At 45.3% G+C, this 72,089-nt stretch overlaps 2 protein-coding genes across 3 annotated transcripts; one reads left to right on the top strand and one right to left on the bottom strand.

Annotated features, from left to right (window-relative positions):
• The first annotated feature begins 32,595 nt into the window (after positions 1-32,595).
• LOC123453156 (epoxide hydrolase A-like) lies at positions 32,596-41,842 on the top strand. 2 transcript variants are annotated; one of them, XM_045129928.1, is made up of 7 exons: positions 32,596-33,178; positions 35,886-36,086; positions 36,174-36,649; positions 39,132-39,411; positions 39,505-39,687; positions 40,312-40,544; positions 41,504-41,842. In XM_045129928.1, exons 1-7 carry the CDS (start codon positions 32,840-32,842, stop codon positions 41,781-41,783), a joined length of 1,992 nt encoding a protein of 663 aa, XP_044985863.1. In that variant the 5' UTR covers positions 32,596-32,839; the 3' UTR covers positions 41,784-41,842. The 2 variants fall into 2 exon arrangements, with proteins under 2 accessions (XP_044985863.1, XP_044985862.1); XM_045129927.1 differs by lacking the exons at positions 32,596-33,178; positions 35,886-36,086; positions 36,174-36,649; positions 41,504-41,842 and having other exon boundaries at positions 38,919-39,411; positions 40,293-40,418.
• Positions 41,843-42,059: 217 nt separating this feature from the next.
• On the bottom strand, positions 42,060-45,570 carry LOC123453155 (probable acylpyruvase FAHD2, mitochondrial). The gene is made up of 8 exons (XM_045129926.1): positions 45,371-45,570; positions 45,082-45,256; positions 44,055-44,107; positions 43,448-43,510; positions 42,898-42,948; positions 42,685-42,802; positions 42,462-42,604; positions 42,060-42,351 (listed from the first exon to the last, which is right to left on the bottom strand). Exons 1-7 carry the CDS (start codon positions 45,473-45,475, stop codon positions 42,489-42,491), a joined length of 681 nt encoding a protein of 226 aa, XP_044985861.1. The 5' UTR covers positions 45,476-45,570; the 3' UTR covers positions 42,060-42,351; positions 42,462-42,488.
• Between the last annotated feature and the right edge of the window lie 26,519 nt (positions 45,571-72,089).

Here is a 72,089-nt window from a genome sequence, read left to right as displayed (position 1 = left end):
GCGTGAGCCATGATCTACAACACAAATATATTCAAAGTGGACTTAGACTATGTTCAAGACAATTAGAGTTTAACTTAATCAAAATTATACGCTAAACTCCCACTCAAAAAGTACATCTCTCTAGTCATTTGAGTGGTTCATGATCCACTTACACTAGCTCAAGTCCGATCATCACGTGAGTTGAGTATAGTTTCAGTGGTAAGCATCCCTATGCTAATCATATCATCTATATGATTCATGATCGACCTTTCGGTCTCATGTGTTCCGAGGCCATGTCTGCACATGCTAGGCTCGTCAAGCTTAACCCGAGTGTTCCGCGTGCGCAACTGTTTTGCACCCGTTGTATGTGAACGTTGAGTCTATCACACCCGATCATCACGTGGTGTCTCGAAACGAAGAACTGTAGCAACGGTGCACAGTCGGGGAGAACACAATTTCGTCTTGAAATTTTAGTGAGAGATCACCTCATAATGTTACCGTCGTTCTAAGCAAAATAAGGTGCATAAAAGGATTAACATCACATGCAATTCATAAGTGACATGATATGGCCATCATCACGTGCTTCTTCATCTCCATCACCAAAGCACCGGCACGATCTTCTTGTCACCGGCGCCAAACCATGATCTCCATCAACGTGTCGCCATCGGGGTTGTCGTGCTACTCATGCTATTACTACTAAAGCTACATCCTAGCAAAATAGTAAACGCATCTGCAAGCACAAACATTAGTATAAAGACAACCCTATGGCTCCTGCCGGTTGCCGTACCATCGACGTGCAAGTCGATATTATCTATTACAACATGATCATCTCATACATCCAATATATCACATCACATCGTTGGCCATATCACATCACAAGCATACCCTGCAAAAACAAGTTAGACGTCCTCTAATTTTGTTGTTGCATGTTTTACGTGGTGACCATGGGTATCTAGTAGGATCGCATCTTACTTACGCAAACACCACAACGGAGATATATGAGTTGCTATTTAACCTCATCCAAGGACCTCCTCGGTCAAATCCAATTCAACTAAAGTTGGAGAAACCGACACTTGCCAGTCATCTTTGAGCAACGGGGTTACTCGTAGCGATGAAACCAGTCTCTCGTAAGCGTATGAGTAATGTCGGTCCAAGCCGCTTCAATCCAACAATACCGCGGAATCAAGAAAAGACTAAGGAGGGCAGCAAAACGCACATCACCGCCCACAAAAACTTTTGTGTTCTACTCGAGAAGACATCTACGCATGAACCTAGCTCATGATGCCACTATTGGGTAACGTCGCATGGGAAACAAAAAATTTCCTACGCACGAAGACCTATCATGGTGATGTCCATCCACGAGAGGGGATGAGTGATCTACGTACCCTTGTAGACCGTACAGCAGAAGCGTCAGTGAACGCGGTTGATGTAGTGGAACGTCCTCACGTCCCTCGATCCGCCCCGCGAACAATCCCGCGATCAGTCCCACGATCTAGTACCGAACGGACGGCACCTCCGCGTTCAGCACACGTACAGCTCGACGATGATCTTGGCCTTCTTGATCCAGCAAGAGAGACAGAGAGGTAGAAGAGTTCTCCGGCAGCGTGACGGTGCTCCGGAGGTTGGTGATGACCTTATCTCAGCAGGGCTCCGCCCGAGCTCCGCCCGACCTTGTGGGAGAGAGGGGACCTTGCCTTGGGGCTCAAGGAGCCCTAAGGGGGTCGGCCGAGCCAAGGGGGGAAGGTCTCCCCCCCCAAACCGAGTTGGATTTGGTTTGGTGGGTGGGAGTCCTTCCTTCCCTTCCCACCTCCTATTTTTTTCGTTCTCTTTGATTTTTCTTCCAATGCGCATAGGGCCCTTTTGGGCTGTCCCACCAGCCCACTAAGGGCTGGTGCGCCACCCTCAAGGCCTATGGGCTTCCCCGGGGTGGGTTGCCCCCCCCGGTGAACTCCCGGAACCCATTCGTCATTCCCGGTACATTCCCGGTAACTCCGAAAACCTTCCGGTAATCAAATGAGGTCATCCTATATATCAATCTTCATTTACGGACCATTCCGGAAACCCTCATGACGTCCGTGATCTCATCCAGGACTCCAACAACATTCGGTAACCAACCATATAACTCAAATACGCATAAAACAACGTCGAACCTTAAGTGTGCAGACCCTACGGGTTCGAGAACTATGTAGACATGACCCGAGAGACTTCTCGGTCAATATCCAATAGCGGGACCTGGATGCCCATATTGGATCCTACATATTCTACGAAGATCTTATCGTTTGAACCTCAGTGCCAAGGATTCATATAATCCCGTATGTCATTCCCTTTGTCCTTCGGTATGTTACTTGCCTGAGATTCGATCGTCAGTATCCGCATACCTATTTCAATCTCGTTTACCGGCAAGTCTCTTTACTCGTTCCGTAATACAAGATCCCGCAACTTACACTAAGTCACATTGCTTGCAAGGCTTGTGTGTGATGTTGTATTACCGAGTGGGCCCCGAGATACCTCTCCGTCACACGGAGTGACAAATCCCAGTCTTGATCCATACTAACTCAACTAACACCTTCGGAGATACCTGTAGAGCATCTTTATAGTCACCCAGTTACGTTGCGACGTTTGATACACACAAAGTATTCCTCCGGTGTCAGTGAGTTATATGATCTCATGGTCATAGGAACAAATACTTGACACGCAGAAAACAGTAGCAACAAAATGACACGATCAACATGCTACGTCTATTAGTTTGGGTCTAGTCCATCACGTGATTCTCCTAATGACGTGATCCAGTTATCAAGCAACAACACCTTGTTCATAATCAGAATACACTGACTATCTTTTATCAACTGGCTAGCCAACTAGAGGCTTGCTAGGGACAGTGTTTTGTCTATGTATCCACATATGTAAATGAGTCTTCATTCAATACAATTATAGCATGGATAATAAACGATTATCTTGATACAGGAATTATAATAATAACTATATTTATTATTGCCTCTAGGGCATAATTCCAACAACCTCTCCATCACACGGAGTGACAAATCCCAGTCGTGATCCATACTAACTCAACGGACACCTTCGGAGATACCTCTAGAACACCTTTATAGTCACCCAGTTACGTTGTGACGTTTGATCCACACAAGGTATTCCGCCGGTGCGAGTGAGTTATATGATCTCATGGTCATAGGAACTAATACTTGACACGCAGAAAACAATAGCAATAAAATGACACGATCAACATGCTACGTATATAATTTGGGTCTTGTCCATCACATTATTCTCCTAATGATGTGATCCCGTTATCAAGTGACAACACTTGCCTATGGCCAAGAAACCTTGACCATCTTTGATCAACGAACTAGTCAACTAGAGGCTCTCTAGGGACAGTGTGTTGTCTATGTATCCACACATGTATTTGAGTTTCCAATCAATAAAATTCTAGCATGGATAATAAACGATTATTATGAAAAAGGAAATATAATAATAACTAATTTATTATTGCCTCTAGGGCATATTTCGAACACCTTTATAGTCACCCAGTTACGTTGCGATGTTTGATACACACAAGGTATTCTTCCAGTGTCAGTGAGTTACATGATCTCATGGTCATAGGAACATATACTTGACATGCAGAAAAACAGTAGCAATAAAATGACACGATTACATTCTACGTTTATAGTTTGGGTCCTATCCATCACATCATTCTCCTAATGATGTGATCCCGTTATCAAGTGACAACACTTGTCTATGGCTAGGAAATATTAACCATCTTTAATCAACGAGCTAGTCAACTAGAGGCTTACTAAGGACAGTGTGTTGTTATGTATCCACACATGTATGTGAGTTTGCATTCAATACAATTCTAGCATGGATAATAAAAAATTATCTTGAACAAGGAAATATAATAATAACTATTTTCTATTGCATCTTGGGCATATTTCCAACACGGAGGACTGGCTGTGCGGCAATGGTGGCGGTGGTCAATAGCGGGGAGCTTGCGGCGGGGTGGTTGGAAGAACTAGCAGGTTAGTATAGCACACGAGAAAGAAGAAAGGAAGAAGAAGGCTTTGACTACAACATGTGGACGAGAGCCTTCGCATGAAGATAACGCTACAATGACAAAGCATTGAGCGGCTTTGTAGGGGGCGCACGTTGCTCGCTCAACGGGGCTTACTATTGCAGTGGATCATCTAGTTGATTTTAAACCTTTTACTATTAACTATGGCCCTCATCCGTAGAAAGGATTATGGGCCTCACCCATAACAGCTTCCACTTTTGGTGCAACCGGTTGCATTTTTCTTGCATAGGACTTGCCGAGCGAGCTAAAAAACCAACCATCCAGTGCATGAACCAGATCGTATCACAATATTTCTCTCCCATAGAGGCCCCTACAATTTTGGGGCCTTTGCAAGCGCACCGCTCGCACACCCTGCTCGACGAGCCTGACCCCGGCGACCCCCCTGGAACTCAACAAGTCTGTCAGCTCTAGCGGTACACCCGTGCTCCACGCCGCTTCTCCTCCATAGTCGTCCCACCTCTTTCCTTCAACTGTCCCACATGTACCATCCGCTCCTACGATGCTCACCATGCCCTCAACTATTCTATGAATTATTGAGCTAAAAATTGTGTCCCTTGTTCTTTGAAGCAATGAATTCAGATATGAGGTACATATGCGAGCACTATGTTGACTCATCTGATACATTGTCCGACGAGGAGGGCTACACGGATGATACGGCGATGATACAGGTGGTGCTCGCAGACACGAAGGCTGAAACTTTTTCACATAAGCGTTGCAGCCCCAAACTTCCAAGAAATGAAAACTTAGGTTTCTCCAAACCATAGTTCATACGGTGTCATCTCAATGGAATTACGTGGTGCCCTATTGAAAGTGAATGTGGTTGTCTCGAATGCCTAACCCAAAAAGATAGTGGTAATTCGATAAGAGACATCATAGTATGCACCATATCCAATAGGGTGCGGCTATGACATTCGGACACACCATCACTCTATGGTGTTTCGGGTGGCATGAGTTGTGAAACAATTTTCAGATTGTCTTAAATGTTTACCAAACTCGCAACTCAGATATATATTTGCCCCCACGATCACGTCGTAGACATATTATCCTCTTGTCACGACGATCTTCAACTTCACTCTGAAATTGCTTGGACTTTTCAATATTTCAGACTTGTGATTCATCAAGCAAATACATCTGTATCTACTTAAATCATCAGTGAAGTAATAACATAACGATATCCACTGTGTGCCTCGACACTCATTGGACTGCATACATCAAAATGTATTATTTCCAACAAGTCACTTGATCGTTCCATCTCATTGAAAACGAGGCCTTCAGTCATCTTGCCCATGTGGCATGATTTGCATGTCTCAAGTGATTTAAAATCAAGTGAGTCTGAACGATCCATCTGCATGGGGTTTCTTCATGTGTTTACACCAATAGGCATGGTTCACATGTCTCAAATGATTCAGAAACGAGTGAGTTCAAAGATCCATCAGCATGGAGCTTCTTCATGCGTTTTATACCAATATGACTCAAGCGGCAGTGCCACAAGTAGGTGGTACTCTCATTACTACTTTGTATATTTTGGCATCAATATTATGAAAATGTGTATCCATATGATCGAGATTCAATAAACCATTCATATTAGGTGCATGACCATTGAAGATATTGTTCAAGTAAATAGAGTAACCATTATTCACTTTAAATGAATAAACGTATCTAATCATGTCACAAACACCAAATAACAATTATTTAGGTTCAACACTAATCCTGATGGTAGAGGGAGCGTGTGATGTTTGATCACATCAACCTTGGAATTACTTCCAACATACATCGTCACCTCACCCTTGCTAGTATCCATTTATTCTGTAGCTATAATTTCGACTTACTAACACTTAGCAACTGAACCGGTATCTAATACCCCAGTGCTACTAGGAGTACTAGTAAGGCACACATCAATATCACGTATATCCAATATACTTTTGTCGACTTTGCGAGCCTTCTTATCTACCAAGTATCTAGGGTAGTTCCGCTCATGATAGAAGCACTTAGTCTCGGGTTTGCGTTCAACCTTGGGTTTCTTCACTAGAGCGGCAACTGGTTTTCCATTCATGAAGTATCCCTTCTTGCCCTTGCCCTACTCAAAACTAGTGATTTTACTAACCATCAACAATTGATGCTCCTGTTTAATTTCTACTTTTGCGGTGTCAAACATCGCGAACAACTCAGGGGTCATCTTGATCATCCTAGATATGCTATATTTCATCACGAAGCTTGAGTAGCTTGGTGGCAGTGACTTTGGAGAACTATGTCAATTACTATCTTATCTGGAATATCAACTCCCACTTGATTCAAGCGATTTTAGTACCCAGACAATCTAAGCACATGCTCAACGATTGAGATTTTCTCCCTTACTTTGTAGACAAAGAATCTTGTCGGAGGTCTCATACCTCTCAACATGGGCACGAGCCTGAAATCCAAATCTCAGCTCTTGGAACATCTCATATGTTCCGTGACGTTCAAAACGTCTTGGGCGCCTCAATTATGCACTGAACTATCACGTAGTCATCAAAAACGTGTATGTCAGATGTTCGCAACATCCACAGATGACGCTCGGGGGGTAGCACACCGAGCGATGCATTAAGAACATAAGCCTTTTGTGCAGAAATGAGGACAATCCTCAGTTTACGGACCCGGTCCGTATAGTTGCTACTATCATCTTTTAACTAAGTCTTCTCTACGAACATATAAAAAAGAATGGAGCTATAGCGCAAGCTACAACATAATTTACAAAGACATTTTGACTATGTTCATGATAATAAGTTTAATAAATCATATTACTTAAGAACTTCCACTCAAATTGGCATCCCTCTAGTCATTCAAGTGACACATCATCCGAATTCACCAACTCAAGTCCGATCATCACGTGAGTTGAGTTGGCTTCAATGGTGAACATCTCTATGTTGATCATGTCTACTATACGACTCATGTTCGACCTTTCGGTCTCTTGTGTTCCGAGGCCATGTCCGTACTTGCCAGGCTCGTCAAGTTTAACCCGATTGTTCTGCGTGTGCAAAACTATCTTGCACCCATTGTATGTGAATGTAGAGTCAATCACACCCGATCATCATGTGGTGTCTCGAAACGATGAAATTTCGCAATGGTGCACACTCGGGGAGAACACAATTTTATCTTCAAATTTTAGTGAGGGATCACCTTATAATGTTACCATCGTACTAAGCAAACCAAGGTGCATCGAAGGATTAACATCACATGCAAATCATAAGTGACATGATATGACCATCATCTTGTGCTTTCGATCTCCATCACCAAAGCACCGGCATGATCTCCATCGTCACCGGCGCCACACCATGATCTCCATCATTATGCTGCCATTGAGGTTGTCGCGCCCATCTATGTTGTTACTACTAAATCTACTGAACTAGCGATAAAGCAAAGCATCACCAGACGCCAAATAATTAAAGACAACCCTATGGATCCTACCGGTTGCCGTAGCATCGACGTGCAAGTCGATATTTAACTTATTACAACATGATCATCTCATACATCAAATATATCATATCATGTCATTGGCCATATCATATCACAACATACCGTGCAAAAACAAGTTAGTCGTCCTCTAATTTGTTGTAGCTTGTTTTATGTGGCTGCTATGGGTATGTAGTATGATCACATCTTACTTACGCAAAACCACAACGGTGATATACAATTTGCTATTTAACCTTATCCAAGGACCGCATTTGTCAAATCTAATTCAATTAAAATTGGAGAAACAGACACCCGGCAATCATCTTAATGCAATAATTTCCATGTTAGTCAATTAAACCGGTCTCTCGTAAGCGTACGAGTAATGTTGGTCCGGGCAGCTTCAGCCAACAATACCACCGAATCAAGAAAAGACTAAGGAGGGCAGCAATCTGAATATTAACGCCCACAAACTCCTTTGTGTTCTACTCGAGATGTCATCTACGCATAGACCTAGCTCATGATGCCACTGTTGTGGAACGTCGCACGGGAAACAAAAAAAATTCTACGCTCACCAAGATCAATCTATGGAGACTAACATCTATGAGAGGAGAGAGTGCATCTACATACCCTTGTAGATCGCTAAGCGGAAGCGTATATAACGTTGTTGATGTAGTCGAACATCTTTCCGATCCAAATCGCAATCCGTCTCGCGATCCCATCATGATCCGTCCCGCGATCTCATCACGATCCATCCCGATCTAGTGACGAACGGACGGCACCTCCGTGTTCGGCACACGTATAGCTCGATGACGATCTCCGCCTTCTTGATCCAGCAAGAGGGGCGGAGAGGTAGTTGAGTTCTCGGACAGACTAACAACGTGGCGGCGATGGTGGTGGAGCTGATCCGGTAGGGCTTCGTCGTGCAGTGTCGAAACAATCTAAAGGAGGAACGAACTAGAGGGAGGGAGAGGTGGTTGCGCCTTGGATTGTGGTGTGGCTTCCCTCTCTTTCCTCCACTATATATCGGAGGGAGGGGGAGAGGTGGCACCCTAGGGTTTCCCCTAGGGTTGGTTGTTCGCTCCCAAAAGGAGGGGGAGTCCTCCTCCAAGTGGGTTTGGTGGAGGCGCTAGGAGGAATCCTCCTCCTAGTCAATCTCCTCCCCTCCTCCACTATTTCAGCTGCATAGGCCCATGAGGCCGGCCCACGAGGGGCTGGTGCACCATGATACGTCCATTTTGCATCATGCTTTCATGTTGATTTTTATTGCTTTTTGGGCTGTTATATTACTTGTGGTACCATATTTATGCCTTTTCTCTCTTATTTTGCAAGGTTTATTTGAAGAGGGAGAATTCAGGCAGCTAGAATTCTAGACTGGAAAAGGAGCAAATCCTAGTCCACTATTCTGCACATCTCCAAATGCCCTGAAAATTTACGTGGATTTTTTCTGGAATATATTAAAAATACTGGGCGAAAGAACTACCGGAGGGGGGCCACCAGGGGGTTACAAGCTTGCCCACCGCCATCACCCCCCGTGGTGGCGCAGGGCAAGCTTGTGGGCTGCCTGGCGGCCCACTAGCTCCCCCCTTTTGCTATATGAAGCGTTTTGGTCTGGCAAAAAAATCAATAGGGAGCTTTTTCGTGGTTTCGCCGCCGCCACGAGGCGGAACTTGAGCAGATCCAATCTAGAGCTCCGGCAGGACGATCCTGCCGGGGAAACTTCCCTCCCGAAGGGGGAAATCGTCGCCATCGTCATCACCAACACTCCTCTCGTCGGAGGGGAGGCGTCTTCATCAACATCTTCATCAGCACCATCTCCTCTCCAATCCCTAGTTCATCTCTTGTAACCAATCTTCGTCTCGCAACTCCGATTGGTACTTGTAAGGTTGCTAGTAGTGTTGATTACTCTTTGTAGTTGATGCTAGTTGGATTATTTGGTGGAAGAGTTTATGTTCAGATCCTTGATGCTATTCATTACACCTCTGGTCATTATTATGATTATGTCTTGTGAGTAGTTACTTTTGTTCCTGAGGACATGGGATAAGTCATGTTAATAATAGTCATGTGAATTTGATATTCGTTCGGTATTTTGATATGATGTATGTTGTTTTTCCTCTAGTGGTGTTATGTGAACGTCGACTACATAACACTTCACCATATTTGGGCCTAGAGGAAGGCATTGGGGAGTAGTAAGTAGATGATGGGTTGCTGGAGTGACAGAAGCTTAAACCTCAGTCTATGTGTTGCTTCGTGAGGGGCTGATTTGGATCCACTAGTTTAATGCTATGGTTAGACTTTGTCTTAATTCTTCTTTTGTAGTTGCGGATGCTTGCGACTGAGGTTAATCATAAGTGGGATGCTTGTCCAAGTAAGGGCAGTACCCAAGCGCCGGTCCACCCACATATCAAACTAACAAAGTAACGAACGCGAATCATATGAACATGATGAAACTAGCATGACAAAAATTCCCGTGTGTCCTCGGGAGCGTTTTTCCTCCTATAAGACTTTGTTCAGGCTTGTCCCTTGCTACAAAATGGATTGGGCCACTTGCTGCACCGTTGATACTACTTGTTACTTGTTACTCTTTGCTTGCTACATTTCACCTCGCTACACAATCACTTGTTACCGCTACTTTCAGTGCTTGCAGTTATTACCTTGCTGAAATCCGTTTATCAGAGCCTTCTGCTCCTCGTTGGGTTCGACACTCTTACTTATCAAAAGGACTACGATTGATCCCCTATACTTGTGGGTCATCACACCACCTCCTAGGCCTACGTGACCTACCGGGGTGGGTGGCCCTCCCGGTCAACCCCCAGAACCCATTCGTCAGTCCCGGTACACTACCGGTAATGCTCAAAACTTTTTCGAAACCCAAGTACCTCTTTCCTATATATCAATCTTCGTCTCCGGACCATTCCATACCTCCTCATGACATTCGGGATCTCATCTGAGACTCCGAAAAACCTTCGGTCACCAACATACATAACTCAACTATACTGAAATGTCATCGAACCTTAAGTGTGCATACCGTGCGGGTTTGAGAACTATGCAGACATGACCTAAGACACTTTCTGGTCAATAATCAATAGTGGGACCGGGATGACCATATTGGCTCCTACATATTCTATGAAGATCTTTATCGGTCGAACCTCTATGTCAAAGATTCGTTTAATCCCATATATTATTCCCTTTGTCCATTGGTATGTTACTTCCCCGAGATTCCATCGTCTGTATCTCTATACCTAGTTCAATCCCGTTACCGGCAAGTTTCTTTACTCGTTCTCCCGTAACTAACTCCTTACTCACATTGCTTGCAAGGCTTGTTGTGATGTTGTATTACCGAGTGGGCCCCAAAATACGTCTCCATCACACGTAGTGACAAATCTCAGTCTTGATCCATGCCAACCCAACAGACACCTTCGGAGATACATGTAGAGCACTTTATAGTTACCCAGTTACGTTGTGATGTTTCATACACACAAGGTATTCCTCCGGTGTCCAGGAGTTGCATGATCTCATGGTCATAGGAGCAGATACATTGACATGCAGAAAACAGTACAATAAACTGACACGATCATATGCTACGTTCGTAGTTTGGGTCTTGTCCATCACATCATTCTCTTAATGATGTGATCCCCTTATCAAACGACATCTCATGTCTATGGCCAGGAAACCTTGACCATCTTTGATCAACGAGCTAGTCCTTCAAAGGCTCACTAGGGACAGTGTGTTATCTATGTATCCACACATGTATTTGAATTTCCAATCAATACAATTCTAGCATTGATAATAAATGATTATCATGAACAAGTAAATATAATAATAACCAATTTATTATTGCCTCTAGGACATATTTCCAACACTAGGTTGCATGGTTTAGCTATTTACTGTGACAATGACAGGTTATGTAGAGGAATGGTTCAACTATCAAAGCAAGTAGCATTTGAAACGATGTGTCCTAATGCAATAAATGAGGGAAGGAGCGAGAACATGTGATTTTTTTATCGGAATGCTCAAAAGGCGTGCTTGTCCTGTGGATCAACGAAGGGATACATTCCTTCAGTTGGATACTCCTGAGTATCCTGTGGGGTGGAACCTATCATAATGCAAACAAGTAGCAATCAATGCATGGCGAGTGCAACAATATGATGCATGATCATGACATGACAGATATATGTTGGATGAGCTAATGCATCTATTAATAAATTGATTGAAGCTGGTTTGAATCAAAGATTCAAATTCCACTTCAAATGAGGTATTTTCGAATACCCTTTAATTGATTTGATCTCATGAGGAGGTATAACTTGTTCGATCATGCATGATAATAGCATAAATGGATTCCTAGGATTTTTGTGATAATTTTTCATATATAAATTATTTCAATCTGAGTTAGAGGTTATTTTCTATAAATTTTAGAAGTTTTCAGCATTTTCTAGAATTAATTTAAACCATAAAAGTATTATTGCATCATCATTGCATCATCATGAGGTCACCTGGTCAACTAACCATTGCAGGTCAAACCTCGAATGTGGGGTCCGCATGTTAGTGACACAGTCATTAAGAAGGGATTAAAATTAAACTTTAACTTAATTAGTGGGGCTAGGCCTAGTGTGAGTGACTGATTAGGGTTTTAGTTAGGCAAATTAATTAATTTAACTTAACCAATTTTTAAACACGGCTGGCCCCACCTGCGAGTGACCCAGGGGTCAAACCTGGTGGTCAACGGGGACGGGTTCACCGGCATTTAGCCGCCGGTGGCACCAGACGCGTCAGAGGGGATCAGAATCCCTCCTCCCGCGACCAAATCGATGGTGGAAGGCTTCACTTGAACGAACACTCAGTCGCGAGTCTAATGGAAGCAACCCCATGACCTGGGGTGGACCGGAACATCGTCGTCGACGAGCTCAGCGGCGGAGCTCCTCGGGTCCCGATGGAATCGAGGCCCCGACACGGAATCGACCCATGGAAGGAGGGGAATGCATCCAGGGGCTCACGGCGAACTAATGACGTCGGAAGTGAGGTCGGGGAGGCACTGGAGACGGCGAATCGACGGCTACGGCGGACGGAGCTGAGGAGGAAGATGAGGTCGAGGTCGTCGCATGAGGGGCTCCAGCGATGTGTGGCTTGTCGTAGAGGACGAGGGGGACCAACAGAGTTCGTGGAGGGGTCACGGGGCTCGGGAGCAGCTCTAGCTACGGCAGCGAGCTCGCGGGGTGGAGGTCGTGGCGAGGCAGAGGCGAGGGGAGAGAGGAGGGGCGAAAGAGGAGCTAGAATGGATCCAACCGACTCCTCTCGGGTTATCCCCCTCGCGAGCACGACGGGGGAGGCAGCCAGGGAGCCAGCTGCGTGCCGAAGGCACAGCGAGCGGCGGCCAGCTCCTCCTCTGCCAGTCGGAAGGAGGAAGACGACAGCGAGGGATGGGGTGAGCCTTCCACTTACAAGTAAGTGGCCTAGGGTTTTCTCTTTTTTTTTTATTTAATTCTGTTTTATCTCTAATTTGTTTATTTCTAACATTTGTTTTATTTTATTTGGCCAAAAGACTTAACCCAAAATGTCTGAAACATTTTATAAATTATTGTTTGAATATTTTGAAACTCTCACAAAAGTTTCAACAATTTTGGAGCAACTAAATAATGATAGTGCATTAATTGATATTTTTAGCGGCTTTGTTGGCTTAATTAAAATGCCAAAATTGACTCATAAAATAATATGCATCCATGAAATATTGTCACAAACATTTATCAGAAAGGATGTACATTTTTTAAGGCCATTTTGGGTTCATTAAAATTACACCTTTTTAATTATTTTCATTAGGTGAGGTGCTAGGGCTTATTATTTCCCATTTCGAAATTGATTTTTTTAACATGATGCACAATCTGGCTAGGAACAAAGCAAAAAAAACTAGGGATGTGAAACACTAGTACCTTGAATAAGAAACAATTTCAACATGAAGGTAGAAGAATGCCATTGGCACGTACATTTTATTTAATGAAAGTAAATCTTCATTGTGGATACATATTTTTTCTAACTATCTTCACTTGCATAATATGATTTCTATCATTATATCTTATTTTTTACCAATTCATGATTTATACATGGTTTTTACCATTTTATAGGTCATCTTTATGCTCATCTAGGTAATATAGATGATAAAATCATCCATGTAATCTTCATGAAGTGAGGTATTTAGAGTGCCAATACTTAAGTTTTTTATTTTGGTTGTATTTGTTGAACACCAAGTAATATATATTAATATTTTAGTGAGCACTTCCGTAGTCAAGTTGTACATGATATTTTTCATTCATACACTCCACCAAGCCTGAAAATTATTCCTGCCTTCGTCATTGCCACATACTACTCAGGGTGGTCCGTTGTGCGGGAGGTAGACTGTTTATCGGGATAGTGCGCAAACGCGCACCCCACACACCCCTTGCGTGCATTGGGCCGGCATGCGCCCCTATTTTTTCATTCATTTTTATTTTTCTCTTTTCTGTTTCATTTTTGCTTCATTAAATATGCTCTAAATTTTGAAAAAAATGAAATTTTATAAAGTGTTCAAGAATTCAGAAAAAATGTGAATTCAAAAAATATTCATGATTTCAAAATTTGTTCAGGAACTAAAAACAATTCGTGAATACATAAAATTTTAGTGTTTCAACAATTCAAACAATGTTCATGATTCCAAAAAACGTGAATTAAAATCTGTTAATGATTTTGAGAAAAAAATGATAATTCAAAATATATTAGTGATTTATAAAATTCTTCAAAATTTTAGAAAAATGATAAAAAAATTAATAATATTTGTGAATTCTTAAAACATTCACAATTTGCAAATTTAAAAAAATCACAATTTTGAAAAATGCTTGTGTTTTCTCAAAAAATATAAACAAATGTAAAACTGGTAATGAATTTAAAAAACATCATGGATTCAATAAATGTCCTTGGATTTAAAAGTTGTCCGCGAACTCAAAAAATGTTTACATGGTTCAAAACATGTTCTTGAAATCAACAAATGTCCGCAAATTCGAATATTTTTTGTGACCAAAAATTATTTTGAAAATGAAAACATATCCATGAATTGGATTATAAAAAATAAACAGGAAAAAATGGAAATAAAAATGTAGAAGATAAAAAAATGAAAGAAAGGAGAAAAAACAGAAAATAAAACACAGAACAAAAAGGAAACTGGTACGGAAAGGGAAGACGAGCGTTAGTAAATATTGAATAAATGCATTATAAAGTATATCTAATTGCAGATGTTTTTTTAGAGAAAATGCATACGTCCGACTTTATAAACAAAATCCATCGGGCAAAGTCAGACAGACAATAAAAACCAGCAAGAGTATCAACCGGCCAACAGCACACCGAGCAACAGGACACCAACCAAGGACAAACATAGTTCAGAGACACGCATGCCACACATACAGCAAAGCAAAAGCTGGAAAGACAACTTGATCTTGCTGAGATAGAAGAATCGAGGAGCAAAGAATGCGCAGACAACGAGCAAAAGCTGGAAAGACAACGAACACGAGAAATGAATGTTTCTGAAGCACTGCGGTCCCCTTCCTTAATCAATAATTTCCACTGCTGCAGAAAAGAGCATATTTTAAACAAGCAATAGACGATTTGTTGGGAAACATATCTTCAATAGTAAACTTATTCATAGTAATCCAAAGAACCCAACACAGCCCAAAGAACCCAAATGAGAATAAATGGTTGTTCTGGCCCACGAACGTAAATCAGTAAGCAAATCTGGATTGTCTAAAGAAAAGAAGTAAACAAATCTGGGGACCAGGAAACTCCCACGGATGCAACTCCAAGAGAGCTTAGCCAGAACACATAAAAAAAAATGTGATAAGAGTCTTCCACGTAGCGGCAAAGGGCACAACGATGAGAGCCCATACCATTACAAAAGTGTTAGGTAGCGTCCATACACCTCAACCAAGCCGAGTTGTCAAGAACAACTAGTTAGTGAGTACTTTTTCGACAGCTTTTTAAGGATCATTTCTATACGTAGTTATTTGGTGCGTTCGCCACGTGTTGCGTTTTAAACGTTTCCTTCGCATTTCTTTTTTTATTTTTCCACATGAGTTTTTGCTTTTTCAAATTGTTTTTTTGCTTTTTTGTGTTATGATTTTTCATCAGTTTTTCTTAGCTTTTCGACGACTTTTTTAAATAATTTTACATGAAAAAACATGTATTTTGTTTTTTTATGAGAGGCACGATTTTGATTTCGCGAAAGGCATGATTTTTGCCTTCATGAGAAGCACTGTCGTTTCTCTCGGAAAAGAAAAAAAAACATGTTTTATGTTCTTTTCCGAGAGGTACGGTTTTGCTTTCCCGAAAGACATGGTTTTGCTGTCGTGAGAAGCACGAGTGTTTTCTTTTTCCGCGAGAGGCGCGGTTTTTCTTCCGTAAGAGGCGTGATTTTGCTTCCGCGAGAGGCACGGTTTTCCTTTCACGACATGCACGACCGTGCCTCTCGGAAACAGGAAAAACACGTTTTCTGTTGTTTTCTTTTTCCACGATAGACACGATTTTGCTTCCGCGAGAAGCACGCTTTGCCTTCATTAGAGGAACGGCCGTGCCTCTCGGAAACGAAAAAAACGTTTTCTATTTTTTTCTATTACGAGAGGCATGATTTTCCCGTCCGGTTTTTGTGTTTTTGAAAAAAAATAGTTCGTCAAAACCTATCAGCATGGGATCTAGATTTGAAGATCTTGACACGAGAAACCCAACTGTGAAAATAGGTCGAGATTTGAACACACGGTTTAAGAGATAAAAAGTTTTCAAAATACAGATCTATGAAAAAGGAAAACTCTCCGGTTGTAAGAAGTGGCACACATACCGTGCGTCACTTATCGCAACGGATGAAGGTTAGAGCGATTATTGAAAGGAGTACTACTCAATTAGTGATTTCGCGAGTTGTGCTAAGAACATCTTGTTTGGTTGCATACCGGGTGGGTTGGCTCACATCGGCGCGAACCTTAAAGTAGCCGAGAGCTTGCTCGTTGGAAAGTGCTGAATCGATAGTCTCCAATGAGCCATCGGTAATTGATACGTCTTTATCGTATCTATATTTTTGATTATTTTATGCCAATAATTTACAACTTTCATATATTTTTGACAATATTTTATATTATTTTTAGGACTACGATATTGATCTATTGCCTAGTGTCAGTTTTTGTTTCTTACATGTTTCGCAGAAAATCCAAAGAAGTCCAAACGCGATCAAACTTACGAAGAATTATTTTGGAATATATGTGAATTTCGGAAAGAAGAATCAACGCAAGATAGTGCCCGAGGTGGACCCAAGGCAACAGGGTGTGCCTAGGGGCCTGGGAGCATCGTGTTACCTTTGAGCTCCCTCGTAAGTTGGTTGGGGCCCTTCATTCGCCACAAAAAAGATAATTTCTCGATAAAAATTCCGTCAAAATTTCAGACCAATCAAAGATACAGATCTCTCGATATTTAAGAAACGGTGAAACGCAAGAAAACAGGATGCGAAAACAGAAGAGAAACATAGACAGATCCAATTTCGAAGGGGCTCCTGCCCTCCGGTAGCCATGGCGGCCATGGACCAGAGGGAAAACTCTACTCCCATCTAGGGGGAAACTAAGGAAGAAGAAGAAGGAGGGGGGCTCTCTCCCCCACTCTCCCAACGACACTGGAACGTCGCGAGGGCAATCATCGTGTCTTGCATGTGGATACTCATGGTGACAATGAGGCATTCTATTGATTCACTTGATATATGCTATTGCGTAGTAGACATTAGTGATCAACCAGGAAGTTGGTCCCGGGTGCGCGCGAGTGAGGATGAAGTGCGTCGAAAAATTAGGGTTGATCTATGGGGCTAGTCTAGATCCCGCCAGGAGTAACAACCATCGCCATGTCTTTCCGCGGCGTTACATGTGCCTAATGTAATGTTTACCAAAGGTGATTTGCATATGGTTAGCTTATTTCCAATGTCGATAATTTACCTAGGTAGATACATGAATCAAAGGGTTGAGCAACGCAATAAAAACTTGCAGAAACCACTTGGCTGAGACTATAATGATTTGTCAATCCCACAAGTTGAAGGTAGGTTTGTTAGAAATATGACCTAGAGGCAATAAAAAATTGGTTATTATTGTATTTCCTTGTTCATGATAATCGTTTATTATCCATGCTAGAATTTTATTGATTGGAAACTCAAATACATCTGTGGATACATAGACAACACACTGTCCCTAGTGAGCCTCTGAAGGACTAGCTCGTTGATCAAAGATGGTCAAGGTTTCCTGGTCATAGACATGAGATGTCGTTTGATAACGGGATCACATCATTAGGATAATGATGTGATGGACAAGACCCAAACTATGAACATAGCATATGACCGTGTCAGTTTATTGCTACTATTTTCTGCATGTCAATGTATTTGTTCCTATGACGATGAGATCATGCAACTCCCGAACACCGGAGGAATACCTTGTGTTTATCAAATGTCGCAACATAATTGGGTGACTATAAAGGTGCTCTACAGGTATCTCCGAAGGTGTCTGTTGGGTTGGCATGGATCAAGACTGGGATTTGTCACTCCGTGTGACAGAGAGGTATCTCGGGGCGCACACAACATCACAGTAAGCCTTGCAAGCAATGTGACTAAGGAGTTAGTCACGGGATCTTGTATTACACAACGAGTAAAGAGACTTGCCGGTAACGAGATTGAACTAGGTATGGAGAAACCGACGATCGAAATCTCGGGCAAGTAACGTACCGATGGACAAAGGAAATTGCATACGGGGTTGATTAAATCCTTGACATCGTGGTTCAACCGATAAAGATCTTCGTAGAATATATAGGAACCAATATGGGCATCCGGGTCCCGCTATTGGTTATTGACGTAGAGGTGTCTTGGTCATGTCTGCATAGTTCTCAAACCCGCAGGGTGTGCACACTTAACGTTCGGTGACGCTAGAGTAGTATTGGGATATGTATGTTGGAGACTGAATGTTGTTCGGAGTCCCAGATGCGATCCCAGACGTCACGAGGAGCTCCGGAATGGTCCGGAGGTAAATATTTATATATGGGAAGTCCTATTTTGGCTACCGAAAAAGTTTTGGGTTTTATCGGTATTGTACCTAGAAGGTTCTAGAGGGTTCCGGAAGGGTCCATCCAGCCCCTAGGACGTGCATGGGTTGTAAGGGGACGTCCAAGCTGTTGGGGAACGTAGTAATTTAAAAAAAAATCCTACGTCACACAAGGATCTATCTATGGAGAAACCAACAACGAGCAAAGGGGGAGAGAATCTTCATGCATTTGAAGATCGCTAAGTGGAAGCGTTGCTAGAAAGCGGTTGATGGAGTCGTACTCGCAATGATTCAGATCGCGGTGGATTCCGATCTATGCGCCGAACAACAGCGCATCCGCGTTCAACACACGTGGAGCCCGGTGACGTCTCCAACGCCTTGATCCAGCAAGGAGGGGGAGAGGTTGAGGGAGAGCTCCGGTAGCATGACGGCGTGGTGACGGTGGAGCTGCGTGGTACTCCGGCAGGGCTTCGCCAAGCTCTATGGAGGACGAGGACGAGGAGGGGTAGGGCTGCGCCGTGGAGGTGGAAGAACTTATGTGTCGCAACCCCTAAATCCTCCACTATATATAAGAGGAGAGGGAGGAGGGTGCCCACCCTTAGGGTTTCCACCCTAAGGGGTGCGGCAGCCATACATGGGCTAGGGGCGGAGGCCAAGGGTGGAGGGGTGGAGCCCTATGGTGGGCTTGGAGCCCAAGGCTGCCCCTCCACGCCTAGGGTTTTCCCCCTCCACCCCTTGTGCGCCTTGGGCTGATGGTGGTGGCGTACCAGCCCACTTAGGGGCTGGTTCCCATCCACCTTTTGGCCCATGTAGCACTTTGGGGCTGGTGGCCCTTCCCCGTGGAACCCCGGAACCCTTCCGGTGGTCCCGATACATTACCGGTGATGCCTGAAACACTTCCGGCGATCAAATCCTCACTTTCTATATATGAATCTTTACCTCCGGACCATTCCGGAGCTCCTAGTGACGTCCTAGATCTCACCCGGGACTCCGAACAACCTTCGGTAACCATGTACACTATTCCCATAACAACCCTAGCGTCATTGAACCTTAAGTGTGTAGACCCTACGTGTTCGGGAACCATGCAGACATGACCGAGACACCTCTTCGGTCAATAACCAACAACGGGGTCTGGATATCCATGTTGGTTCCCGCATGTTCCACGATGATCTCATCGGATGAACCACGATGTCGGGGATTCAATCAATCTCATATACAATTCCCTTTGTCTACCGGTATGATACTTGCCTGAGATTCGATCATCGGTATCCCCATACCTTGTTCATTCTCGTTACCGGCAAGTATCTTTACTCGTTACATAACACATCATCCCGTGGCTAACTCCTTAGTCACACTAAGCTCAATATGATGATGAATTACTGAGTGGGCCCAGAGATACCTCTCCGTCACACGGAGTGACAAATCACAGTCTCGATTCGTACAACCCAACAGACACTTTCGGAGATACCTGTAGTGCACCTTTATAACCACCCAGTTACGTTGTGACGTTTGATACACCCAAAGCACTCCTACGGTATCCGGGAGTTCCACAATCTCATGGTCTAAGAAAATGATACTTGACACTAGAAAAGCTTTAGCAGACGAACAACACGATCTAGTGTTATGCTTAGGATTGGATCTTGTCCATCACATCATTCTCCTGATGATGTGATCCCGTTATCAATGACATCCAATGTCAATGTTCAGGAAACCAAGATAATCTATTGATCAACGAGCTAGCCAACTAGAGGCTCACTAGGGACACATTGTGATCTATATATTCACACATGTATTACGGTTTCCGATTAATACAATTATAGCATAAATAATAGACAATTATCATGAACTGGGAAATATAATAATAACCACTTTATTATTGCCTCTAGGGCATATTTCCAACACAAGCCATGTTGGGCCAGCCCCCAAGGGCCCATGTGTTGGGGAACGTCGCAAGGGAAACAAAAAATTTCCTACGCGCACGAAGACCTATCATGGTGATGTCCATCTACGAGAGGGGATGAGTGATCTACGTACCCTTGTAGATCGTACAACAGAAGCGTTAGTGAACGCGGTTGATGTAGTGGAACGTCCTCACGTCCCTCGATCCGCCCCGCGAACAATCCCGCGATCAGTCCCACGATCTAGTACCGAACGGACGGCACCTCCGCGTTCAGCACACGTACAACTCGACGATGATCTCGGCCTTCTTGATCCAGCAAGAGAGACGGAGAGGTAGAAGAGTTCTCCGGCAGCGTGACGGCGCTCCGGAGGTTGGTGATGATCTTGTCTCAGCAGGGCTCCGCCCGAGCTCCGCAGAAACGCGATCTAGAGGAAAAACCGTGGAGGTATGTGGTCGGGCTGCCGTGGAAAAGTCGTCTCAAATCAGCCCTAAAACCTCCGTATATATAGGTGGGAGGGAGGGGAGGAGGCAGCCTCAAAACCTAAAGGTTTGGCCGAAATTGGAGGTGGAGGAGTCCTACTCCAATCCTACTTGGAGTAGGATTCCACCTTCCCACTTGGAAACTCTTTCCACCTTGTGTTTTTTCCTTCTCAAACCCTATGGGCCTTAGTGGGAACTTATTCCAGCCCACTAGGGGCTGGTTTATCTCTTCCCATAGCCCATGAGACCCCTTGGGGCGTGACACCCCTCCCGATGGTCCCCGGCACCCCTCCCGGCACTCCCGGTACACTACCGATGAGCCCGAAACTTTTCCGGTAATGCACGAAAACCTTCCGGTAACCAAATGAGGTCATCCTATATATCAATCTTCGTTTCCGGACCATTCCGGAAACCCTCGTGATGTCCGTGATCTCATCCGGGACTCCCAACAACATTCGGTAACCAACCATATAACTCAAATACGCATAAAACAACGTCGAACCTTAAGTGTGCAGACCCTGCGGGTTCGAGAACTATGTAGACATGACCCGAGAGACTCCTCGGTCAATATCCAATAGCGGGACCTGGATGCCCATATTGGATCCTACATATTCTACGAAGATCTTATCGTTTGAACCTCAGTGCCAAGGATTCATATAATCCCGTATGTCATTCCCTTTGTCCTTCGGTATGTTACTTGCCCGAGATTCGATCGTTAGTATCCGCATACCTATTTCAATCTCGTTTACCGGCAAGTCTCTTTACTCGTTCCGTAATACAAGATCCCGCAACTTACATTAAGTTACATTGCTTGCAAGGCTTGTGTGTGATGTTGTATTACCGAGTGGGCCCCGAGATACCTCTCCGTTCACACGGAGTGACAAATCCCAGTCTTGATCCATACTAACTCAACTAACACCTTCGGAGATACCTGTAGAGAATCTTTATAGTCACCCAGTTACGTTGCGACGTTTGATACACACAAAGCATTCCTCCGGTGTCCGTGAGTTATATGATCTCATGGTCATAGGAACAAATACTTGACACGCAGAAAACAGTAGCAACAAAATGACACGATCAACATGCTACGTCTATTAGTTTGGGTCTAGTCCATCACATGATTCTCCTAATGATGTGATACCGTTATCAAGTGACAACACTTGCCTATGGCCAGGAAACCTTGACCATCTTTGATCAATGAGCTAGTCAACTAGAGGCTTACTAGGGACAGTGTTTTGTCTATGTATCCACACAAGTATTGTGTTTCCAATCAATACAATTATAGCATGGATAATAAACGATTATCATGAACTAAGAAATATAATAATAACTAATTTATTATTGCCTCTAGGGCATATTTCCAACAGTCTCCCACTTGCACTAGAGTCAATAATCTAGTTCACATCACCATGTGATTCCAACGAATCCAACACCCATATAGTTATGGGGTCTGATCACGTCTTGCTCGTGAGAGAGGTTTTAGTCAACGGTTCTGAAACTTTCAGATCCGTGCGTTCTTTACAAATATTTATGTCATCTTATAGATGCTGCTACTACGTGCTATTCGGAAATGCTCCAAATATCTACTCTACTCTACGAATCCGTTTCACTACTCATAGTTATTCGGATTAGTGTCAAAGCTTGCATCGACGTAACCCTTTACGACGAACTCTTTAACCACCTCCATAATCGAGAAAAATTCCTTAGTCCATTAGTTACTAAGGATAAATTTTGACCGCTGCTAGTGATTCAATCATGGATCACTCTCTGTACCTCTCAACATACTTTGAGTCAAGGCACACATCAGGTGCGGTACACAGCATGGCATACTTTAGATTCTACGGCTAAGGCATAGAAGACGACCTTCGTCTATTCTCTTTATTCTGCCGGGGTCGGGTTTTTGAGTCTTACTCAAATTCACACCTCACAACGCAACAAAGAACTCCTTCTTTGCTGATCTATTTTGAACTCCTTCAAAAACTTGTCAAGGCATGCATCTTGTTGAAACTTCCATTAAGCGCTTTCGATCTATCTCCATAGATCTTTGATGCTCAACGTTCAAGTAGCTCAATCCAGGTATTCCTTTGAAAACTCCTTTCAAACAACCTTGTATGTTTTACAGAAATTCTACATTACTTCTGATCCACAATATGTCAACCACATATACTTATCAGAAATTCTATAGTGCTCCCACTCACTTCTTTGGAAATACAAGTTTCTCATAAACCTTGTACAAACCCAAAATCTTTGATCATCTCATCAAAGTGTATATTCCAACTCCGAGATGCTTGCACCAGTCCATTGAAGGATCATTGGAGCTTGCATACTTGCTAGTATCTTTAGGATCGACAAAACCTTCTGGTTGTATCACATACAATGTTTGCTCAAGGAAACCGTCGAGAAAACAATCTTTTGACATCCTACGTGCAATATTTCATAAATAATGCATCAACAACTAACATAATTCTAACAGACCTTTAGCATCGCTACGAGTGAGAAAGTCTCATCATAGTCAACTGTTTGATCTTGTCGAAAACATCTTTGCGACAAGTCGAGCTTTTCTTAATAGTGACTTATCACCATCATCGTCTGTCTTCTTTTAAAGATCCATCTTTACTCAATAGTCTTATGACCATCAAGTAGTTCTTTCAAAGTCTACACTTTGTTTTCATACATGGATCCTCTCTCGGATTTCATGGCTTCCAGCCATTTGTCGGAATCTGGGCCCACCATCGCTTTCTCCATAACTCGTAGGTTCACTGTTGCTCAACAACATGACCTCCAAGACAGGGTTACCGTACCACTCTGTAGTAGTATGCGACCTTGTCAACCTACGAGGCTTGTAGTAACTTGATCCGATGCTTGATGATCACCATCATCAGCTTCCACTTCAATTGCTGTAGGCGCCACAGGAACAACTTCCTGCGCCCTGCTACACACTGGTTGAAGTGATGGTTCAATAACCTCATCAAGTTCTACTACCCTCCCACTCAATTCTTTCGAGAGAAACCTTTCCTCGAGAAAGGATCCGTTTCTAGAAACAAACACTTTGCTTTCGGATCTGAGATAGGAGATGTACCCAACTGTTTTGGATATCCTATGAAGATGCATTTATCCGCTTTGGGTTCGAGCTTATCAGACAGAAACTTTTTCACATAAGTGTCGAAGCCCCAAACTTTCAAGAAACGACAGTTTAGATTTCTCTAAACCTCAGTCTATACTGTGTCATCTCAACGGAAATATGCGGTGCCCTATTTAAAGTGAGTGCGGTTGTCTCTAATGCATAACCCATACACGATAGTGGTAATTTGATAAGAGACATCATAGTATGCACCATACCAAATAGTGCGTGGCTATGACGTTCAGACACATCATCACACTATGATGTTCCAGGTGGCATGAACTGCGAAACAATTTCCACATTGTCTTAACTACGTACCAAAACTCATAACTTAGATATTCATTTCCATGATCATATCGTAGACAGTTTATCCTCTTGTTACAACGAACTTCACTCTGAAACGGAATTGAACTTTTCAACATTTCAGACTTGTGATTCATTAAGTAAATACTCCTGTATCTACTCAAATCGTCAGTGAAGTAAGAACATAATGATATCCACTACGTGCCTCAGCACCCATTGGACTGCATACATCAAAATGTATCACTTCCAACAAGTTACTATCTTATTTCATCTCAATGAAAACAAGGCCTTGCTCATGTGGTATGATTTGCATGTCACTAGTGATTCGAAATCAGGTGAGTACAAAGATCCATTAGCGTGGAGCCTCTTCATGCAATTTATACTAACATGACTCAAGCGGCAGTGCCACAAGTAAGTGGTACTATCATCATTAACTCGTATCTTTTGGCACCAATATCATGAACATGTGTAACACTACGATGGAGATTCAATAAACCATTGAAGGTGAATATTCAAGAAAATAGAGTAACCATTATTCTCCTTAAATGAATAATCGTATTGCAATAAACACGATCCAATCATGTTCATGCTTAACGCAAGCACCAAATAACAATTATTTAGGTTTAACACCAATCCCGATGGTAGAGGGAGCGTGCGACGTTTGATCATATCAACCTTGGAAACACTTCCAACACGTATCGTCACCTCGCCTTTAGCTAGTCTCCGTTTATACCGTAGCTTTCATTTCGTGTTACTAATCACTTAGAAACCGAACCGGTATCCAATACCCTCATGCTACTAGGAGTACTAGTAAAGTACACATCAACATCATGTATATCAAATACACTACTTTCGACTTTTGCCAGCCTTCTTATCTACCAAGTATCTAGAGTTGCTCCGCCTCAGCGACTGTTCCCCTCATTACAGAAGCACTTAGTCTCGGGTTTGGGTTTAATCTTGGGTCTCTTCATTAGTGCAGCAACCGTTTTGCCGTTTCACGAAGTATCCCTTCTAGCCCTTGCCTTTCTTGAAACTTAGTGGTTTTACAAACCATCAACTATTGACGCTCCTTCTTGATTTCTACTTTCGCAGTGTCAAACATCGCGAATCGCTCAAGGATCATTGTATCTATCCTTGATATGTTATAGTTCATCACGAAGCTCTCAAAGCTTGGTGGGAGTGACTTTTGGAGAACCATCACTATCTCATCTGGAAGATTAGCTCCCACTTGATTCAAGTGATTGTCGTACTCAGACAATCTGAGCACACGCTCAACGATTGAGCTTTTCTCCTTTACTTTGTGGTCAAAGAATTTTGTTGGAGGTCTCGTACCTCTTAACAAGGGCACAAGCATGAAATCACAATTTCATCTCTTTAGAACATCACTTATGTTCCGTGACGTTTAAAACGTTTTCGGTGCCTTGCTTCTAAGCCATTAAGTACTTTGCACTGAACTATCGTGTAGTCATCAGAAACGTGTATGTCGAATGTTCACAGCATCCACAGACGACGCTCGAGGTGCAGCACACCGAGTGGTGCATTAAGGACATAAGCCTTCTGCGCAGCAACGAGGACAATCCTCGGTTTTACAGACTCAGTCTGCAAAGTTTGCTACTATCAATTTTCAACTAAATTTTCTCTAGGAACATAAAAAAACAGTAGAGCTATAGCGCAAGCTACATCGTAATTCGCAAAGACCATTAGACTATGTTCATGACAATTAGTTCAATTAATCATATTACTTAAGAACTCCCACTCAAAAAGTACATCTCTCTAGTCATTTGAGTGGTACATGATCCAAATCCACTATCTCAAGTCCGATCATCACGTGAGTCGAGAATAGTTTCAGTGGTAAGCATCCCTATGCTAATCATATCAACTATACGATTCATGCTCGACCTTTCGGTCTCATGTGTTCCGAGGCCATGTCTGCACATGATAGGCTCGTCAAGCTTAACCCGAGTGTTCTGCGTGTGCAACTGTTTTGCACCCGTTGTATGTGAACGTTGAGTCTATCACACCCGATCATCACGTGGTGTCTCGAAACGAAGAACTGTCGCAACGGTGCACAGTCGGGGAGAACACAACTTCGTCTTGAAATTTTAGTGAGAGATCACCTCATAATGCTACCGTCGTTCTAAGCAAAATAAGGTGCATAAAAGGATTAACATCACATGCAATTCATAAGTGACATGATATGGCCATCATCACGTGCTTCTTGATCTCCATCACCAAAGCACCGGCACGATCTTCTTGTCACCGGCGCCACACCATGATCATCCATCAACGTGTTGCCATCGGGGTTGTCGTGCTACTTATGCTATTACTACTAAAGCTACATCCTAGCAAAATAGTAAACGCATCTGCAAGCACAAACGTTAGTATAAAGACAACCCTATGGCTCCTGCCGGTTGCCGTACCATCGACGTGCAAGTCAATATTTCTATTACAACATGATCATCTCATACATCCAATATATCACATCACATCGTTGGCCATATCACATCACAATCATACCCTGCAAAAACAAGTTAGACGTCCTCTAATTTTGTTGTTGCATGTTTTACGTGGTGACCATGGGTATCTAGTACGATCGCATCTTACTTACGCAAACACCACAACGGAGATATATGAGTTGCTATTTAACCTCATCCAAGGACCTCCTTGGTCAAATCCGATTCAACTAAAGTTGGAGAAACCGACACTTGCCAGTCATCTTTGAGCAACGGGGTTACTCGTAGCGATGAAACCAGTCTCTCGTAAGCGTACGAGTAATGTCGGTCCAAGCCGCTTCAATCCAACAATACCGCGGAATCAAGAAAAGACTAAGGAGGGCAGCAAAACGCACATCACTGCCCACAAAAACTTTTGTGTTCTACTCGAGAAGACATCTACGCATGAACCTAGCTCTGATACCACTGTTGGGGAACGTCGCAAGGGAAACAAAAAATTTCCTACGCGCACGAAGACCTATCATGGTGATGTCCATCTACGAGAGGGGATGAGTGATCTACGTACCCTTGTAGATCGTACAGCAGAAGCGTTAGTGAACGCGGTTGATGTAGTGGAACGTCCTCACGTCCCTCGATCCGCCCCGCGAACAATCCCGCGATCAGTCCCACGATCTAGTACCGAACGGACGGCACCTCCGCGTTCAGCACACGTACAACTCGACGATGATCTCGGCCTTCTTGATCCAGCAAGAGAGACGGAGAGGTAGAAGAGTTCTCCGGCAGCGTGACGGCGCTCCGGAGGTTGGTGATGATCTTGTCTCAGCAGGGCTCCGCCCGAGCTCCGCAGAAACGCGATCTAGAGGAAAAACCGTGGAGGTATGTGGTCGGGCTGCCGTGGAAAAGTCGTCTCAAATCAGCCCTAAAACCTCCGTATATATAGGTGGGAGGGAGGGGAGGAGGCAGCCTCAAAACCTAAAGGTTTGGCCGAAATTGGAGGTGGAGGAGTCCTACTCCAATCCTACTTGGAGTAGGATTCCACCTTCCCACTTGGAAACTCTTTCCACCTTGTGTTTTTTCCTTCTCAAACCCTATGGGCCTTAGTGGGAACTTATTCCAGCCCACTAGGGGCTGGTTTATCTCTTCCCATAGCCCATGAGACCCCTTGGGGCGTGACACCCCTCCCGATGGTCCCCGGCACCCCTCCCGGCACTCCCGGTACACTACCGATGAGCCCGAAACTTTTCCGGTAATGCACGAAAACCTTCCGGTAACCAAATGAGACACGTCGAACTTAAGTGTGCAGACCCTGCGGGTTTGAGAACTATGTAGACATGACCCGAGAGACTCCTCGGTCAATATCCAATAGCGGGACCTGGATGCCCATATTGGATCCTACATATTCTACGAAGATCTTATCGTTTGAACCTCAGTGCCAAGGATTCATATAATCCCGTATGTCATTCCCTTTGTCCTTCGGTATGTTACTTGCCCGAGATTCGATCGTTAGTATCCGCATACCTATTTCAATCTCGTTTACCGGCAAGTCTCTTTACTCGTTCCGTAATACAAGATCCCGCAACTTACATTAAGTTACATTGCTTGCAAGGCTTGTGTGTGATGTTGTATTACCGAGTGGGCCCCGAGATACCTCTCCGTTCACACGGAGTGACAAATCCCAGTCTTGATCCATACTAACTCAACTAACACCTTCGGAGATACCTGTAGAGCATCTTTATAGTCACCCAGTTACGTTGCGACGTTTGATACACACAAAGCATTCCTCCGGTGTCCGTGAGTTATATGATCTCATGGTCATAGGAACAAATACTTGACACGCAGAAAACAGTAGCAACAAAATGACACGATCAACATGCTACGTCTATTAGTTTGGGTCTAGTCCATCACATGATTCTCCTAATGATGTGATCCCGTTATCAAGTGACAACACTTGCCTATGGCCAGGAAACCTTGACCATCTTTGATCAATGAGCTAGTCAACTAGAGGCTTACTAGGGACAGTGTTTTGTCTATGTATCCACACAAGTATTGTGTTTCCAATCAATACAATTATAGCATGGATAATAAACGATTATCATGAACTAAGAAATATAATAATAACTAATTTATTATTGCCTCTAGGGCATATTTCCAACACCATGCGGTTGGGAGGGAAGAGTCCCTAAAGGGGAAGGCACCTCCTAGGTGCTTGGGGAGGGAGGAAAACTCCCTAGGCCCACGCCCCCTCCTTGGAGGAGGGGATAGGGTTGCGACCCAACCCTCCTCCTAACCTCCTATATATAGTGGTTGAGAGGGAGGGCCTGAACACACCAATTCCCACTCCCCGGTGGCCGCCCTACCTCTCCCATAACTCCGTTTTCTCCTGAGATCTGTTCTGGCAGCGCTTGGCGAAGCCGTGCTCGCACTGCTCCACCATCATCTCCACCATGCCGTCGTGCTGGTTGAGATCCTATCTACTTCTCCTTCCTCTCTTGCTGGATCAATAAGGAGGAGACGTCATCGAGCCGAACACACCCGCCGGTGGTCGTTACTATTGGCGGGATCTAGACTGGCCCCACGTATCAATACTAGTCTTTTCTACGCACTTTGTCCTTCTCATGCGTACCCGGGGTTAACTTTCCGGTCTGTCACCCATCCTAGAACTACTCCAAGCCGAGCACGCTTAAACTGGGGGTTCTGTTTGAATGGGCTCCCGGAAAAGAAGGGATTCCTTATTTATATGAGTAGCCAGGCTATCACATACACCACCACTCAGAGGAACCGACGTCCTCGTCGGGCCACAGGAGTGTTTCGTATTGGCACAAACGTATGTGCATCCGGTCAAGTACATGTGCCATGCCGTGTGCCATAACGGGTCACATACGTCATGAACAACATGACGGCACACCTGTCTACAAACATCCGTGTAACCGCGAGGGTCGGCTCTGATACCAACTTGTAACGCCCCTGACACACCGTCGATTGTCGTTACTACTGGCGAGATCTAGACTGGCCCCACATATCAATGTTAGTCTTTTCTACGCACTTTGTCCTCACTCATGCGCACCCGGGATCAACTTCCCGGTCGGTCACCCATACTAAAACTACTCCAAGCCGAGCACGCTTAACCTGAGAGTTCTGTTTGAATGGGCTCCCGAAAAAGAAGGAATTCCTCATTGATATGAGTAGTCTATCATCCCTAATAAGTCAGGCTATCACATTTACCTAGGAGATAGTAGTAGGTTCTAGTTTATACTCATCATGTGCTAGAATGATGATGAGTTATGATAATATGATCACGAGTTATGATAATGATGAGTTGTTATATCATTCGGTGTAAAAAACATGGATTAGATTATAGTTGATGGATCCAATAAATCAAGTTGAATTGGTAGGACGATAGGACACTTGTGTGTCGTCCCAACATCATATCATCCTACTAATCCAACTTGATTAATTGGATCCATCCAATTTATTCTAATCGGTGTTTGATTCACCATCTCTTCGTTGTTGTCGTATAAAACCTTATATAACGGTGTACAAAAAACACAAATACAAAGTAGTGGTGCTAGATAGAAACAAACGCTACTGCTACCAGAATTAGTAGTAGTGTTGCCTATAAGATGCGCTACTGCTAAATATTAGATGTGGGGCCTTACTAAAAACCAGAGCTACTGCCAAAAACCATCACTACTGATAAAGTTTGCCCTAGTACTGACAAGAGAATAGGAAGAAGCAGATGTGGAGAAGAAGAAGAAGAATAAGGAGGAACATCAACAACAGAAGAGGAAGATGATGGACGTCCACCTAGTTAGCATCGACGATGAACTTTCTCCTATTCAGTCATATGACTCATATTATCTTGTACTGCCATTTCATAGTAGCTAGGATGAACTATCATTTGTTTACTAGCTAGGACCAAAACTATGTTCAAATCATGTGTGGTAAAGTCATCACTAGTGAAAAGTGTTGACAACGCCTTATGCAGGTTGCAACCAAACAATGTGTCATATGTGCGCCTAGTACAACGCAACCAACCAAACAACGGGTCAAAATTAGTTCCCTTATGCACCCAGCCTAGATGCAGGCAACTAAACTATGTGCAGATGCTAGTTTTTGGGTTGTTTTACCACAACCAGACCCATGAGAGAAACACATGCAATGTAGGCAAAATCGATGCACACAACCAAACACGCCCTACGTTTGCGAGTTTGATCAGCGCACATCGGGACTGATTCAGGGCTATTTGACTTGTGAAGATCCTTCCCAAAATTAAGATATTCATGTGAAAAGCTATCAATGATGGATATATTGATAATGATTTGATATTGTTCATCTTTACACTTTTGTATATATTTATGGTCAAACTTGGAAATCATCCACTTTTTGACTCAGTTTATACGACATCACTTGAGGAACCAAGGGAGTATTTAACAAGATGCTCACACGCCAACACACAAGTTCATGCAAAAGATAAAGCTTAGATAACATGACACAAAGTAGATAGCCTCAGGTGATAAGAGTCATATGTTGCTCACTACAACCATGTACATGCTGCCATAAAAATCTCCACGTGCTTCCTCAATTGATTGAAATAGTTTTCATATGAATTTTAGAGAATAAGAATCCTTTTTATTTATTTTCATATATGGCCCTTTGGTTTACATGATCAAGTCATGGATGCCAGTTTTTTTTCTTATTAGGAAAACGTTTGGCTTCCACCTACGGATCTCATGCGAGCATCTGCGTAAGTTTCTTTTTTTTTCTTTGGTCAACCTACTTACTGTTCATTGTCCGCTACGATGAGTTTCTGTAACAAGGTTTTTGTTGCAAAAAAAAATGTAACAAGACCTCGGTTGCAGAAAAATTAAATTGCAACGAGATCTTTTTTGCAACAAAACCTTTGTTGAAATATATTTTTTTGTAAGAAGACCTTTATTGCAAAAAAAATGAAAATTTACATGTATTGTAAAAAAAATCTGTTGCAAAAAAATGAAAATTTACCTGTATTGTAAAAAAAATATGCGACATGACCCGTGTTGCGGGAATTTCCTGCAACATATTCGGTGTTGTAATGATAAAACGTGACGTCTGGTCGTTCAATCGGTCAGATATGACGGTATACAAGGCGACATATCTTTTTAAAAGGTCCGTCGGCGGACGCATAGCAACTCCCTTCTTATTATGGATTTCATTTCATTTATGTCTTAGGAAACTTAGGATCCACTCAACGCTCTCTAAAACTTGTACTTTTGTTTTCCTATGGTGTAATCAAACAAATCAGAAGACTAATTAGCTTGATACATTCCAATCCTCTGTTTCTTGTAAATGTTGTGAAGCAGAAACAACCCTGCAAAAAGAAAAAAACCCTTCCACGAAGATAGAAAAGTAAAGAGCATCTTGACTTTTGCAAATGATTTTTTGTTCTCACAATCTCTTATAATCAATATGAACATCCACAAGATATTATAAATTGATAGTAATTTTCAAGCCGTGTATCATATGTACGTCATGCAGGGCGTGCTATACTCCATAACTGGAAGAGGAGGAAGAGGAGCGTGGGAGCATCCGTGGCAACCCCACGAAACAAACCTTGAAACCCACGAAATCCAAGCCCAAGCATGCCACACCAGACGTAGAAATCCAAGTGAAATCCTTCGCCGGGAAGCTGGCGAAGACGAACCTCGTGGCTGGCACTGAACCCATCACCGGTCGAGCGGCGCCGCTGCCGCAGACCGTTCCCACGTCGCATCTTGATCGTGAGCGAGCGAGTGCGTCAGGAGGCACGTCAGGGGTGGGAGGAGTATCACATTTTCAGTCCGACCCTCCCACTTCCGGCGCCCCGTGTCTCCTCACACCCCAAAGCCGTTCACGTGCACGCTCGTCCTTCCGGCGCCCAACGGAACGGCAGCAGCCGAGCACCGGCATAAATACCTCCCGGCCTCCCCGCCCCCGTGTCCACCGCACACACAACCCACACCCACACCTAGCTAGCTTCACGAGGAGGGAGAGAGAGAGAGAGCTAGCAGAGACATGGCGGCAGCTGAGGCTCAGGGCGGTGGGGCGGCGGCGGCGGGGGAGGAGGAGGGGGCGATCAGGCACAGGACGGTGACGGCGAACGGGATCGCGATGCACGTGGCGGAGTCGGGGCCGGAGTCGGGGCGGGCGGTGCTGTTCCTGCACGGCTTCCCGGAGCTGTGGTACTCGTGGCGGCACCAGATGGCGCACCTCGCCGCGCGGGGCTACCGGTGCGTGGCGCCCGACCTCCGCGGCTACGGCGGCACGGAGGCGCCGGCCGACGTCGCGTCCTACACCGCCTTCCACGTCGTCGGCGACGCCGTCGCGCTGCTCGACGCCCTCGCCATCCACAAGGTACGCCTGCTCGTGTACGTACGCGTCGCGCTCCGTCGGGTGCGGGTCAAGGTCGATCCCACTCCCACGGATGGAGCGTTCTCCATCCATTGGGCCATGCCGCCGTCGCCGTCACCGCTCGGGAATGGGACGGTCACGGGCGCTAGCGAACGTGAAAAACACGTTGTTTTCTTTATAGAATTCGAATCTAGTTTTCTCTTTTGGATGGAGACCGGTCGAGTTGGATTTAGTTAGAGGGGAAAAAAAAGGTGACATGTTGTTTGCATGGTGTGGTAGCGTCCGAAATGAAGGGTCAACACACGTGAAGTGTGATAGGATCATAGGAGTAGTACAGATAGTACTCCTTACTCTGTTTCGTAAGGTACTCACTGTAAGCATCAAGGACACAAAACAATTAATTGGCATCTTCCCATGTGAAAGTGTGATACTAGTACCATGCTTTGTACGGTTCTAGTACTAGCAGCCGCTTAAGCTAGTTTCTGTTCGGTCTCGCTAAGTCGCTTGTCAGGAAAAATAGATGGTTCGTCCGTCGTATTATCCATCAGCAAAGCATAATTTTTTCAAAAAAAAATTTAATAATAACTGCATGCATCGTTCAGATACAAGGCCTGGATAATCTTCATTTTCCAAAAAAAGCAAAACACATTTTTTCTTCAAAATAAGTTTGATCCGGCAGCAAGGGGATTTTACGCACACGCACTTCAAGGAGCTGAGCATATGAAGGGCGGCCGGGTGTTAAAAAAAACATCAAATTAACTAAAAACTAATCAACTCAATCGAATCGAATCGAATAGGTGTACATCTTTCTACTTCTGGTTGTCGGTTAACAAGTGCAAAATAAATCCTATGGTGAGGTGATTCTTGGCCTTTAGAGTATCTATAACCAAAACTTGTAAATCTGATCCCTCAAATGTCCGCGGACACGAGCGGCCAGTGATCGGGTGTGTTCGTTTTGAATCCCTTACTTTTTGTCCACACAGTCGTACTTTTCATATTTTTTTCTCATATGTCCGGTCGCTTGTACGTGATAGGTGGAGAAGAAGAAAGAGAGAAAAAAAAGAATAAAAAAAAGAAAAAGGTGGTCCGGGGTGAGGTCACGTCCTACGTGGCGGGACGGGTCCGCAAACTCTCATATCATCTTCATATTTAAGATGAATATGAGGGGTGCCGGTCAGTCCAGACGTATGAGATGGGTATGAGGATTGAGGAGTCCGGTTGGTTTGATTTTTTGTAAATGGTCAGTGATCGAGCGGGTTGTCCAGATGTTTGAGACAGATTTGATAGATCTGGTTGTAGATGTTGTTATTCCTCTATATCTAGGAGGTGGTGGTGCATCTTTTGTGCTAAATAAAAGCCTGTATTCTTTTTTGGCTGATTGATGTGCTGGGTCCGAGTTATGGCCTGTCGACTTCGATGTCACTTTTTATTCTTTCCGCCGCCGAGAATGTGACGATCACGAGCGTGATCTGCTTGAAAGAAAATCATTTTTTTGCTTCTTTCTTTTAGCATTTTCCTTCTCTTTCGTTTTCGTGTGGAGGCGGCGGCTGCTGCTGCTTATCTGTCACGTGATGGGAAAAGGGTGCCTTGTTGTTTTGTCCTTCTAGTAGAGTCAACACATGTGAACTAATATTACTTTTCCAATTTCTGATAGTGCTATAGTCCTGAAATTGCCCGTGTTATGTTTGTACCACAAGACTAGCTAGAACAATAATGGTACATATACCTCGTCGAAAAATACAAAATATACAAAGAATTATATATAATTACATGCTGACTAGGATTTTTTTCTAATTAACCATCCCTTCTGATTTTCACAGGAATGGGCCCTCTTTTCTCTTAATCTTGAATCGAAACCTACCTACTTATAACCACTATAAACTTATGTATTTGTAGCATTACTTTTTAGTTAGAATAACCAACTTTTTGTGGAGAAAACGTAGGATTCATATTCCAAACATTTGTAATTAAAAAATGTATTTAGGTATACATGCGTATACTATACTACAAAAGGAAGGAATGCAGAAAGAGAAGATAGGTCAACTGATCTTTTCTAAGTAGAGATGTAAAGATCAACAGGCTAATTAATGGAAGCATCAATCCATGCTTGGGGGTGCGAGTGTACTTGTTTCCTTTTGCCTAGTGTATAACTGACCAGATGTTGCGATGTGTCTTGTGGGCGCTGCTGGAAGAGGGAATGAATGCATAACACGACTTTCAGTAAAATGGCGTACTTATATACTCCCTTCGTTCCGAATTAGTTATCGTTAAATAAATAAAAATAAATGTGTTTAAAATTAAAATACATCTAAATACATTCATTTCACGGACAAATGTTTTCAGATGTATATAGTCTATAATATAAGTTGGCAGCCCACGTTCGTTCGATCAATGAAAAAAAAATGTGTAGACAACTCGGGCGGCTGTCAGAGGCATCTTCCACAGTGACGCAGTGGCATGTGCTGTGTGCATTGTATAGTACGTACTATTAGTATAGTTGAACAGTGCAGTGGTATTTTTACTGTTTGCGCCCGGCCATGCACGTGAGTTTATTCGGTCTCGCCATTATTAATTCCGGCCGGCAAAAAGGAGAGAACAAAACTGCACTGTTCCGATCGTCAGATCATCATCATCATCATGGTTGATTCAGTGGATTAAGAGTGAATAATCCATTTTCTAAGAGTAATTTTGATATGATGGATGGATGAAGGTGTTCGTGGTGGGTCACGACTGGGGCGCCATCATCGCGTGGTACCTGTGCCTCTTCCGGCCGGACCGGGTGACGGCGCTCGTCAACACCAGCGTCGCCTTCATGCGCCACGTCTTCATCCGCGCCGGCGCCGGCGCCGTCAAGACCACCGACTACTTCAACCAAGCCTACGGCCCGACCTACTACATCTGCCGCTTCCAGGTCTCCTCCTCCGCTCCTCTGTCTATACTACCGACTCCGACGACGTCTGGACTAACCATCGACGACGGCGACGACGACGTGGTGCAGGAGCCCGGGGTGGCGGAGAAGGAGTTCGCGCCGGCGCACGCGAGGCACCTCATGACGCGCATCCTGAGCGACCGCTTCAGCGAGCGCGCGGCCGGCAAGGAGACGACGGAGGACGCCACCGTCGAGGCGGCGGCGCTCCCGGCGTGGCTCACGGAGGCGGACATCGACTACTTCGCGGCGGCGTTCGAGAAGACGGGCTTCACGGGCGCCATCAACTACTACCGCAACATGGACCGGAACTGGGAGCTGGCGGCGCCGTGGGCGGACGCCAAGGTGACGGTGCCGACCAAGTTCATCGTGGGGGACGGCGACCTGACGTACCACTACGCCGGGATCCAGGACTACCTGCACAAGGGCGGGCTCAAGGCCGACGTGCCGCTGCTGGAGGAGCTGGTCGTCGTCCCCGGCGCCGGCCACTTCATCCAGCAGGAGCGGGCGCAGGAGGTCAGCAACCACATCTACGACTTCATCTCCAAGTTCTGAACAACATCTGAGAAGGAAAACAAAAAAAAAAACCAGCCGTGCGTCACGTTTTCGGTAGACCAGTTTGATCATCGTTCGACGCGTGTTATCGTTTCCTACTTTCATTTGTTGCTCAAATCGACCTCTCAGTTCATCTCATCAGTTGCCGTGGATAATAATCGCTCTGCTCGATCGACGGAGCTGTGTCTGTGTATGCCCATGTGTATTTCACGTCAGAATTCTTCTAAGACTGGTTAAGTGGTTCAGTGGGGTGACGGGCATCTGGCTCAACCTGGTGGAGGTTTTAATCCTGAGTCCCTTCCGATGTTTATTATGGGAGTCTTTAAACTTCCCTTCTTGATTTGTGATGATCTTACAGAGATGGTTAGGAAGTACTATTGGGGAGCTTCGAAAGACAAGAGGAAGGTACATTGGAAATCTTGGTAAAAACTTCAGCAGACAAAGAGCAAAGGTGGTGCAAGCGACTCTTGACAAGACCTGAAAGTCTATGTACAAGGCTGCCGAAGAGTAAATATTACCCTAATGGTAGGTTGGAAGACACTTGATCTGCTTAAAAAAGGCTTGATATGGAAAGTGGGCAATGGGAACAACATCTATATGGCGTGATGCATGGATCCCCAGACCCTTCTCGTATAGGCCTATTTCGGTGCAAGGCTCATGTAAATATCGGTGGGTCTCCCAACTACTGAAAGATAGTGACTCATGGAATGTGAACCTGGTTCAAGAAGCTTTTCTTCCTTGTGATGTTAATGAAATTCTGAATATAAGAGCTTCACCAAGACTCGGCGAGGATGTGCTTGCCTGGGGTCCGACAACGAATGGGGTTTTCACTGTCAAATGAGCTTAAACTTTGGCCTTTGAGGAGTTGTGGCGGACCTCTGAAGAATCCTCCAGAGTTGCTCGAGACGGCCGTCGTTCCTGCTGGAAAGTTACCTGACAGAGTCTAGTTCCTCCCACTATCAAGAACTTTGCCTGGCGGGTGGCGATCAACTCTCTTCCTACTTGGAAGAATAAACACAAACGGACACTTGAGCTCTCAGGAGTTTGTCCGATTTGTGATCGTGAGGAGGAGGACGCTTTTCATGCCTTGTGCAGATGCCCTCTGGCGGTGCAAATGTGGAGGTGTATGTCTAATGTTTGGCGTTTGCCGAAGCTGGAGGATATGAAAAACACTAGTAACGAATGGGTACTACATGCTCTCCAGCCTCTCAACGCTATTGAGAGAAGTATGCTTATGTTGACGCTCTGGAGAATCTGGCATAACAGGAATGAGGTGACCCATGACAAGGAACCTCCACCAATTGAAGTGTCTAAAAGATTCCTGATGGGCTATCTTCACTCTATTTTAACTCTAAAGTTCTCGGAGGAGGATCGGCTTAAAGGGAAACAATCGATAACATATGATCATGATACCTTGACTATCGTCAGGAAGAACCCAGACAGGTGTGTTCCATGGTCGGCGTCGGTGGAGGGTTGGACTAAACTTAACACACATGGTGTCTGGTCTTCTCTTGGTAGCGCGGGAGCTGGTATGATCCTCCAATATGTTGAAGGTAAGATCATCTTCTCTTCTTGCAGGGTGTTGTTTTCTTGCACCAGTGCCCTAGAAGCTGAGCTATCTGCTTGTATGAAGGGACTGTCACTTTCAATCCAAAGAACATAACTACCTATTCACGTTGAGTTGGATTCATGTCAAGCTGTGAGAATGATAAATGAAGGAGTCACTGATTGCTCGGTCTACTCTTCGCTGGTGGAAGAAATCAAGTATCTTATGAAGCTGCGTGCTACAAAAGTTACCCATGTCCCTTGTTGCCAAAATTCTGTTAGCAACTACTTAGCTAAGTATGCTAGGACTCGTAAGAGGACTGTCGTTTGGCTTAACTCTGGTTTGTCAGAGATTATTGATCTTTGTAATGCGGATTCTGACCGTACCAGTTGAGTAATGCAAAGTTCATTGGCAAAAAAAAAACTTCTTTTTCTTTTAATAACATAGCAGACCATCTATATTAAGCAGTATACATAAGAACCGGAAAATGCTTTTGAAGGCCGAGCTCAATGGAGGCCTCCCAATGCAAAGTTTAAAATTTATGAAAATTCATGTTTTTATGTCATTCTCCATAATAACACCTATGAATGGATGAAATTTTTCCTATGAAAACTAGTGTACAAATGAATCCTATGAATGGCAATACTACAAATCAAACAAGTACGGAAAAAATCCTAAAGATTGAAATCCTCCAACATTCCTTCAGAAATATACTTGGAATGATCCCCTAAAAATAAACTTTGAATCCCCAAAATCTCATCGCAAGCACACCACACCACTTTCGACGTGACCCGGCGACACGTCCAAGTGAGGAGGCAGCTGCGCCCAAGTCCCATTTGCCGACCAACCCCGCCTCAGTCTCAGCGGCCGTCGACTCAAAGCGACAGACTCCGGCCAGTCCGACCGACCATGGCGGCGGCGGAGATAAGGCACCGGGAGGTGGAGGCGAACGGCATCACGATGCACGTCGCGGAGGCCGGCCCGGCCTCGGCCGCCGCGCCGGCTGTGCTCTTCGTGCACGGCTTCCCGGAGCTCTGGTACTCGTGGCGCCACCAGATGGAGCACCTGGCGGCGCGGGGCTACCGCTGCGTGGCCCCCGACCTCCGCGGCTACGGGAGCACCTCCGCGCCGCCCGACCCCGCCTCCTACACCGCCTTCCACGTCGTCGGGGACCTCGTCGCGCTCCTCGACGCCCTCCGCCTCCACCAGGTATCCGATCCCCCCAGATCCCCCGGGCCGCGAGATCGGACTGCGGCGGCTGACTGACTGACTGACTGACTGACTGACGCGCCGGCGGTGAAGGTGTTCGTGGTGGGGCACGACTGGGGCGCCATCGTGTCGTGGAACCTCTGCCTGCTGCGGCCGGACCGGGTGCGTGCGCTCGTCAACCTCAGCGTCGCCTTCAGTCCCCGCCACCCCTCCGCCAAGCCCCTCGACTACTTCCGCCGCGCCTACGGTGACGACTACTACGTCTGCAAATTCCAGGTGCGGAATTGCTTCTGCCTCTGTCTTCGTCAGCAAACCGAGGATCAGGGCTAGGAACCTGTTTAAATCGGGGCATAATTCTGAAAATGATTTGCTATTTCTGCAGTTGCTGTTTTTTTTTTTTTTTTTTTTTTGGTTCTCCAATTCGGGATAGGAGAGCATTGGCTTACCGTAATATCACAGATTCAGATAGGAAAATGGCATATATTGGGCATCTGCTTGGGTCTGCCGGTCTGGAATGAGGTGAAAAGAGAAGACACTGTAGTCTAGTTCTGTATGTGCTGGCTGGTGTGCCAAATTCTCAGGGCAATTGATCTACCAGGGTTCTAGTTCAGTGTGTGCCTATAAAATTCGGTGTCCTTCTTTACTTTGCTATAGCAGTTTCCTGTCTAGGGGTGACTTCTCAGTTTTTGCGCAAATTGCGGTCCATCACTTGTAACTAAGGAGTTACTAGCATAAATGTATTGGTGAGCACTGAACATGTTGTATATACAATCACAGCATGTGAGGAATTTATTGATAATTCGAACCACAGTGTAGAGTTGTAGACTAGTTGCATTTCTACGCCATCATTTTTAACTTGGGCTCCTCTTTTTGGATATAAGTTATCGCATTGGTTGGCAGGAACCTGGATATGAGGCACGATTTGCTAGTCTTGACTTGAAGAGGTTCTTCAAAATGGCAATAACTGTTCAAACCACAGGTTCTTCCGCCATGTCCCTTGAAAAAATGCAGGCAAGCAACAGGCAAATCACACTGCCTTCTTGGCTCTCCGAGGAGGATGTCAGTTACCTAGCAAGTGTATATGCAAAAACTGGCTTCGCTGGTGGTCTTAATTACTACCGCTGTTTAGACCTGTAAGTCTTTCCTCATTTTAAGATTATGTTAGCAAGATAACAAATCATCATCTGCGAAATTCATACATGTCACATTATCCTATATCGTTTTGTGCATAGTAAACTTCTAAACCACCTACTTCTAGATGAACTGTGTTTTCGCAAGTGAATGACAGTCTACTAGATAGATGCAGCATACAACATAAAATTGTAACACGCTGATTCTGAAAATATGGTCAAACTTCTTGCGTGTTCCAGGATCTGGCATAGGAGTGCATGACTAAGAGCATAGACCAATTCATTTACATTTGCCCTTTAAGTAGACTACTAGGACAATGCCCGTCCATTGAAACGGGATATAAATATTCTAGTACGTAAACTTGTGATTTACCTGTCCATATTGATGTAGTTGTGTAAATAAATATTTATCAAATACTGCATGTTATTTACCTTATTTTGATGAGAAGTTTGATAAGTAAATGAAAGTGGGATAGTTTCAAGAGGTAAGTCAACTAAGGTGATTGATTAACATACAGGGAAGGTTGGACCAAGGGTTGGTGCCGTGGTGGGAAGAAAAGTGAAACATGGAACCTTACATGGTTTTTAAACAGTAGAGATATGTTCAAGTACCAGTATATTTTTATGATTATTATCATTCTCCTCATCATCTTACTCCTGTACCAAACACAAGCACTCAAAACCTACATGGAATGCAATTATAGTGATACACCATAATAATCTTCTCACTTTAGTCAAGGCCAGAAACAATTTGCCATGATTCATAAACCCTCCACAGGATGATGTGCACTGTAGACTATGTATACCACTACTAGATTGCAGATTGTAGGTATATTAGTGCTACTGATCACGCTCACAAGTCACGGTCATACATTCACAATACATAGAGGATTGCATCATCTATGCACAATGCACTTTACATGCATCGGGATATCGTGACCTCTGAACATGCATATGTACAGGAACTGGGAGCTGATGGCTCCATGGACCGGAGCAAAAGTGCAAGTGCCAACCAAGTTCATCGTCGGGGACGGTGACCTAGCATACCATCATCCAGGGGTCAAGAACTACATACACAAGGGTGGGCTCAAGAGAGACGTGCCCATGCTCGACGAGGTGGTGGTGATCAAGGGTGCTGGGCACTTCATCCAGCAGGAGAGAGCGCAGGAGATCAGCGAACACATATATGAATACATCAAGAAGTTTAGCATGGATCCGACACGTAAATTATCAAAATTGTGAGGTCATTTGTTGATGTACAAAGTTAATAAAGAGACATGTATGTGAGTACACTTGTAAAACTTCAAAGCCTGTTGGTCCATGAGCTGAAATGCTCACTTGGATAACATGAGCCGTGGTTATACACTAGGTGTGTTCTTTGATTAAGAGAATATTCCCTTGTAACCTTTTATAAGGTGTTTTTAGAGTAAATGACAGTGTCAAAAAAACGTCTTATATTAGGTTACAAAAGAGTACCATTTACAAATTTCCTCACCCGTGGTAAAGTTTCATCGTAGCTGGGGGAAAAACGGCGATTTATTCAACATAAACTGAATGTGCTTTCAGCAACATGTTGCAGAAAGAGGGAGATCACAGCTTTATCTGACAGAAACACAAGACACTAAGCTACAGAAGTATAGTGTGCTCGGGCATCCGACCATCAATACTTCCAGTTTACAAGAACAATTCACACAATAGGAGACTCCAGAATGGTGCGCGGAATTGCAGTTACAAGGCAGTCATGACTCATGAGGACTGCCCTCTCGCAGACAGCACAAGTCGACGATCAGATCAAATCCAACGCTGCATTCTGCAGAAAGTGCAGATTGTTCGTTGTTATTCTCTAATAAACACACTATAACAATATACAATGTCTTGGTAAAACCAAGTAAAGGAGAAAGGGTCAGGTAGGATCCATACCAGACAATGGTTTTCTTGCTTGCTACATCAGGGAGAAAATGTACGACTGCGCCTCTGAACATCAAACTCGGCCTCGATGAGGCCAGTTATACCAGCTTTGATCTTCTGCCCTATTCGGACAGGGCCTACACCCTCAGGAGTACCTGCAGAGGACCTCAATAAATAACCCACAACACATACCCACCGATACACTAAAACAGTTGTCTACAAAGGATGTCATTACCAGTTAATATCACATCACCCTCCATCAATGTCATGATCGAACTGATATAACTGATTAGAAAAGGAACCTTGAATATCATATCACTTGTAGGCCCTTTCTGCCTAAGTTCATCGTCCACCTGAATATGGTCGCCCAATTCTCATTAAGAGGATGTCTAAGTTTCAGTTACTTTAGGTCGCAATAAGTATATTGATTGTGTATTTGTATAATTACCTTTAGCCAGAGTTCTAGATCATCGGGATTAGGAACAGCTGATTTTGGAACCTATTACATGCGGAAACCATCATTGACAATTTTTTTGAAAGTGAGTGCATACATTATCATAATAATGGGATCCCTATGTCGTTTGAAGTCAAAACAAGTATTCTAGCCTTTTTCATGTTATTGAATAATTCCCTAGTAATCCTGATTTATTTATGTCTTGTGAATGACCAGAAACAAGATCAGTACAAGTTCCATAGGCTTTCACTTAAGAGTGTTCAAAAACGGTTTGGAGTGATCACAGGAAAGTGGCAGAAAGTAGGCTAGTGCAACTCCTTCTGTTGCTTACAAACTGTGTGACTTAAGCTAATACAAAGAAAAATGAACTACAGTTTCCGCGGTTGATCTCAAACCGTTTTGAGCCCCCTTAGTTACAGTCTATGTTTAATTGATGTTTATGCGTGTTTCTCATACACAAATATGTAAACATTGGGAAGAAAAAGTAACAGTTCACAAGCCACCTACCACACCAGTCTTTGGAGGAAGAGAAACATTGGCTTACCACTGCACTAATTGGAGTAAAGGTATCTTGTGCTTTAGCCAAAGTCCAAGGAAGACCTGCAGACTAAGAGTTCATTGGTTATTAAGTACAATACCAGAACGTTTGAGATAGAAAATATATTACACTAACAGACAGTAGGTTATATTGTTTGTTCTTCTTTTTTCTTCATGCGATGAAGGGGACTGTAGGTTATTTAGAAGGTCATGTTGATCAATTATTTACTAGAGGTTTGCACAAAATATACCCAAACCATTATGTCAGATTTGCTAGGTGGGAGAGATAGAAAGATGTAACACAAACAACTAGCCCCAATAAAAATATATGGTTTGTGCTGTATGAATTGGTACACAAGATGCAACTTCTGAGACTACAATGCCAAGCCTGTTGCTGGTTTTATTTATGCATAGCTGACCTGATCAGCCAAAAGAAGAAACTCCTGAGACAACAGCATGCAACTTTTTTGCTGAATTTCTTTCTTAAGTTCGAGTTTGAATGCATTTTCTATCTTTTGAGTTTTAAGTGCCACCAGGAAATGGCAGTTGGCACGAACCAACAATAAACAGCAGCTAGAATAACACCAAAGAAAACTACAAGTGTTAGTGCACACCTTAGCTACAGACTGAAGGTCCCTTGCTGTCATGTCCAAAGCAAGCGCATAACCTGGAAAAATAGATGATGGAAGCAATTATGTCAAATTTATCAAGTCAGTGGTGAAAAAAACTAAATTTATCGCCTCAAACATTTCATGCTCTCTACATTGACAAGAAACACATGGATAGAGTGAACCCAAAACCTGCTCATTTTTCAGGAGGAAAAGTAAGAGGAGAAAAAAAAAAACTCGAGACTACACCAAACAAGACTATCCAAGTGTTTGAGTATTTGTATTTCAGAATGAAAATACATCCAGAACATGAAAATGTGATTTAGATCAGGAATTAATCTGCTAATAAGATATTATCATCTGCCTGACCATGGCAATCAGCAAAATAGGCATTGCACAAGCACGTTGACCAAGCGAAACAGATTTCCTGTTCCAGACTCTGCATTTGCATTTTCCATCGGGCTTATTGAATACGATGAACTAGTAATTATTTGGAACTAAGACATTGTCTCACTCTAAAAAAAAGGGCAGCCCGGTGCATGTAGCTCCCGCTTGCACAGGGTCCGGGAAGGGTCTGACCACTTTGGGTCTATTGTACGCAACCTTTCCCTACATTTCTGCAAGAGGCTGTTTCCAGGACTTAACCCAAGGTCACAAGGCAGCAGCTTTACCACTGCGCCAGCCGCCAAGGCTCCCTCCCCTTCAAGGCATTGTCTCATTCTTCTTACAAAATTTACCAACCTGATGAGATTGTTGAATTCAAGCTCCAAAATACATTTGCAGCATGGGGGCATATCCTAATTGAGTTTCAGTCAAACAAAATGGTACCAACTGCCATCAAATTTTGCAATTACAGTCGCAGAATGAATCTCCTCGAGCAACAACCGAATGCAGAACCGACATCTCGCCCTACTGCCCTGTCTGATAATTTCCCCAGATCAATTGTCGAGTGAAACACGGTTGTTGAGAATGGCAGGTAATCGCGTAGGGGCAAGCAGAGGCACGGCATCCCCTAGCTACGGCTGTTGGTTACCTCCGACGAAATCCATGGCGGAGGCCTCGGGGACATCCCGCGCGCGGCGGGAGATGACGACGGCGAGCTCGACCTCGTGGTGCAGCGACTCGAGCGGCTCGGGCACCTCGATGGCGGCGGTGGCCACGCCCGCGTGGAGGAACGACGAGGTCGGCTTGAGGAACAGCACCGGCTCCTGCAACAAGTACACCGCACAGTGCGACCGCATGAGAGACCGCGCGGGATCGGGAGGAAGGAGGGGAAGGGTGGCTCAGGATCGGGAGGGGGGGTCGGGAAGAGGGGCGTGGACCTTGGGGACGGGGTTGCCGAGCTCCTTGGCGTGGGCGACGTAGTTGCGCCCGACCCCTACGATCTTAGTGCTCGCCGCCAGGAGCCTCTGCGCCGCCGCCGCCATGGCCGGGGGAGCTGCGGCTTGGGAGCTGGGGATGGGGCGAGGTGGTAGACGACGGACCAGAAGCAAAGGACTACTGCTCAGAAGACGGACGAGTGGGTCCAGATAATACACAGAGAAGGCCCATACGAGGGCAACTCATGGGCCTTGGCCCTTCGACATCCCTCTCAAAACGAACATTCATACAACTCACAACACATACTTATCCAGACTAACCCTAGCGACGGCTAGGGTTTAGGGTTTTCTACTCTGGCGGCAACCTGCCGTTGTGAGGTTTTCCTTACACCAAACCAGTACTGATCGGCGGATCGGGGGCTGGGCTCCGCGAGCATGGCGTCTGCCTCGACTAAGAACCCGGGATCTTCTTCGGGGAGCAGGAGGGGGAAGGCGCCGATTCAGACTGCAGGTGGGCACGGGCTGTCCACGGTGCCCACAGACAAGCCCACAAAAACAGCATTCGTGAACACCCGTCTATCGCGTCAAATTATATGTGGGACTTGCGGGGCTTTCCGTTTAATCCACGTATGCCCACATCTTCTCCCAGCCGAACACGGGATGATGCCGTCGGCCAAAGCGCCGCCGCTTGCTGCGCCTCTGCCTACCCCCCCCCTCCGAGTTTGTCTCCCCGCTCACCTCTCTTATGTTGTCACCCTCGCGTGCCGTCGGAGGAGAGCTTCTTCATTGCTGCTGCCAGCTCGCCGGGCATCAATGGAGAGTGACGCCGCTTGCTGCGCCTCTGCCTACCCCCGTCCAAGTTTGTCTCAACGCTCATCTATCTTATGTTGTCACCCTCGCTTGCCGTTGAGGGAGAGCTTCTTCATGGATGCTGCCAGCTCGCCGGGCGTCAATGAAGAGCGTCGTCGGTGCTGCTGCTAGCTCGCCGGTTGTAGATGGAGATCGTTGTCGCTGCCGCGGCTTCCCTCAGATCCCTAGTTGGCCACGTACTTCTTTGCATGTCGAACGAGCGAGGAAATAGTGTTAGTCCCCTTCCTGAATCCCAAGAGCATATTGACAACATCGCTTGCACCCCCCTTCAAATTGTATTCTTTTCATCGTCAGATCGATCCCCATCAACGGCCGATGTTCATTTGGACAATTATTTGATGGCTAGCTCCTAATTGCATCTTCCATGCTTGAGCGTGATCAGGTCAACTGTGCCCCTAGCAAGCCGATTTGAGGCGCAAACTGTAAAACAGTAGAACTAGCAATTAAGGACGGAAAGAAGAAAACAACATCCTTCATATTTGTTCTTCAACGGTTTCCCTCAAAACCAAAGCATCAGGCTGTGCTAATGGCAAGAGTTATAGCGAGTATTCTTTGTCTTCTCGAGGTACAAGAGTTATGTGCTTGCACTCTGAATCTAGAGGAACCTGCATAATAGTACAGTCTGAAATATTGTGTCTTATGGGAATATTTCACTCTTGTTAAAAATAGTTAATTATGTGGGTGTCCCATTAAACCCACATATCCCACATAATAATATGTGGGCTTTGACGGACAACCCACTTAGTTTATGTGGCATGTATGATGTGGACGCGGGCCTCCCGCGTAACGTCCCACTTGCAGCCTGAGCGCCGATCGACTTGGAGTTGGCGATGAAGAACATGAAGCTGAAGGAGTCAGAGTTAGATGCAGTAATGGTGGGAGAGGAGGAGATCGCCCAATTCACGCAAGAAAATCGCTGGCTAGCAGTAGCAAAAGTGAACACGACCAAGACTTTCAGCGCTGAATCGTTCAAAACAACGATGAAGTTCATCTGGCGGCTTGCTCAGGAACCATCTATCCGTGAAGCGGATGATAATCTCTTCATCGTGCAAGTCTTCTGTGTCGGGGACTGGAACAGGGTGATGCATCAAGGTCCTTGGATCTTCAGGGGACTGATGGTGGTGTTGGAGGAATACAACGGGAAGGGTAAACCGCATGCGGTGGCTCTGGACCGGACACACGTATGGGCCCAAATCCATGACACCCCGGAGCTTTACCGCAGGGAAGGAGTGCTCGATCAGTTAGCTAGGAGGATCGGACAGGTTAAGAGCGTAGAGTTAAACCCTGCTAGGGTTTTTGAAGGGAACTTTGTCCGGGTACGAGCAAAGATAAAGGTTGGTGAACCCCTGGTTCGGTTCACTCCATTAAAAATCAGTGGGGAAGAGATCATGTTGCTGCCAGTAAAATACGAGAAGATTGGTTTCTTTTGTGAGGTATGTGGAATTATGGGGCATAGCTTGGAAGAGTGTGGCGATGGTGTTCATGGCCCTGACGAAATTGAATAGGGCCACTGGATGATAGCGAAAAGGAGAGCTATACCTTCCTACCAGTACAGCCAAGCCAGTCATTCAAATCCACCTCGGAACCGGGGACGGGGACGGAGATCAGCGGGGGACGCAAGAGCAACTCCCACAGCTAGGAAACGCTCCTCACATGAGGCTGATCTGAGTGATAATGAGAACATGGAGGACACAGCTGAAAGCCCAATGAAAACGAGTCCTGATGGACCGGAGGATGGAGTGGAAGCACAATCACTGATGGTTGTTTCGTCAGCAAAGAAGAAGCTGGATTTGTCTACTACATCATCTGCCGATGATGGAGCAGGGATGGCGGTGGTGATTACTTCTGAGAGGGTTCCACCACCCCCGCATGGTTATGTGGCACCTCGGGACAGGAAGAAGCATCGAGCGGGATCATCTCCCCTGAAGAAGACGGACTCACAGAGCGAATTGGCGGGCTCCATAGAGGAGCGCCGCCGGGCTCCATGAGTATTCTTTGTTGGAACTGTCGAGGGGCTGGTAGACCTGAGACAGTTCATGAGCTTCGCAACTTTGCGAGGCAGTTCTCTCCACTAGTGTTGTGTGTGATCGAGACTCAACTCCCTGCAGTACGAGTCGAGAATCTAGCAAGTTCACTAGGTTTTGACAGTTCTTTTGCTGTTAGTAGTTGTGGAAGGAGTGGAGGTCTTGGTATGTTTTGGAACAATACAATAAACCTTGAGATTTTTGGTTACTCAAACTACCACATTGATTCTCTCATAACAGTGCCAGGGACTCCCCAATGGAGGTTAATAGTGGTCTATGGTGAAGCACGAGTTGAAAATAGAAACATAACTTGGGATCTTATGAGATCATTGTCTTCTGCCAGTACATGCCCATGGTTATGCATTGGTGATTTCAATGAGGTTTTGCGATTGGATGAGTATGAAGGGTCGAGCCATCGTAGTTTGACATAGGTGACTGGGTTTAGAGATGCAGTTGATGTTTGTGCTCTGAATGATCTTGGTTTTTCAGGAACAAAGTGGACTTTTGAAAGAAGAGTGGCAGGTGGAACTTATACCCATGTCCGTCTAGACAGAGCCCCGGCAGATGGGGAATGGAGCACGCTTTTCCCGCAGGCAAACCTGTCACATAAAATAGCAGCCACTTCAGATCACAATCCAATCCTGCTCCAGTTGGATGGTGATCCCCTTCGCACCAATCCTTCCAGCAAACAATTCAGATACGAGGTGATGTGGGAGGCGCATGATGGGTTCCAGGAGGATATACAACAACACTGCAAGGTCCAGGGGCCACAACAGTTAGAGGTCTTAAAGCTAAGCTTGATTCTTTGTCTAAAGGACTTCGCCGGTGGGACAAAAACACCTTTCACAACGTTCGCTCGGAGATTAAGCGACCGAAGGTGGATTTGACAATACTTCAAGAGGATCCAGCCTGCACTGGTCCTACTCACCGTGAGATCAAAATAAAGGACAGACTAACAGAACTATACCATCGAGAGGAAATCATGTGGCGCCAACGATCTCGTTATCTCCTGGCTTGCGGCAGGCGACAAGAATACCAAGTTTTTTCATTTGAGAGCAAGTAAACGACGTCGCAAAAATAGAATCAAAACACTGGTACGGGAGGATGGTTCTGTGGTCGACGATGAAACGAAATTGGAGCACATGGCAACTGATTTTTATCGCCATCTTTACACGTCAGAGGGTACAACTGAAATGGAAGCAGTCACTAGTACAGTCCCAAGACGAGTGACGGATGCAATGAACCAACACCTGACCTCCGAGTATACCAAAGAAGAGATTAAAACAGCCTTGTTTCAGATGGCCCCTACTAAAGCCCCGGGAGCGGATGGGTTTCCCGCCCATTTCTTTCAGCGATACTGGAGTGTCTATGGTGATGAGATCACGAACATCATACTGAAAATACTGAAAGGTGAGGAGGAGATAAATGGCCTAAATGAGACTATCTTGGTTCTTCTACCAAAGGTAAACAATCCTACCTTGCTTGCTCAGTTCCGTCCTATCAACCTTTGTAATGTCATTTATAAAATAGCCTCCAAAGTCCTGGCTAATAGATTAAAAAGCATCCTGGCGGAAATCATATCAGAAGAGCAGTCTGGGTTTGTAGGAGGCAGGTTGATCACAGACAATATCATCTCAGCATACGAATGCCTTCATTTCATAAAACAAAATAAGTCTAAGCAGAATGGGTTTTGTGCTTTGAAACTAGACATGATGAAAGCTTATGATCGCCTGGAATGGGACTATCTGAAAGCCATGATGCTAGGTCTGGGTTTTGCTCCTGATTGGATTGCTATAATCCTAAAGATGGTGAGTTCAGTACATTTCTCGGTATTGTTCAATGGAAAAAAGTTGGAACAATTCAAACCTACAAGGGGAATTCGACAGGGAGATCCTTTGTCACCCTACCTTTTCTTGATAGCAGCAGAGGGCCTTTTGTGCCACCTAAAATCTCAGAACGAGTCATCGCCTTCCTACGGAATAAAAGTGGCGCCAATGGCCCCTTCAGTCAGCCACCTACTCTTTGCCGATGATTGCCTGCTGTTTTTTAAGTCAAGTTGTGAGGGCGCCACTGCCATATCTTCACTGTTGGATACCTATTGTAGAGCATCAGGACATAAAGTTAATCAAGCAAAATCATCGGTGTTCTTCAGCAGAGGATGTGCACCAATGCTAAAGGAATCCATTAAAGCTATCCTCAACGTGCAGAATGAAAGCTTGAATGAAAAGTATCTGGGCATGCCCACTGATGTGGGGAGCAGCAAGAATGGCACCTTCAAGTATCTAAAGGACAGGGTCTGGAGCAAGGTCAAAGGTTGGATGGAGAAAATGTTATCATCTGGAGGGAAGGAGGTGCTAATTAAATCTATTGCGCAAGCAATCCCGGTCTTTTCGATGGCATGTTTCAAACTTCCGCGGGGGTTATGTCTACATATCAATTCGGTGATCCGTAAGTTCTGGTGGGGGAGTAAGAATGGAGAAAGGAAAACATGCTGGGTATCTTGGGAAGTAATGACCCGCCCTAAGTATGAAGTTGGACTGGGGTTTAGGGATATAGAACTTTTCGACATCGCTCTCCTGGCTAGACAAGCATGGCGGCTTCTTAATTCTCCGGAAACACTCAGTGCTAGGATCCTTAAAGCCCGGTATTTTCCCTCCTCTGGATTTTTGGAAGCAGAATTGGGCAACAATCCTTCGCAGATTTGGCGGGCAATCATGGAAGGGAGAGAGGCCCTCAAGGTTGGATTGATCAGAAGAATTGGAGATGGCACGGACACACACATCTGGAATCAGAATTGGTTACCAAAGGAGGCTTCGATGCGCCCAATAACATGCCTTGCGACCCACAGACCTATGATGGTGTCGGAGTTAATTGATAACACGGGTGCTAAGTGGAAACATGAGGTGGTCAATGCAAATTTCCTTCCCATTGATGAAGGGGTGATCTTAAACATACCCCTCCCTACCAGACAAAGCCCGGACTACTGGGCTTGGTCACAAGAAAAGAAGGGACAATTTACTGTCAGATCGTGTTACCGCATGCTCATCACGACGAAGTTGAGAAGAGAAGCATGGTTAGAGGGACGCGGAGGACCTGCCGATACTACCAGAGAAAGAAAGTGCTGGGATAAACTATGGCATATCCCAGTGCCGTCGAAGATCAAGGTATTTCTCTGGAGACTTGCATGTTCTTCTCTCCCTACAGCGGATGTGCGCCACCACAGGCATATGGCATCGACACCTTCTTGTGCAATATGTGGCGCCGCAGACTCGTGGTTCCATTCGCTGATCACATGCACTATGGCTCGCTGTGTATGGGAACTACATGATCAACAGCTGGTTGAACACATGCGCGCTACTGCCGAACCGTCTGCCCGCTCCTGGCTATTCAGTATGTTTGCTTCTGTGTCTCAGGAAGAACTAACTCGCATGACAGTCAACTTGTGGGCTATATGGTATGCACAAAGAAAGCTCATACATGAGGGAGAGCACCAGAGTCATGCGGCAACTTTTTTCCTTCGTCACCAGGTTCATTGATGAGCTGAAGGAGACAAGACCGATACGTCCGTTACCGCATGCTAGAGCGACCCAGGCAACAACAGCAGGTTGGAGACCACCACCGTTGGGTTTTGCAAAGATCAACGTCGATGGGGCAGTCTACAAAACCCCCTTATTGGCGCGGTTAGTGCAGTTTGCCGCGACGACCACGGGAAGTACCTGGGTGCATCGGCCGTGGTGTTTCATGGGCTCACTGATCCTCACATCCTGGAAACCTTGGCATGTCGGGAAGCACAAGCTCTAGCAAGGGACCTTCTCCTCCAGCATATCGCCGTGTCCTCGGACTGTCTTACAGCGGTAATGGAGATCAACTCGGGCACACATGGAATCACATGCCCAATAGTGGACGAAGTTAATGACGGCAATTCAAATTTTCAGCATATTTCTTTTGTTCATGAAGGGAGAGTGTCTAATAGGGAAGCTCATCTCTTAGCTAAGCATGCTTTGCATCTGGGGGAAGGACGCCATATATGGATCCTACAACCCTTCGATTTACATGTAATTCCTGAACTTCGTATTATTGGTTAATAAAGCAAAGCATTTACCCCTCAAAAAAAAATACAACTCACAACACATCCATCTTACCATCCCCTCTCGTTAGTGTTTATCATCCTCTCGTAGGCGACGACGGCGCTCGTCACCTCCGTTGAGATCTTGCTCCCCTACGACATCTCCTCGCCACCGTTTGAGCTGGGGCTTTGTGCTTCAGGTCGGGGGGCGGCGGTGATCCGGTTAGGGCTACTAACGCCCGCGATCTTTTCTCGGGCAAGAGATATCATGGCGTCAATGGCTTCGTCCTCGGGTGCCTCTGATCTGGAAGCGATGATGGAGGAGCTCGGTCTGAACGAAGAGAATTTGCAAGATGTAGTGGTTGATGAAAAGGATCTGCCGGAAGAATCCACACGTTGGATGGCGATCGCTAGAGTGCACACGCCCAAATCCTATAGCCAATACTGGTTTTATCGCACGATGAGGGTAACCTGGGATCTAGCGCAAGATGTGAAAATCCGTCCGCTTGAGGAGAATCTCTACACCCTCCAGTTTCAGTGCTTGGGAGATTGGGAGAGGGTAATGGAAGAAGGTCCTTGGTCTTTCAAAGGTAAAGCGGTGATCATGGCACCATATGATGGGTTTACTCGCCCCTCCACGACTGTTTTGGACAAAATAGAGATCTGGGCACAGATTCACGATTTCCCAGAGGGCTACTTCCCATTGATCAAGTCGCTAGCAGCTACTATCGGGGAGTTCGTTTTCGCTGAGCCAAAATCCCAGGACTTTGAAGGGAACTTCTTCCGAGTTCGTGTTAAAATCAATGTTCGAGAACCTCTGAGAAACGTTGTTTCGTTGGTTAAGAACAGGAAGAGGGAGATCTTTCAGTCAAATATGAAAGACTGCCTGATTGGTGCGCCGTTTGCGGTCATCTAGGGCATCTGCCCAAAGAGTGTGGAGACGGGGTTCATCCACCTAAAGCCCTAGTGTTCAAGGATCTGCGTGCTGCTTGGTTCATGGGACCGGGTCGTGGACCTGGAGAAGGAAGGGCTGGAAGAGGAACAAGAACTCAAGGAGGTCGTGGCAATGGCCGATCCGGGCGAGGCCAGGGCCCAGTACAAACTACTCATGAGAGGTTTATGCATGAGGATGGTGTCGATGCATATATGGAGGATGCAGACATGAATCGCAAGAGGGGCTCCTTTGGAGATATGCCACTGCTTGCTGCACCAGGAACTACTACGTCAACACAGGGGGATATTCCTATGCCCCCAGACACCTCCGTCCCGGCCAGTCCTTCGTCCAAACATGAACCAAAGCGATCAAAGACCAACCTGTCGACGACAGAAAAGAGCCAAGGGAAGAATAGAGCGGCAAATACAAACAATGATGCGCGTTTGGTGGGCCCCAACAGTGGGTCGCGCCTAGCGCAATGAGTTGCTTAGTTTGGAACTGTCGTGGGGCTGGCAATCCAGCGACAGTTCGAGAGCTTCGGGACCTCTCGAGGCAATTTGCCCCTTCTATTGTATGCATTCTGGAAACGCAAATAGAAGGTTATCGTGTGGAGGTTCTGGTAGGATCGCTAGGATACAATAAAGCATTTGCTGTAAGCAGCTCTGGTAGAAGTGGGGGACTAGGTATTTTTTGGAATGAAGAAATAAAGTTGGAAATTCTGGGTTATTCGGAATACCACATTGATACTCTTGTGAAAGAACTAATGGGCACGGAGACCAGGTTCACTTTCGTCTATGGGGAATTACAAGTGAGCAAAAGACATAGAACTTGGGATATGCTTCGAGGCATTGCAGGAACTGGCAGTTTGCCATGGGTGGCGATAGGAGATTTTAACGAGGTGCTCCATGCACACAAACACGACGGAGTGGGCAACCGCAGCCAAGCACAGATGGATGCTTTCCGCGACGCGCTTGATACATGTGGTCTGACCGACATAGGATACAAAGGACAATTTTGGACCTTTGAGAAGAAGGTCTCTGGGGGAAGTTTCACTAGGGTTAGATTGGACAAGGGTGTCGCAAACCCAGAGTTGATGATAGCCTACCCCACTGCCTTGGTCGAACACCTGACATCAGCTACATCCGATCATGCCCCTCTTCTGCTGCGACTGCAAGAATCGCAAGGGTGCCGAAGGGGGGCGAAGATGTTCAAATATGAAGTTTGTTGGGAGTGGGAGCAATCATTGAAGGAAGTTGTTAGTGGTAATTGGTCTCTCGACCCGGGAGAGTCGGTGGGCCAGGTTAAAGATAAGCTCTTCTCGCTGTCAGGAGAGCTGACGGCATGGGATCGTACCCACTTTGGAAATGTAAAAAAGGAGATAGCAGCACTGAAACAAGAGCTCAAAATATTGCAGGAAATTCCGGGTAGAACCGGACCATCGAGGCAAGAGACAAAGATTGGGGATCGACTGGTGGAACTATATCACAGAGAGGAAATTTTGTGGAGGCAGCGAGCTAGAGTGGATTGGCTAGTTCATGGAGACAAGAACAGCCACTTTTTTCACCTACGTGCTAGCCGCCGTAGGAGGAAGAACCAAATCAAAGCGCTACAAAAGCCAGATGAGCAAGTGACAGATGATATGGCCGAGATGGAAGAGTTGACAACCTCCTTCTATAAAAATCTTTACACAGCAGAGGGGGTCCATGATATGGAGCAGGTGTTGGACACTGTTCCACGAAAAGTCACACAGGAGATGAACGAAGCACCGACCGCATCGTATAGTAGCGAGGAGGTGAAGACATCACTCTTTCAGATGTTCCCCATTAAGGCGACTGGACCGGATGGTTTTCCAGCTCACTTCTTCCAATGTCATTGGGAGATTTGTAGCGAGGAGGTGACAAAGGTGGTGTTAAAAATCGTGGAGGGAACAGAATCAGCAGCATGCATTAACGAAACCGTGTTGGTTCTCATCCCAAAGGTAAAAAATCCTACCCTATTATCATAGTTCCGACCTATCAGCCTGTGCAATGTGTTATACAAGATAGCTTCGAAGGTGATCTCTAACCGGCTGAAAGTTGTGCTACCCGACATCATATCTGAGGAACAATCCGCTTTTGTACCAGGGAGACTGATTACTGACAATATTATAGCAGCTTATGAGTGTCTCCACTTTATGAAGAGAAATAAAGCTAAGAAACACCAAGCTTTTGCCCTAAAGCTTGATATGATGAAGGCATATGATAGGGTCGAATGGCCTTATCTCAGAGCAGTTATATTGAAGCTAGGTTTCTCTGAACACTGGGTGAATATTGTTATGGGGCTGGTTTCCACAGTTAAATTCTCTGTTATGATCAATGGAAAGAGGTTAGAGGAGTTTGAGCCAACAAGGAGTATTATACAAGGGGACCCAATCTCTCCCTACTTGTTCTTGCTAGCAGCAGAGGGCCTTTCGTGCCTGTTAAAATCCAGAAGAGAGTCATCCAACATGGGTGGTGTGCAGGTTGCCACTTCGGCACCACCTGTGAACCACCTATTATTTGCTGATGACAGCCTGTTGTTCTGTAAGGCTAATAGTAGTGGAGCAAATGAGGTGAACCTAGTCTTGAATAGTTACTGTCAAACTTCAGGCCAACGTATCAACTTTGCCAAATCATCTATATTCTTCAGTAAAGGTGTGTCAGAAACTGTGCGTGGAGAAATCAAGAACCTGCTCAATGTTCCTAACGAAACTCTAAATGAAAAATATTTGGGCATGCCATCAGATATTGGAAGTTCTAAAAACGGGGCTTTCAAGTATTTAAAGGACCGCTTATGGAGCAAAGTATAGGGTTGGATTGAGAACACTTTATCAACAACAGGGAAGGAAGTGCTCATTAAATCCATAGCACAGGCTATCCCAGTCTTTTCCATGTCTTGTTTCAAACTCCCAAGAGGACTCTGTGAACATCTAAACATGCTCATTAGGAAATTTTGGTGGGGGAGTAAAGAAGGCAAGCGAAAACCCCACTGGGTTTCTTGGAAAGTAATGACACAGCCAAAGGGAATGGGAGGCCTTGGTTTCAAGGATTTCGAGCTGTTTAATCTAGCCATGTTGGCTCGTCAAGCTTGGCGAATATTACAGTCACCTGAATCTCTAAGCTCTCGGCTGTTGAAGAGCATATACTACCCAAATTCTACAATTCTGCAGGCCTCCTTAGGGAATCACCCTAGTCAGATTTGGAGAGCTATCATTGAAGGCCGAGACGTTCTGAAGCAGGGTTTGATCCGACGGATTGGGAACGGGGAAACAACTAGGATATGGGAAGATACATGGCTGCCAAGAGACGAGATGCTCCGACCATATGGGTGTTTGGTTGCAGATCCACTAGCTATGGTCTCAAAACTTATCGATCACGCTTCGGCTACATGGAATCATGAACTGATCACGTCGGTTTTTCTCCCTATGGATGCTCGCATTATCAAAAGTATACCTTTATGCACTCGGAATATAGAAGATTTTTGGAGCTGGCAGTTTCAATCAAACGGTACTTTCACCGCCAAGTCTACATACCATATGCTCGCCTCAACGAAACAGCGCCGCGAAGCGTGGTTAGAAGGTAATGCAGCTCCATCCTCGGTGGTATCGGATGAAGGAGCATGGAAGTCCATGTGGAATACAAAAGTGCCAGGCAAACTGAAGATGTTCCTCTGGAGATTAGCTAAACACTCCCTGCCAACAGAGGATGTTCGAGCGCATAGACACATGACCGACAGCTCCAGATGTGGCTTGTGTGGCTCACAAGATTCCTGGAGGCACTCTCTGGTTCATTGCACAACCTCCCGATGTACCTAGGCTTTAGTTGATGAAAACCTTGCACAATCCATAGTGGCCATGACCGAACCAAACGCCAAGCAATGGCTGTTTGCACTGATGGAGATGTTATCACATGAGCAGTTTGTTATCTCTGTCGTAACACTTTGGGCGATCTGGACTTCCAGGCGCAAGGCCATCCATGAAGGTATTTTTCAGTCACCAGCAGGGACTAATTCCTTTGTTAAAAAGTATATATCGGAGCTGCAATCCATTCAGCAACAACCACCAGCAAGGGGTGTGCCGTCTACCAGGGTCCCTCGACCAAGAGCGCCTCGGGTCTGCTCTGCCAAGATACATGTCGATGCTGCTGTTAGAAAGGGAAGAGGAGGTTCAGCTGCAGCTGTTTGTTGGGATAGTCAAGGAAATTATATGGGGAGCTCGGCGCTTGTGATTGCAGGTTTGGAGGATCCAGCAATCCTAGAAACCATCGCTTGCCGCGAGGCCTCACTAGTAGAAAAGGGCCTTTTGTCCTGGTTCGTAAGGGCCTTCTGTCCCGGTTTCGGAACCGGGACTAAAAGGTCGTTACTAATGCCCTTGGCCTTTAGTCCCCGTTCTTACACGAACCGAGACAGATGGGCCTCCACGTAGCCGGTGCGGCGAGCCCGGGCAGGGGGGCCTTTAGTCCCGGTTGGTGACACCAACCGGGACCAAAAGGCATCCACACGTCAGCATTTCAGGTGATGGGTTTTTTTGAAAGGGGGGGTTTAGGGGGTTTTGGGAGGTTAATTTAGGTGTTTCATATATTGTGTTAGCTAGCTAATGAATAGAGAGAAGTGTCGTCTCTTATCTCCGTGCTTGGTCGACGCTGCATACTATACGTATAGAGAGGACTAGACACGCTAGCTAGTAAGCAGATGAAGGAAACAGAAGATCGTCATGAACATATGCATACAAAGAGAAGTGATATCGACCACCTCTCCTTCTCTGAGAGATTGGTCGAACAACAAGTTCTCGTATATCTATCCGACGCTACTGGCTACATATATACAATATAATTATCTCTTACAATATAATCTCCTAATTAAAATTCAACTCATTAGGGTTCACATGGTATTCTCCATCTTTGGCGATCACGTGGTCAAGAAAGAATGCCGCCAATTCCTCTTGAATTCCTCACATACGATCTGCTGGTAGGAGTTCATTCCGCATCCGATATATCTAATTTGAAGAAGGGGGTCAATACATATATATGAATAAATGAAACTGAACACAAATGATGGTAATAAAATAAAATTGTGAATATTATTATTTACGCACGTCATATTGTTTGTCAGAGTAGCCCCGCTCACAGGTCACGTGGCGGATGGACTCGCAAATGTAGTATCCACAGTAATCATTCCCTGGTTCCTGCCACAACCACTTTACAAGAAATAGAGGTCAATCAAACTTATAGTTAGCAAGCATGCTAAATGGTATTGATGAAACTAGCGCTTGAATCACTAGCAGATGCGTGGAACATGCTACTATAGTACTTACTTTCAGGTGTCTAAATTGCAGGTTCTTCGGCAGTCCCGGATTTTTGTGGTGAATTTTTTCCAAACCCTGTCAGACAAAGAAAACAATTACTTGATATCAGGAAATGAACAAAGTTGCCGATATGGTGCGATAATGATCGATTTAACTTACTTCTCTAGAATTCCACTCATGTTCGCATACTCGTTGGGATCTTTTTGTCTCGAGTCTAAGACGGTTACTAGTCCCTGCTCAAGCTTAATCTCTAGGAGAATATAGTGGAAGCTGCGCACGCATGCATAACTCATCAATTACATTACTATAACCTTGACTAATAAGGGAAACCGAATATGCACAAGACAGTAACACTCACTGGAATTCGTAAGGGAAGAGTATTATTGCTTTGTTTGTTGGGGAACGTCGCATGGGAAACAAAAATTTTCCTACGCGCACGAAGACCTATCATGGTGATGTCCATCTACGAGAGGGGATGTGTGATCTACGTACCCTTGTAGACCGTACAGCAGAAGCGTTAGTGAACGAGGTTGATGTAGTGGAACGTCCTCGCGTCCCTCGATCCGCCCCGCGAACCGTCCCGCGATCAGTCCCACGATCTAGTGCCGAACGGACGGCACCTCCGCGTTCAGCACACGTACAGCTCGACGATGATCTCGGCCTTCTTGATCCAGCAAGAGAGACGGAGAGGTAGAAGAGTTCTCCGGCAGCGTGACGACGCTACGGAGGTTGGTGATGATCTCGTCTCAGCAGGGCTCCGCCCGAGCTCCGCAGAAACGCGATCTAGAGGTCAAACCGTGGAGATATGTGGTCGGGCTGCCGTGGCAAAGTTATGTCAAATCAGCCCTAAAACCTCCGTATATATAGGGGGAAGAGGGGGAGCCTTGCCTTGGGGTCCAAGGACCCCTAAGGGTTTCGGCCGAGCCAAGGGGGGCAGCCCTCCCCTTCCAAACCGAGTCCAACTAGGTTTGGAAGGAGGAGTCCTTCCCCCTTTTTCCACCTCCTCTTTTTTTCTTTTCTCTTTGATTTTTCTTCCTATGGCGCATAGGGCTCTTGTGGGCTGTCCCACCAGCCCACTAAGGGCTGGTGCGCCACCCCCAATGCCTATGGGCTTCTCCGGGGTGGGTTGCCCCCCCCGGTGAACTCCCGGAACCCATTCGTCATTCCCGGTACATTCCTGGTAACTCTGAAAACCTTCCGGTAATCAAATGAGGTCATCCTATATATCAATCTTCGTTTACAGACCATTCCGGAAACCCTCGTGACGTCCGTGATCTCATCCGGGACTCTAAACAACATTCGGTAACCAACCATATAACTCAAATACGCATAAAACAACGTCGAACCTTAAGTGTGCAGACCCTGCGGGTTCGAGAACTATGTAGACATGACCCGAGAGACTCCTCGGTCAATATCCAATAGTGGGACCTGGATGCCCATATTGGATCCTACATATTCTACGAAGATCTTATCGTTTGAACCTCAGTGCCAAGGATTCATATAATCCCGTATGTCATTCCCTTTGTCCTTCGGTATGTTACTTACCCGAGATTCGATCGTCAGTATCCGTATACCTATTTCAATCTCGTTTACCGGCAAGTCTCTTTACTCGTTCCGTAATACAAGATCCCGCAACTTACACTAAGTCACATTGCTTGCAAGGCTTGTGTATGATGTTGTATTACCGAGTGGGCCCCGAGATACCTCTCCGTCACACGGAGTGACAAATCCCAGTCTCGATCCATACTAACTCAACGAACACCTTCGGAGATACCTGTAGAGCATCTTTATAGTCACCCAGTTACGTTGCGACGTTTTATACACACAAAGTATTCCTCCGGTGTTAGTGAGTCATATGATCTCATGGTCATAGGAACAAATACTTGACACGCAGAAAACAGTAGCAACAAAATGACACGATCAACATGCTACGTCTATTAGTTTGGGTCTAGTCCATCACGTGATTCTCCTAATGACGTGATCCAGTTATCAAGCAACAACACCTTGTTCATAATCAGAAGACACTGACTATCTTTGATCAACTGGCTAGCCAACTAGAGGCTTGCTAGGGACAGTGTTTTGTCTATGTATCCACACATGTAAATGAGTCTTCATTCAATACAATTATAGCATGGATAATAAACGATTATCTTGATACAAGAATTATAATAATAACTATGTTTATTATTGCCTCTAGGGCATAATTCCAACAGTCTCCCACTTGCACTAGAGTCAATAATCTAGCCCTCACATCATCATGCGAATTACATTGTAATAAATCTAACACCCATACAGTTCTGGTGTTGATCATGCTTTGCCCATGGAAGAGGTTTAGTCAGCGGGTCTGCTACATTCAGATCCGTGTGCACTTTGCATATATTTAGATCCTCTCCTTCGACGTAGTCACGGATGAGGTTGAAGCGTCGTTTGATGTGTCTGGACTTCTTGTGAAACCGTGGTTCCTTTGCTAAGGCAATGGCACCCGTGTTGTCACAGAACAAGGTTATTGGATTCAGTGCGCTTGGCACCACTCCAAGATCCGTCATGAGCTGCTTCATCCAGACACCCTCCTTGGCCGCCTCTGAGGCAGCCATGTACTCCACTTCACATGTAGAATCTGCTACGACGCTTTGCTTGGAACTGCACCAGCTTACCGCACCCCCATTAAGAATAAATACGTATCCGGTTTGCGACTTAGAGTCGTCCGGATCTGTGTCAAAGCTTGCATCGACGTAACCTTTTACGGCGAGCTCTTCGTCACCTCCATACACGAGAAACATCTCCTTAGTCCTTTTCAGGTACTTCAGGATATTCTTGACCGCGTCCAGTGATCCACTCCTGGATTACTCTGGAACCTACCTGCCATACTTATGGCCAGGCTAACGTTCGGTCTAGTGCACACCATTGCATACATGATAGAACCTATGGCTGAAGCATAGGGGACGGTGCGCATATGCTCTCTATCCTCATCAGTTGCTGGGCACTGAGTCTTACTCAATCTCGTACCTTGTAAAACTGGCAAGAACCCTTTCTTGGACTGTTCCATTTTGAACCTCTTCAAAACTTTATCAAGGTATGTGCTTTGTGAAAGTCCTATCAGGCGTTTTGATCTATCCCTGTAGATCTTAATGCCTAGAATGTAAGCAGCTTCTCCTAGGTCCTTCATAGAGAAACTTTTATTCAAGTAATCCTTTATGCTCTCCAAAAACTCTACGTTGTTTCCAATCAGCAATATGTCATCCACATATAATATTAGAAACGCCACAGAGCTCCCACTCACTTTCTTGTAAATACAAGATTCTCCAACCACTTGTATAAACCCAAATGCTTTGATCACCTCATCAAAGCGTTTGTTCCAACTCCGAGATGCTTGCACCAGTCCATAAATGGATTGCTGGAGCTTGCACACCTTATTAGCATTCTTAGGATCGACAAAACCTTCGGGTTGCATCATATACAACTCTTCCTTAAGGAAACCGTTAAGGAACGCCGTTTTGACATCCATCTGCCAGATTTCATAATCGAAAAATGCAGCTATTGCTAACATGATTCTGACGGACTTAAGCATCGCTACGGGTGAGAATGTCTCATCGTAGTCAACTCCTTGAACTTGTGAAAAACACTTTGCCACACGAGCTTTATAAACGATCACATTGCCGTCAGCGTCCGTCTTCCTCTTAAAGATCCATTTGTTCTGAATAGCCTTGCGGCCCTCAGGCAGTACTTCCAAAGTCCACACTTTGTTCTCATACATGGATCCTATCTCGGACTTCATGGCTTCTAGCCATTTGTTGGAATCTGGGCCCACCAATGCTTCTTCATAATTTGCAGGTTCATTGTTGTCCAACAACATGATTGATAAGACGGGATTACCGTACCACTCTGGAGCAGCACGTGGTCTCGTCGACCTGCGTGGTTCGACAGAAACTTGAACCGGAGTTTCATGATCATCATCATTAACTTCCTCCTCAACCGGCGTCGCAACGACAGAGGTTTCCCCTTGCCCTGCGCCACCATCCAGAGGGATGAGAGGTTCTACAACCTCGTCAAGTTCTATCTTCCTCCCACTCAATTCTCTCGAGAGAAACTCCTTCTCGAGAAAAGCTCCGTTTTTAGCAACAAACACTTTGCCCTCGGATTTGAGATAGAAGGTGTACCCAACTGTCTCTTTTGGGTAACCTATGAAGATGCACTTTTCCGCTTTGGGTTCCAGCTTTTCAGGCTGAAGCTTTTTGACATAAGCATCACATCCCCAAACTTTAAGAAACGACAACTTTGGTCTTTTGCCATACCACAATTCGTATGGTGTCGTCTCAACGGATTTTGATGGTGCCCTATTTAAAGTGAATGCAGCTGTTTCTAATGCATAACCCCAAAACGATAACGACAAATCGGTAAGAGACATCATAGATCGCACCATCTCTAATAAAGTACGATTACGACGTTCGGACACACCATTACGCTGTGGTGTTCCAGGCGGTGTCAACTGTGAAACAATTCCACCTTGTCTTAAGTGAGCACCAAACTCGAAACTCAGATATTCACCCCCACGATCAGACCGTAGGAACTTGATCTTCTTGTTACGATGATTTTCAACTTCACTCTGAAATTGCTTGAACTTTTCAAATGTTTCAGACTTGTGCTTCATTAAGTAGACATAACCATATCTACTCAAATCGTCAGTGAAGGTGAGAAAATAACGATATCCGCCGCGTGCCTCTACGCTCATTGGACCACACACATCGGTATGTATGATTTCCAACAAGTCACATGCACGCTCCATTGTTCCGGAGAACGGAGTTTTAGTCATCTTGCCCATGAGGCATGGTTCGCACGTGTCAAGTGAATCAAAGGCAAGTGACTTCAAAAGTCCATCGGCATGGAGTTTCTTCATGCGCTTTACACCAATATGACCTAAGCGACAGTGCCACAAAAATATGGCGCTATCATTGTTAACTCTAACTCTTTTGGTCTGAATGTTATGTATGTGTGTATCGCTATCAAGATTCAATATGAACAATCCTCTCACATTGGGTGCATGACCATAAAAGATGTTACTCATAGAAATAGAACAACCATTATTCTCTGACTTAAAAGAGTAACCGTCTCGCAATAAACAAGATCCAGATATAATGTTCATGCTCAACGCAGGCACTAAATAACAATGATTCAAGTTCATAACTAATCCTGATGGTAACTGAAGTGAAACTGTGCCGACGGCGATTGCATCAACCTTGGAACCATTTCCTACGCGCATCGTCACTTCATCTTTCGCCAGCCTTCGTCTATTCCGCAGTTCCTGTTTCGAGTTGCAAATATGAGCAACAGAACCGGTATTGAATACCCAGGCACTACTATGAGAGCCGGTTAAGTACACATCAATAACATGTATATCAAATATACCTGATTTTTCTTTGGCCGCCTTCTTATCAGCCAGATACTTGGGGCAATTGCGCTTCCAGTGACCCATACCCTTGCAATAGTAACACTCTTGTTTCAGGCTTAGGTCCAGCTTTGGGTTTCTTCGTCGGATTGGCAACAGGCTTGCCGCTCTTCTTTGAATTACCCTTCTTGCCTTTGCCATTTCTCTTGAAACTAGTGGTCTTATTCACCATCAACACTTGATGCTCTTTACGGAGTTCAGACTCTGCGACTTTCAGCATCGCAAACAACTCGCCGGGAGACTTGTTCATCCCTTGCATGTTGTAGTTCAACACAAAGCCTTTATAGCTTGGCGGCAGTGATTGAAGGATTCTGTCAGTGATAGCTTCTTGCGGGAGTTCAATCCCCAGCTCAGCTAGACGGTTTGAGTACCCAGACATTTTGAGCACATGTTCACTGACAGACGAGTTCTCCTCCATCTTGCAAGCATAGAATTTATCGGAGGTCTCATACCTCTCGATCCGGGCGTTCTTCTGAAAGATAAACTTCAACTCCTGGAACATCTCAAATGCTCCATGACGCTCAAAGCGACGTTGAAGTCCCGGTTCTAAGCCATACAAGACTGCACATTGAACTACTGAGTAGTCCTCCTTACGTGCTAACCAAGCGTTCTTAACATCCGGATCAGCCGTAGCGGGTGGTTCATCTCCTAGCGCAGCATTAAGGACATAATCCTTTTTCCCAGCTTGTAAGATTAGCTTAAGATTACGAGCCCAGTCTACAAAGTTGCTTCCATCATCTTTCAACTTAGCTTTCTCTAGGAACGTATTAAAATTCAGGGTGACTGTCGCGTGAGCCATGATCTACAACACAAATATATTCAAAGTGGACTTAGACTATGTTCAAGATAATTAGAGTTTAACTTAATCAAATTACTCGCTAAACTCCCACTCAAAAAGTACATCTCTCTAGTCATTTGAGTGGTTCATGATCCACTTACACTAGCTCAAGTCCGATCATCACGTGAGTTGAGCATAGTTTCAGTGGTAAGCATCCCCATGCTAATCATATCATCTATATGATTCATGATCGACCTTTCGGTCTCATGTGTTCCGAGGCCATGTCTGCACATGCTAGGCTCGTCAAGCTTAACCCGAGTGTTCCGCTTGCGCAACGGTTTTGCACCCGTTGTATGTGAACGTTGAGTCTGTCACACCCGATCATCACGTGGTGTCTCGAAACGACGAACTGTAGCAATGGTGCACAGTCGGGGAGAACACAATTTCGTCTTGAAATTTTAGTGAGAGATCACCTCATAATGCTAACGTCGTTCTAAGCAAAATAAGGTGCATAAAAGGATTAACATCACATGCAATTCATAAGTGACATGATATGGCCATCATCACGTGCTCCTTGATCTCCATCACCAAGCACCGGCATGATCTTCTTGTCACCGGCGCCACACCATGATCTCCATCAACGTGTCGCCGGGGTTGTCGTGCTACTCATGCTATTACTACTAAAGCTACATCCTAGAAAAATAGTAAACGCATCTGCAAGCACAAACATTAGTATAAAGACAACCCTATGGCTCCTGCCGGTTGCCGTACCATCGACGTGCAAGTCGATATTATCTATTACAACATGATCATCTCATACATCCAATATATCACATCACATCATTGGCCATATCACATCACAAGCATACCGTGCAAAAACAAGTTAGACGTCCTTTAATTTTGTTGTTGCATGTTTTACGTGGTGACCATGGGTATCTAGTAGGATCGCATCTTACTTACGCAAACACCACAACGGAGATATATGAGTTTCTATTTAACCTCATCCAAGGAATTCCTCGGTCAAATCCGATTCAACTAAAGTTGGAGAAACTGACACCCGCCAGTCATCTTTGAGCAACGGAGTTACTCGTAGCGATGAAACCAGTCTCTCGTAAGCGTACGAGTAATGTCGGTCCGAGCCGCTTCGATCCAACAATACCGCGGAATCAAGAAAAGACTAAGGAGGGCAGCAAAACGCACATCACCGCCCACAAAAACTTTTGTGTTCTACTCGAGAAGACATCTACGCATGAACCTAGCTCATGATGCCACTGTTGGGGACCGTCGCATGGGAAACAAAAAATTTCCTACGCGCACGAACACCTATCATGGTGATGTCCATCTACGAGAGGGGATGTGTGATCTACGTACCCTTGTAGACCGTACAGCAGAAGTGTTAGTGAACGCGGTTGATGTAGTGGAACGTCCTCACGTCCCTCAATCCGCCCCACGAACCGTCCCACGATCAGTCGCACGATCTAGTGCCGAACGGACGGCACCTCCGCGTTCAGCACACGTACTGCTCGACGATGATCTCGGCCTTCTTGATCTAGCAAGAGAGACGGAGAGGTAGAAGAGTTCCCCGGCAGCATGACGATGCTCCGGAGGTTGGTGATGATCTCGTCTCAGCAGGGCTCCGCCCGAGCTCCGTAGAAACGCGATCTAGAGGTAAAACCGTGGAGATATGTGGTCGGGCTGCCGTGGCAAAGTTGTGTCAAATCAGCCCTAAAACCTCCGTATATATAGGGGGAAGAGGGGGAGCCTTGCCTTGGGGTCCAAGGACCCCTAAGGGTTTCGGCCGAGCCAAGGGGGGCAGCCCTCCCCTTCCAAACCGAGTCCAACTAGGTTTGGAAGGAGGAGTCCTTCCCCCTTTTTCCACCTCCTCTTTTTTTTCTTTTCTCTTTGATTTTTCTTCCTATGGCGCATAGGGCTCTTTTGGGCTATCCCACTAGCCCACTAAGGGCTGGTGCGCCACCCCTAATGCCTATGGGCTTCTTCGGGGTGGGTTGCCCCCCCCCCCCCGGTGAACTCCCGGAACCCATTCGTCATTCCCGGTACATTCCCGGTAACTCCGAAAACCTTCCGGTAATCAAATGAGGTCATCCTATATATCAATCTTAGTTTTTGGACCATTCCGGAAACCCTCGTGACGTCTGTGATCTCATCCGGGACTCCGAACAACATTCGGTAACCAACCATATTACTCAAATACGCATAAAACAACGTCGAACCTTAAGTGTGCAGACCCTGCGGGTTCGAGAACTATGTAGACATGACCCGAGAGACTCCTCGGTCAATATCCAATAGCGGGACCTGGATGCCCATATTGGATCCTACATATTCTACGAAGATCTTATCGTTTGAACCTCAGTGCCAAGGATTCATATAATCCCGTATGGCATTCCCTTTGTCCTTCGGTATGTTACTTGCCCGAGATTCGATCGTCAGTACCCGTATACCTATTTCAATCTCGTTTACCGGCAAGTCTCTTTACTCGTTCCGTAATACAAGATCCCGCAACTTACACTAAGTCACATTGCTTGCAAGGCTTGTGTATGATGTTGTATTACCGAGTGGGCCCCGAGATACCTCTCCGTCACACGGAGTGACAAATCCCAGTCTCGATCCATACTAACTCAACAAACAGCTTCGGAGATACCTGTAGAGCATCTTTATAGTCACCCAGTTACGTTGCGACGTTTGATACACACAAAGTATTCCTCCGGTGTTAGTGAGTCATATGATCTCATGGTCATAGGAACAAATACTTGACACGCAGAAAACAGTAGCAACAAAATGACACGATCAACATGCTACGTCTATTAGTTTGGGTCTAGTCCATCACGTGATTCTCCTAATGACGTGATCCAGTTATCAAGCAACAACACCTTGTTCATAATCAGAAGACACTGACTATCTTTGATCAACTGGCTAGCCAACTATAGGCTTGCTAGGGACAATGTTTTGTCTATGTATCCACACATGTAAATTAGTCTTCATTCAATACAATTATAGCATGGATAATAAACGATTATCTTGATACAGGAATTATAATAATAACTATATTTATTATTGCCTCTAGGGCATAATTCCAACATTGTTTTGATTCAATACAAACGATTGTAGCAGGTTGGCCTCGGTATCTTTGGCCTGAGATTTAATCATAAATGCATCTACGAGATTTGTGTTAATGAACCCAATATCACCGATTTGTCTTTTCTTCAATTCGACGATCTTCAATCTGCATATAATATAGTGAGGATAATTAAAAATACATGCAATGAAAGAGCTGACCTATATATAGAGACTTAATGACAGAAGTAGTACTACTTACAGGCAGTAGCAAGTGATCATTAATTTATCGAGGGCCTTTAGACTGAAAAAGGGAAGAACTCCTCAAATGGAACCATCAACAGTTCAAGTCCAACGAGGTCATGCTCCTTTCTAACTTCCAGCGTCAAAATATTACTCCCCCCAGACTCTTTGCAAATTTTCATGTACCAATCATGGAATCTTCGCATCATCGTTGTTAGAGATCTTTCATCTTTGACGAGAGGCTTCCCGTACACGTATTTGTGTACGTCCACCTCCAATAAATCAAAATGTGCATCATCGGGCAGGTAATCTGCAGGATTGGTATCAGGCAACAAGATCCCCGGATGATTAGCGACGATATCGCTAGACACCTTGAGCGGGGGGAACGATTGGTTCGCTTGTTCGCCGAGCTGGACAACTTTTTTCCCAGCTCGTCGTTTTGCTAACCTTTGATCAGTGACAGTACTTCCCGACCGCTACGCTTTGATAAATGACTTTGTAATAATGCGCTCATAGTTGCCTTTCGTCGGAGACTTTGGTGGTTTCTTCAGGGCAGCCAGAGTACGCTTTGCTTTTACCGGATCTATCTTCTCCTCCGGAGGTGGATGTTTTTTTGCTTTCACCCCTTCAAAGAAGTTCTTCACTTCGGCTTGCACGATCTTCGTGATTTCCTCCTGGCTCCTCTCGTATGGTAACTTCTCTGGAGTCTTCAGAGAAGGACCGTATCTGTATTGTCTGCCTCTGGTTGTAGTGCTAGACGCCGGAGCAGACGGAGCAGTTGCGACTGTCTTTCCTTTCTTACGAGGCGGAGGAGAAGGACTACGCGCCGGAGGAGCCGGAGCGGCGGCGGGTCTCTTCATCCCTTGTTGACGAGGCGGAGAAGGAGGAGGCAGTTGGCTGCTCGAGCGCGCCGGCGTAGGCGGAGAAGGAGGCGGAGTGCCGTCACGCGCCGGAGAAGGAGGCTGAGTGCCCTAATCACTCGCCGGAGGAGGCGGAGGAGGAGGCGGGCCCTGACTCGCCGGAGGAGGAGGAGGAGGCAGAGGTGTCCAGTTCGGAAGGTGGATGAGCTCCTTTCGCCATAGGCATGGAGTCTTCAGAGAAGAACCCAGCCGAATCTCCCCTTCACCCGTAGGATGGTCAAGCTCAAGGTCCTCAAATCCTTCCGTTATTTGATCCACCATCACCCTAGCATATCCTTCTGGAATCGGCTGGCCGTGGTAGGTTGAGCCAGGTTCATTAGGTATAACAGAGCCAACAGCCGCCTTGACTTTGAATGTCATCCATTGCATCATAAGGTAGCAATGTTGAGACTGTGTGATAGCATCCACGGGGTAGCACGTGAAGACATGCTCCATATGCTGAGTCTTCTCGGTGGAAGCCACGCTGCTTCTCCGCTGAGATGGTGGGGTAGCTTCAGGGGAAGCTTCGCCAGGTCGTTTGCTGCGATTTGCTTCTCGTTCCTCTAGCCCTTGTACCCTTTCGTGCAGCGCCTGCAGTTGGCTATGCTCCGCTTTCTTCCTCCTCTCCTGGATTTTGTAACCCCCTCGTCCGGAAACCCAGCCTTCCACGGAAGGGAGCCTCGCGTGCCTCATGTCCGTCCAGGGTGCTCAGGATTCCCGAGGTCCATTGTGAGCTCGTCATTCTCTCTGTCTGGAATGAATGCCCCTTCCTGTGTTGCGGCGATATAGTGCTGAAGCTTCCTGGCGGGTATTCGCAGTTGCTCTTCCATCCAAATGCACTCCCCTGATACAGGGTCCAAGGTTCCGCCAACCCCGAAGAACCAAGTCCGGCAACGGTCTGGCCATCTCAATGTCTCTGGTTCGATCCCTTTAGCAATCAGGTCATTCTCAGCCTTGTCCCACAAAGGTCGGGCTTTGAGGTAACCACCTGACCCCGTGCGATGGTGATGCTTATTCTTCACAGCATTTTTCTTGTTTGTCGCTGACATCTTCTTACTCTTTTCCGATGTCTTGTGGGCCACAAATGCGGGCCATTGATCTCTGATCTTCTCAAACCGGCCGGTGAATTCTGGTGTCTCTTCTTTGTCGACAAACGTTTTCAGCTCATTCTTCCACCTCCTGAATAGTTCTGCCATCTTCTTAAGAGCATGAGACTTGATCAATTCCTCTTTAACTGGCTTCTCTGGATCCTCCTCTGACGGTAGGGTGAAATTTTCCTTAAGCGTTGTCCAAAGATCTTCTTTCTGCATATCGGAGACATAAGACGTCGGCACCTTAGGGTCTTCCTTCTTTGGCTTTAACCATTGCTGGATACTGATCGGGATCTTGTCCCTAACAAGAAACCCGCACTGAGCACGAAATGCATGCCTTGTCCGGATGGGTTCAATCGGCTTGCCATCGCGCGCGATTGCTGTGATCTCAAACCCTTCATTCGAGCGCAACTTTTTCTTCGGGCCTCGTTTCTTTACCGAAGTTGAGGTCGATCCGGAGGGCTAGAGAAAAAAGAAGAAAGACGAGAGTTAATTAATATGTGTACATATGAAAACAATGAATGCATCAATTAACTAGTCAGCACGGGCTTAACTAATATATATATACCGGCCTGGCCGGACTCGGTTCAGTCAACGGAGCCGTCATGAACGCCCTCTTCTTCACCCGGTCCTTCCAGATCATCATGAATGCCCTCTTCTTCACCCGGTCCTTCCGGATCATCATGAACATAGCCCTCTTCTTCACCCGGTCCTTCTAGACCATCGGTGTCTCTGAGAAACGACGCAATGACATCACTTCCTTGTGCGATTATCTCCCCCAACATCGCTTCTTCCTCTTCGTCTCGGTAGTGATCCATAGTTTCTACAAATATTTACAACATGTCAATTATTATTCAAACATGGTACAGATGGATATATATTAGTGGCAAACGTAGAACTAGCTAGCTAATCACAATAAGGAATCATGTTAGTGGCCTCGACGCTGCTTCTCTAGGGTTTGGGGTGGCCTAGACAACGCTTCAAGGGTTTGGGGTGGCCTCGACACAACGCTTCAAGGGTTTGGGGTGGCCTCGACACAACGCTTCAAGGGTTTGGGGTGGCCTCGACGACAACGCTCTTTTAACTTGGTAAATTTGGGAGGGGGTATATATCGACAACGACATACCCGATAAAAAATAAGAAGAAAAAACAAGAAATAAAAATAGGAGAAGAAGAAAGGAATAGAAGAGAAGCAATCGAAGAAAAAAAAGAAGAAAAAAAGGAGAAGAAGAAAGGAATAGAGGATTTTTCTTCTTTGTCCTCTATTCCTTTCTTCTTCTCCTCTTCCTTTTCTTCTTTTTCCTCTTCTTATTTATTTCTCCTCTTCTTGCTCTCCTCTTCTTCTCCTTTCTTCCTCTTCTTATTTTCCTTTTTCCTCTCATTCATTTTCTTCTTCTTCCTTATCTTCCTAGCTAGATATATAATACTTCTCTAAAAATGTAACTTTTGCATATATAAAACTTTTTCTTCTTCTTCCTTCTTCCTTCTTCCTAAATATATATAGATAAAACTAACATAGATAAAACTAACCTAAAATGTACCCAAATGTACTAAAAATCTAACTTTTATATGCACATAGAACATATACATATATCAATTTTTATAAAAATGCAAAAAACAAATCATCATATATATGAACAAAAAATCTAATCATGAAAAGAACATATACATACATATACTCACACATATACACATAATGTGGAAAAAAAAATCATATAATGAAAAAAAACAGAGGAGAGGACAGGGGGCGGCGCCGCCGGCCTGACCAAGGAGGGAGAGGTTGGTCGGTGCAGGGGCAGAGGCACGGCGTCGGCGTCGGTGTAGAGGGCGGCGACGACGGCGTGGTCGGGGCAGAGGGCGGCGACGGCGTCGACGGGGCGGGTCGAGGGCGCGGCAGAAGCACGGCGACGGCGGCAACGGCGGCGTGGTTGGCGGACAGAGGCACGGCGACGACGGCGTGGTCGGGGGGCAGAGGCACGGCG

Source organism: Hordeum vulgare, chromosome 5H (genome assembly GCF_904849725.1).
Source record: "Hordeum vulgare subsp. vulgare chromosome 5H, MorexV3_pseudomolecules_assembly, whole genome shotgun sequence".
NCBI lineage: Eukaryota > Viridiplantae > Streptophyta > Magnoliopsida > Poales > Poaceae > Hordeum > Hordeum vulgare.
The sequence above is the reverse complement of the archived record's forward strand: the minus strand, read 5'-3'. Positions and strand labels throughout refer to the sequence as shown.

Excerpts from the sequence above, each read along its gene's own strand:
- LOC123453156 (XM_045129928.1), top strand. The coding sequence starts at position 32,840 with ATGGCGGCAGCTGAGGCTCAGGGCGGTGGGGCGGCGGCGGCGGGGGAG. Across the intron at positions 39,688-40,311 it reads ACTACGTCTGCAAATTCCAG|GAACCTGGATATGAGGCACG; the intron begins GTGCGGAATTGC and ends ATTGGTTGGCAG. Across the intron at positions 40,545-41,503 it reads TACTACCGCTGTTTAGACCT|GAACTGGGAGCTGATGGCTC; the intron begins GTAAGTCTTTCC and ends GCATATGTACAG.
- LOC123453155 (XM_045129926.1), bottom strand. The coding sequence starts at position 45,475 with ATGGCGGCGGCGGCGCAGAGGCTCCTGGCGGCGAGCACTAAGATCGTA. Across the intron at positions 42,949-43,447 it reads TTACTCCAATTAGTGCAGTG|GTTCCAAAATCAGCTGTTCC; the intron begins GTAAGCCAATGT and ends CGCATGTAATAG. Across the intron at positions 42,803-42,897 it reads ATCTAGAACTCTGGCTAAAG|GTGGACGATGAACTTAGGCA; the intron begins GTAATTATACAA and ends GACCATATTCAG.